General features: G+C 41.1%; 2 protein-coding genes and 1 non-coding gene across 3 annotated transcripts in view; all 3 read right to left on the reverse strand.

Moving 5' to 3' along the window:
- Nucleotides 1-2,202, reverse strand: part of alp3 (alkaline phosphatase 3) — an 18,312-nt gene extending 16,110 nt beyond the window's left edge. Inside the window, exons 1-3 of the mRNA XM_040131038.1 lie at nucleotides 2,121-2,202; nucleotides 429-545; nucleotides 1-84 (exon numbers count right to left, since the gene is read on the reverse strand). The exon at nucleotides 1-84 is cut by the window's left edge and continues 32 nt beyond it. Of these exons, the coding sequence (XP_039986972.1) occupies nucleotides 1-84; nucleotides 429-545; nucleotides 2,121-2,190 (271 nt within the window). The 5' untranslated portion in view covers nucleotides 2,191-2,202. The remainder of the gene's footprint in view (nucleotides 85-428; nucleotides 546-2,120) is intronic.
- Nucleotides 2,203-19,556: 17,354 nt separating this feature from the next.
- LOC120791856 (eukaryotic translation initiation factor 4 gamma 1-like) lies at nucleotides 19,557-60,747 on the reverse strand. The gene is made up of 33 exons (XM_040130632.1): nucleotides 60,724-60,747; nucleotides 51,786-51,838; nucleotides 51,357-51,478; nucleotides 50,678-50,764; nucleotides 49,625-49,657; nucleotides 48,806-48,826; nucleotides 48,095-48,289; nucleotides 47,529-47,631; nucleotides 40,882-41,021; nucleotides 35,446-35,538; nucleotides 34,710-34,800; nucleotides 32,154-33,161; nucleotides 31,874-31,962; nucleotides 31,414-31,606; nucleotides 30,534-30,667; nucleotides 30,105-30,230; nucleotides 29,605-30,015; nucleotides 28,340-28,486; nucleotides 27,849-28,085; nucleotides 27,577-27,681; nucleotides 25,856-26,146; nucleotides 25,558-25,669; nucleotides 25,341-25,455; nucleotides 24,917-25,176; nucleotides 24,017-24,144; nucleotides 23,391-23,563; nucleotides 22,951-23,076; nucleotides 22,763-22,844; nucleotides 22,504-22,602; nucleotides 22,009-22,143; nucleotides 21,754-21,835; nucleotides 21,420-21,560; nucleotides 19,557-21,150 (listed from the first exon to the last, which is right to left on the reverse strand). The coding sequence occupies exons 3-33, from the start codon at nucleotides 51,429-51,431 to the stop codon at nucleotides 20,969-20,971; spliced, it is 5,214 nt and encodes a 1,737-aa protein (XP_039986566.1). The 5' UTR covers nucleotides 51,432-51,478; nucleotides 51,786-51,838; nucleotides 60,724-60,747; the 3' UTR covers nucleotides 19,557-20,968.
- Nucleotides 28,562-28,636, reverse strand: LOC120792614. The gene has a single exon (XR_005707875.1). It is a non-coding gene; the product is annotated as a small nucleolar RNA SNORD66 (small nucleolar RNA).
- Nucleotides 60,748-60,948: the final 201 nt, after the last annotated feature.

The raw sequence follows: 60,948 nt of genomic DNA on the forward strand, positions 1-60,948 counted from the left end.
TTGTCATCACTGTCTCCTCTCCTGTCTGGTTCTGCAGCTGTCCCTTGAGGATACGAGCTGCTGTGTAGGTTGTGATTCCCATGCCTGAAACACACACACACAAATACACATGCACACACATCCATTTTGTAGTCATACAATAACTTCCTCTGTTATTATTTAAATATCTCTCTCTCTCTAGTGTGGCGAAGTCTTGTTCAATCACTGTATGCAGCCATATCTTGTTTTCTTTGAGTTGTTTGTAATTTTTTTTTTTTTTGTTAATCTTTTGGTTTTTGTGAAACTGAGACAGGGAAACAGTGGGGACAGGTAGCAAAGTTACTTGTGGGTCAGGCAGCAATTCCTGATTCTGCTTGTCTTATCTACTCATCCAGGCAAAGCTGTCTAATGTTATTAGCGTGAGGAAATTACTGTGTTGTGCAATTTACCATCTCCTAGGAAGAACAGGATGTTCTTGGCAATATTGGTGTTGAGCTTCCTGTCCAAAGCTGACTGCAATGTCTTCCGCGCCTGTGACCTCCAGAACTCCGGGTTCTCCTCCTCAACTATAGGCAAACACATCAGAATGGTGTCAGTCCATTATCGGTGTTATTGGTTGTGTGGCTATACATTGGTGTATTGGTATGTCATTTTTTAAAAAGTCAGATCAGTCAAACCAAACTTTGGGGAAACGCTAGTAGGTTTACAAAAAAAAAAACAATGAGCAACTACAGCACAAAAGCTACAGATTAGGCACATGTGCTTTCCAGAATCACTTATCTCACTACAGGTGTAACTTTATGCTTTGAAGAAATGTAAAGCAAGCATGTGATAAACACAGAGTCAAAGAGACCTTCTGTGCACCCAGACATCAATGTGAGCAGAATTAGAAACCCAGATGACTACTCTTTGTTCAGGCCTTTACAGAACGAGCAGTTAGGAAAGTGTACAAAAAGAGTAAATGATTGCAGAGGATGAAAGGAAAGGTGGAAGATGAGGAATTAGTAGGAAGAAAGGGGGAGACAGAGCACAAAGTGAGAGGAGAAAGTAAGTCCAGAACTGGAGATGATTAAGTTTTAAATCAGCACATAGAAAAATAGAAAATAAGTGTGACTCCAGGGTAAAAAGGTGAGCATCATACATCAAGCCCAACATTTTCAGGCCACTGTGATGATATCATGAAAAAACCAAATGTGCCGGTTTGCGTGAATGCAAGAGAAAGAAGAACAGGAAGAAGAAAATTGATCTGCAATTTATATGCATTAGCTGCTGAAAATCTGCAGCTGGAACAGAAGAAAGTGGAGGTGTAAGCACTGAAAGTGCCCAAAGTAAATTGTGTATGAACAAGGGAAGCTGTGGGCTGGTATAGCTGCACATGTTTTTCTTTTTTCTGTGTTCAAAGGTGGCAGTCAGACACCTGAAAGGGTTTCAGTCAAGTGCAGTCAGCCGAAAGGTGATTAAATGTCATATGAAGAGAAATAAGTGAATGCAGCAGATATGAAAGTTAATGTGTAACCACTGAAAGTTGAAGTGTCGTGAAATCAAAAGATGAAAGCAGTTGAAATGTCAGTTTAAGTGTAAGATCTGAAAGAAAGTAGTTATCAGTGGAAGAATAATCTGTTCAAGTGTCAGTGACAGTGAGTTTAAATTAATGTGATATAAAGAGACAGAGCAAAAAACTTTAGCTATGATTACAGAAAAAACTATGAAAGGTATTTCAAAGCTGAATTGATATGATAAAGTACTAAGGGGGATAATGGTCTAAAGTTCAAATGTTGAAGTTTCTAGTTGAAAGTATGAATGAGTTTTAAGGAGCTGAAGATGATTTGGAAAGGCTCAAGGATGAGTGGAATTTTCAGAGACTGAGCATTCAAAGCAGAAAAAAAATTAGAAAAATTGTATATAAAAAAAAAAAAAAAAAGAAAGATATCAAAAATCTGGATAGAAGCAAATATCATGAATGAGCGGAACAGTCTTAGTTTCCCTAAAGTTTCCAGAAGAAAATACAAGAAGTTGGAAGCTCCCAAGAAGGTTCCAAAACCACAAGAAGCTGAAGAATAATAAACTAATAAAGACAAAAGTACAAGTTTAAGAGTGAGCACACTAACTAGTATGACAAAGTCAGGACTTTTTTTTCTTACCTTTGGCACTGGATGATCCAAACACCACCAGCAGAAAGAGACCCAGGATGGCAACTCTTGTCGACTCCATGGCCAAGTTCAGGCTGGAGACGGGTTCCTCTACCTTTCCCAACGATCACCTCCTCGACTGCAATAAAGCTCGTCTCCAATCACACCAGCTGCTAGTCAACTTTAATAGCATGTCATAAATGCATGATGACCCGTAGGCCTTTGACAAATTAATGACCTCTGACTGAAAAGACTGTCTCATGGTTGGGTTGGAGCTGAAAATAGGTTAAAAAAAAAGGTATTAAATGCAAATGTAAATAAACTACTAGAACAGTAAATGGAGTTGAGATTTGTCCACTTGAGCCACTAAACAGTATTTGACAAATAGTTAAAATCTAAAGAATTAATTATTAATGTTAGTTAAAGCTTTAACGATAGTGTTTATTTAGGGCATTATTCATGACACTATGCTAAAGATCAAGGTAGAGGAAATCAATGTACCAAACAGCTATGGGAAGAGTGTGTGTTTGGGTGCGTGTGATTTATGATCATAAATGGTCTGTATCTGACAGATAATGCAGTTAGAGATATAGTTATGTAACTGAGAAAGACAGAGTCCACTGGGACTGAGCTGAATGGCACAAACACACAGCCATCTATTTTTCAATGAATACATTAGCAAGAGAAGAATGTTTGTATCGGCAATCATGTTTTGTTTGATTGCTTGTTCAAATTTTCCCCGTCACTGAGAGAAAAATAGGTAAAATGGTAACTGATGCAAAAGCATGGTTCACTTCTTATTCAACAGGTGCCATGCGTCACACCATTAATGGGACATTTATCAGAGCTTATTTTATCCCCTAATGTTCCCAATGAGTCCAGTGATTAGCCTTGCAAATGTGGATGACGGGGACTGTGGTCGTTTTGTAATATGTAGGTTGGGTGAAACGGCATGAATTTGCTGGGGATGAGAGAGGATTATATATTTATCTTAGCACTGTAAATGGAAGCAGGTAGAGCTACTAGAGGGGGAAAAATACACGCAGAAAGGATTCACGGTACCGTTTGTGGGCATCTCTTAGGTGTGTCCCTCATTCCTCATGGCGAGAAAGGAAAATAATGTAGAAGGCATTAAAAAAACAACAGCTATGAGTTTCAGAGAGAGAAACTGGGAGCTCAGCCTCCAAATTATGAATCAGGTATCAAAGTTTAAAAAAAAGGTGGCACGCCATCAAAGCAGTCAACGTCTTCATATTTAATTAAAATATAATTGCTGATGAGTTTCAGCCAGAGGCCTTCCTCAAAGACTGCGAGTGTTAATGGGGAGGACATGAAAGACCCAGGACCATACACCCCATCTAATTCATTTATTTTAATCAATTAACGCTCAGCTCTGTGCCATTCTGTAAAACTATTTGTTTGTAACATGTTTCTGGTGTCAAAATTGTTATTAAATCTTTGCCTTCCAATGTTTTCTTCTGGAATGTTTATTGAGTAAGTAGAGACTCGAGGTAGAGTATGCAAGAGTTTTGTATTTCCTGGGTATGCAGGTAGTAGGTAATAGCAGGTAATGCGTTCTCTTCTTGGACTTCATGGTGGCACTGCTGTGTCACTTATGCTATAAACAAACAGACATCACAATAGTTTTTTATGTTAAATCAACTCTTTACAGTGAGCAACATCAATGATATTTTGGTGCCAAGTGATAAATCAGATAATTCATAAGCAGAATTTTAAGCATGAGTATGCCAATGCTAACTCAGAGGATGTGAAGTTGACTGAAAAACAGTGGACCACTGCACGCATTTAGCGTCAGTTTCATTAACAAAATATATTTGTCAACGACATTTTTTCCCTTAACAAAGACGAGACTTTGACGAAATGAAACTGACGTCATTAAACCATAATATGTGACTTAATGTCCATGCAATATCGTTATGAAAAAAGAGGTTGCTATAGAAATAAAACTTTAATGAACTGCACACAGACATACACTGTATATACATCAGTGGCGTGCCATCAGCAGTACTTGACCAGTTAAAGCTAAATGGTGTCATCAATTAGAACGATACTGAAGTAGAAACGATATCTCTCCTGACATTTCCGAACAGTGGTCTGCCCTGTAAAAGATCCGTTCTTGTCTTCTTTGCATTCATCTTGTCATTTACTGCCCTCTTGTGGCCTCCAGAGACAGTTGGCTGTTGTCTCTGGAAGACGTTGTATCCATCATTTCTGTCACTCTCGTGGGTGTGGACGTTCAAAGCAGAGGGTGGAGCAGCATTTTTTGGACGTTTGCTCATTCGCATCGTTGATAATCCTGGGATCTTTGATGGGTGACTAGCTATAGCGAGCGGGAGCTGAGTCAAGCTGCCCTTGACTCATCTCCCGCCGTTCTGAGATCAGTTATGATACTGCACGCATTATTTTGCAGCTGCGCAGCTGTGTGTGGAAACTGCACTTGCAAATTAGAAAATCACTTGAAATTTTTTTTTCTCCTAAGCATTAAGAGGTAGCACTAGCAAGTAAACAAGCAAATTACACTGTGTTCATCGTCTCAAATCGGGCTAAGTTGTCTGACTAATCACCTTGGTCAACATGTGTGATAACGAGGAGTTTGGGTGTATTATGGAACAGCTTTTAATAATTCCATTTGCAAGGAAAGCTTTCGCAGGCATATTTATTCAATTTACATATTTACAGTTAACCATGTTACATAATACCCAAGGCTTTTAATTCTGTTCAGCTTAGTAGTTATCATATTAATACCTTTTCCTTTCTGTTAATCTGGGTGTGGGGTTCTCTGTGCAAGATCTGCAGTAAGTTTGAGAAGTTTGAGGCAAGAAAGTACAGGATGAGAGAAAAATTGAACTCTCTGAACAGAACTCCAAGCACTATGGCTGGTGAACACCAGGCGCTGCTCATCACCTGGCTAATGCCATAACTACGGTGATGGCGATAATGGTGGCAGCATCATGCTATGGGGGTCTTTTCAGCAGCAAGGACAGGGAGACTGGTCGAAATTGAGAGAAAGATGATTGGAGCCAAATACAGAGGTCCTTAAAGAAAACCTGCTTCAGAGTGCATGCGACGTGAGACTGGGGCAACAGTTCACCTTTCAGCACGACAATGACCCAAAAAATACAGACAATGCAGAGGTGTCTTCGGGACGAGTCTCTGACTGTTCCTGAGTGACCCAACAAAAGTCCAGACTTAAATCCCATGAAGATGATAGTTCACAGATGCTTCCCATCCAATATGATGGAGCCTGAGAGGATCTGTCTGGAAGAATGGGGTAATCTGCTCAAAATCCAGGTGTGTAAAACTGGTACAGCCAAAGGGGCTTTTACAAAGTACTGAATTAATGGTCTGATATTTTGTGAATCAAGAGATTTCAGTTTTTTATTTTTAATAAGTTTTCAAACATTTCTAATAACATGTTTTCACTTTGTCAGTATGGGTTTTTTAGTGTAGATTGGTGGACAAAAAAAGCAATTTTATCTATTTACATATATAGTATACTTCAAATATAAACCATTCATTCAAAGCATTAAAACTGGTAACTGGTTTTAATGTTGTGGGCTAATGGGTGTAGGCCTATACACACACATACACATACACATACATTTTCCTCTTTCAGCAAACTTGATACGTTGTTGGAATTTCAGCAAAACAGTCTTTAAATTTGCATGATTCGAGTTGCCAGTGGTGATGAAAAATCTGTCAGGGTGTGCTGTTTGTTGACGGCTGATGCTGCTGTACAGCTCTTGCAGGTAAACTGCAACAATAACAATGGCTGTGAACTCCCTTGGCAGATAGTATGGGCAGCACTTCATGATTATAAACTCCACCAGTGGAGAACGGTCTTTGAACACAACCACAACATTCATGCATCATTCCTTGTGGATGTAAACGCAAAAAAAGGCCCAGCAGACAGCAATGAGTTGTTTGTAGAAAACATAATCCAGCCGCAATTACGTTTCATACAAAATGTATTTGCTGTTGCAGTTTAATTGTAAAGGTAATTTCTAGGAGACAGGTTTGGAGAAAAACTGATTATTATAAGAGTAGGATTTATATAATTGTGTAAGGTCACCTCATTTATGATTTTCAGGGTTTGTGTTATCAAACAGCAAGTTAAGATTATAGAAATGATTGACTAATTTGGCAAGATTTAAATTGCGTTGGATTTGCTCACATTGTTGCATCTTTCCAGACTTCACTGTGTTGTCCTCTTTCATGTCTGAGTGTATGGCTTTAATTAATAAAATCAGACCAGAACCCCTTCTCTGCAAAGCTGCAGTCTTGGTCATAGAACCTGTCAGTTTGCGGTTTATTTCCATTTTTATTTTCTTTGGCCTACAATCAGTTGGATGAAACCTTATTGGAAAGCAGTTTGCTGAAGTTTGACTGAAATGTTCATTCTTGGTCTTGACTTAAACTTGACTGATATGTTCACATCATTTTTGTCAACTTATCTTCTGAAGACTAAAAAAAGACTCAAGTGTTAAGTGTTTTGATCAAATAAAACTAGACTAAAATGTTTAGGCCCATGCTTTTCTTTGACTAAAACAAGGCTGAAATCTCCAGAGTTTTAGTTAACTAATAATTGATTAAAAAATAAAAAGGATGAAGTTGACTAAATGAAACAAAGATGGTTTAAGACTAAGTCAAAAAATCTAAAAGGATGGTCAAGTTGATTGGCCAGCTCTTTGGCTGGAACGACCAGTAAAGCCCAGCTGGCAAACCGGTCAAGCTGGTTTCTGGTTGGATGGCCACCCAGTTGGACTGACCAGGCTGGACTGGTTAGCAAAAGTCATAATAGTCTCTCTTTCCCATGAGGATTAAAAGGCAGATTGAGAAAATAAATTAATCAATTAATAATATTTACAAAATTTACATGGACTGTGCCATTGCCTGTGATCCATTCACCCCATGAAGAACAATGAAAAATATGAAAAATAAACTGAGATGTTTTTTTACAGAGAAATTAATGCCTTTAGTTGACCTTTTCTTGTGATGGTGACAGCACATTTACATTTAAAGGTGCGCATTGTGGTTTTGGTACTACTACTACTAACAATAATAATAATAATAATAAAATACAACAACCAAGAACTTTCTCTTTTAAAAATGGACTTTCCAGGACAATTCAACAACATTTATTACGATTAGAAATGGTATTAATAGCATATATGCCCAGTAAGCCAAAATCATTGTTGTAGTAGAAGTAATAGTACTTTAATAGTGGCACTTGTCCTATAAAGTGGTTACATTCACAAGAATGAAATAATCTGGTATGTTTTCATATCAGAATTTTATATGTACTATGAAATTCAGACAATTCTGTTCCTGACTATTTCTGACACACTGCATTTGTGACACTTGTCATTCATACAAGCAATTCAACAATATGCTTGCACTACTTAAAGACAAGAAACACAACATATATGGCAAGCAATGATGTTTCACCAATAAGTCAATAACCAAACAATAAATTGAACACAATTCAAGACCCACTTATATCTTAACATAAAAAGAAAATACATCAATAAAACACTCAAATGTACTGGAAGATGCCCCAGATTGGCACTGCAACAGTTATACAATTAATTGATCAGTTGCTAACTATTAAATTCATCGCAAACTATTTGGATGATCAATTAATCATTTCTAGTCATTTTTAAGAAAGAATTGTCCAAATTCTCTGATTCCAGGTTCTCAAATGTGAATATTTTCTGGTTTCTTTAGTCCTCGATAACAGTAAACTAAATTTCTTTGGGTTGTGTACTGTTGGTCGGGACAAAGCAAGGCATCTCATGACGTCTTATTGGGCTTTGGGCATTTTTCACTCTTTTCTGACAATTTATGGACCACACAACTAATCAATTAATCGAGAAAAACAATTGAGAGATTAATGATAATGAAAATAATTGTTTGCTGGTACCCTTCTCCAGATGATTAAAAGCAGACTGTTAAATTCTAGTTTAATAGTCATCGACTAAAAATGTTCTAAAAATCCAGAAACAATGCAGTAAACATGTCTGCAGACTCGGCATCTTAAAAATAATGTAAAATAAGGTCTGGTAAGTCACCAATAAAACGTTTCTCAGCACATTCTATGACAAGATACTTGTGGTATAATTTCTGTACTGAAATCAGCTGCATTTGCGATCTATCTCCTTGTGTGATGCAGGAATTGTGTGTGTAGAATGGGATGAAAACCAAGTTCACTTTTCCATCGACATGGAAGCAACTCTCCCCAAGATCCATCAGCCAGTCTGACACACCACTCATTGCATCTCTTAGCCCGACTGTAATCCCAGCTAATAAAAACAAGACGTTGGTGAATCATTATCTTGTTTGAGAGAATTTCATTTGGATGCTGTATGCCTGCTGCACCAAAAGCCTGGTGCTCTGCACTGGCATGTGGCAATTTTTGTAATTTTGCACCTTTGAGAACTCGGTCATTTGACACCAAACAGGGCCACTAACTCTGTGTGTGGATGCAAATTATCAAATGGATCTGTGGGGCAAAAATTTGCCCTCAATCTGCTTTGGAACATCCTTTGTGCCATGCACCAACTTGAGAAGTCTCCTGTTAGTGCTTTCAAAAACAAGGGCAGAGTGTACCATTAAGGGACCCAACAACTTCACAGACCTGGCCGGATGTGTCAGAAGATGTGCATTTGAGGTAATGGCAGCCTCGCCAAACAGTGCTTGAAATCTAATTACAGATTCTAACAGCATCTCTTCAGCTTTGTTGACCTCCTCAAAACTAACTTCCTCTTGCAAAAGCAGGTAGATTGCTGAAAAAAGAAGGCACAGAAGCTTTGTGTATTTCACATCACGAGTCCTTCCAGACATGGCAAACTATAAAACAAAAGCCGGGCCCTCCATTCTGATGCTTTCCAATATTTGAAATCTGAGATGGGTCCGGGAAGACGAGCGATAATTTGTGTTGGTTTGATATTTTGGAGTCTCTCGTTGTTGATGTACTTGGGTCACCAATTTAATATGACTCATCTGTGGAAAGTAAAAAGTAGAAGTAGAAGAGCTGCATGCTGCCTTGCAACACCCAACAAGACACCATGCATATAATCAGGGAAAGAGCCCCACACAATGTCAAAGCATGGCCTATTAATCAAAGGTAATGGCCTTTTTATTCCCCTTATATTTTTCTGTAGGATTATAGCTCCCTCCATGTCATTTAACATGCTCTCTGCAACTCATTCAGTGTAATCTGTATCTGTGATTATGTACTTCATTTGTCCATTTACAACCCTGCCTGGGTGGAGGCAGAAACCACAGGCAAATTACCCGTTGAACTGTGTACAGTTCTGCATTGCTGGTCTGGCCTTGGAAGCAACACAGTAACAGACAGCCAAAACTTTGCTGAAGACAACTTTCCCATCCTTTCTCCTTGACACTCCCTTAATGGCAAGCACTTTGGCTTGATCTTGATCTACAAAAGGCTTAAGAAAAACATTTATCAGAGGCTCTGTTGATCCAAACAACAACCCAGCCCACATCACGTGTTTTAAACCCAGTGTTTGGTGGCAGCTCATTGAGGTGAAGTTGAATGGGCCAGGTTGTTAGGATCTGATAACCTTTCACCTGGTGCTCATAGAACTTTGTACAGGTCCCTGTCATAAACGTCTGGTATAATGTTTTCTGCTTTGCCTGGTCTGTAGCTTAACTTGCCCCGTAGCTCTGGAGTTTGAGGAATCTACTTAATCTGAGGAGCTATTGGGACACTGATAAAGAAGCTCCCATTGTTTAGGGTGTTTGGGTCAACTGGTGTACCACACCCTTAACACTGTGTGGCAGTGTTCTCCAGCACACCATTTTGACTTCACAAAATGGCTTTACAGGCCTTACAGTGAAAATTGTCCATGTCATTTTGAAACACTTTGTTAAAGGCATACTTCGACCCTGCTACAACATCTTGCCCAAATAAGTGACTGATAAGTTTTAGCAAATCATCAAGCGCAGATCCAGTTATTTTATTCCTTGCAGCATAGGTCATGATCATCAGTAACGCCTCAGCCCTTGATGTTGTACCTGTGGCCATTAGAGGCGTGTCCATATCCGTGTTTACTCCATTCCCCAAGTGGATCATTTGAACCGTCCAAGTTGTTATCTTCTGGTGACTCGGAATCTTCTTCTGAAGACATGCCCTCTTGCAATTTGTCGACATCATCGTCTGATGGAGTCAAAGCCTAGGAAGAACAGTGACATATTAAACTCTATTTTGACTACTTTCAGAAAATCTTTATACAACAAGGTTAATTTGTATTTCTTCCTTAAACATGCATCCACCATGTAGACTATCTACTCACTTTGCAACTATTTTTAAAGGTGAATCCAAGCCTGATATACCGTATGTTATTCCTCTGTGCTGTAGACCTCCTTTGTTTTCCAATAACTATTTTTTTAGAAACAACTTCAAAGACAAATAACAGTGATAAAATCTGAACCCTCAGGTGAGCAAGGTTCTTGTACATCGGACGCCACTGCGCGTGTACAGGAAGGAGGTTACATTTAGAGCTAAGCTAGCTTGTTGTGCTAAATATCACAACCTTGACTTTATGCTACATTGCAAATTGTAAATAACTTAGGTACAAAGTTAAGAGGTTGTGACATGTACCACAATAAGCTAGCGAAGCTCTGTAAACAGAACTGTGTTCCTGAAATAGAACGATTTGGCTCATGGTTGGTTTTGCTCTGCACATAAGGTTTGTTGACCAAAAGAAAAATAGGATGGATGAGTCAGCCTTTTCCTTTAAAATTTGTAAATACTGTAGGTGCACCAGGTCAGTAGAAAAAAAAGAAACGATAATGAAATTCAGCACAAGCTGAATTTGTGTAAGATTTGCTCACAAATAGATTTGAATTTGAAAAAGTTACCATTCTGTAAAAGAGCTATATTTTACACATTTCACAGTAGCAAGTGACTTGTAACAGCAGAATTGTATGTGCTCAGACTCATATGTGCTGAGTCTTAGTTGATAGACAGATGGGTGACACATTGAAAGGGAAGTCTACATGAACTGTGTTAATAAGGTACTGTTCCTCCAGGAGCCTCCAGATCAGATTCAGTGCTCCTTGTCATAAATTCTCATAAATAACTTAAGTTCCTATTATACTGGCAGATAACTGCAGAATAAAAATTCTCAAACTGTGAAACCAGAGAAGCATAACTTCGGATACCTTGCAGGTGGCATTTATCTCTCACATGTCCCAATCATATCAGAGTGGACTATATATGATCAAAACATTCCATTCTGAAAATGTCCCTCATTTGCAAGATGTCGTCTCTCATGTCCAGGCGCATCTGTCACATGTCGTAAGTACTCTGAGTGGGCCTCGTCCTTTCAAAGGAGATGACAGGTGCATTAGTACATTAAAAAAGAAATGAAAATTACACTTATATGATGACTGTAGATAAAGTACCTCAACCGCAGGCTGCTGACTTTCATGTGCAGTGTGATCTCCCACTTGTGAAACTTCTCCATCTGGAGAGACCTTGTGTTCCTTCTTCAAAAAGAGGGTTTTATATTACATCGATCACCTCGCTTTCATAAGGTATAATCCATGATGAGGTGGAATTAATGTAGGCAGGGAGTTGACAATTTTTTTAGGGCTACAACGATCATTTTCATTATTGATTAATCGATCGATTATTTTTTTGATCAATCGGTTAGTTGTTTGGTCCATAAAATGTCAGAAAATGTGAAAAATGTGGATCACTGAAAAAATGTTGATCAATGTTTCCCAAAGCCCAAGATGCTGTCCCCAAATGTCTTATTTTCTCCTGATTAAGAGACCTCAAGATATCTGAAGATATTTAGTTTACTGTCATAGAGAAACCAGAAAGTATTCACATTTGAGAAGCTGGAATCAGAGAATGTGGATTTAGAATTTAGGATTCATCCTCTGGGTTCCATGAATATCTGTATAAGGTTGCATGGCAAACCATCCTTTAGTCGTTGAGATGTTTTCGTCTAAAGTGGTGGACCGAACACAAAACCCACAGACTGTCACTGCCATCCCAGAAGAAGGTTAGGTCAGGTTTTTGGTAGAACATTGCTTTGTGTACATAGTTTGGTCGTCTTCATTCACTTACACACACATCAGCCACCAGTCAGTGTGATGATACTGACGCCACAGTGGAAACTATTCAGGATATCTGCACATTTCACAAAATCACATTTATAACTTAAAACATTTTAAACTCTAAATCGAAGGGAATTTTCCACACATCCTTACCACCCAAAACAAAGAAACAAACCACACAAAAAACATTATTTTATTTCTGAACACAGCTAGTGAAAGTAGAAAAATATAGACGGGTATTAAGAAAGAGAAAACAACAGATTAGTGGTTACGAGACATGAAGTTCTATTGGATTTAGTGTAGTGATAGGAATGTTTTACTGCATTACTGCAACTTGCTGCCAGTCTAAACTCAAAAGGCTTTTATTCAGAAGGGCAATTTAGTGACTGTTGGTATTTGACTGGTCTTGAGTCTGACTTTTAGTTTTTATGCATTTTCATTTAAGAAGAGTATGTACTGTTACCTCTAGTAAAACGTGGGACTTATAAATAAAAGTGACCTTGAACAAACTCTGTCTCCATCACACAATCAAAAGCCCAAGACCTCAGAATGCTTGAGATCTGCCTGCAGCTCTGAGACGGGGAAGCAGAGTGTGACAGGTGAATGGGTTGGTGTGGCACAGTGGCGTGGTGAGTCGAACCGGCTGGCATGTTGTCAGTGATGCTGGCGAAGAGACTACACTGTGTCCTCCCTGGCGTGGGTCTCAGCAGCCTATCGGGATGGCCGACTGTTGCACACACCAGCTGCCATCTGCTACAGATTTATGATTCATGATGATACGATATAGGCTCATTACTTTACTGTTCACACAGCGGTGTGTGCGACTGCAATGATCCCTGATGGTAATAAATGGGTCGCGGCAGCAATTAGTCAGAAAAAAGAAAAAGGGTCAAATATATCAAAAGGGGCAATTTCAATGTGAGGAGAGTATAGTGAGGAGAAAAGAGTGAATGTAATGTGAAAAATAAGTATGAAAAAAAAAAGAATTACATTCAAAGAACTGTGGGACATACTGGCAAAATACCGTCATTTTCCTGCGGAGAACTAGAGGAGAAAATTCGGAGAAAAGTTGAATTGAGGGCACGTGGACCTGTTTGTAGTTCTTGAAGAATTGCCCTCAATTTAACTCTTCTTGGATCACTGAGACTTGGATGGCTGACAATCTTCACAGACAGTTGAAAATATTGATACTACTCTCATGTCTGTATGCTAAATATGAAGCTAACTCCAGCAAGTAGGTGTAGTAGTAGTAGCTGTTGTTCTAACAGTAGCCAATAGGATATAAGAGGGGCCTAAATACTCCGAATATGCCTGAAAATAGCTTTCAGTAATGATAAGGATGTCGTGCTCTGAGTGTCTGATGGTGTGGGGAGGTCAAAGCATCAAGTCATCATTTAAACCCTCCAGAGTTGGCTGATTGGTCTTGAATCTACAGAGCAGGTCTTGCCCATTCTTTAAACTGGTTTATTCTTATTCAGTCTCAATAGGGGCTGGAAACCTCTCCCAACAAACATTGAGTGAATGGCGGGGAAACACCTTGGGGTGCATTCGGTCTTACATAAAATAGAAATTGTCATCCAGTGGAATCAAGGGGGAAATCAAGCTTGCCTGGATGAAAGATGGCTACCAAACAAAGAGAGATGCAGTTCTAATCTTTATAAAGCAACAGCAGTGATATCCTCCCTGGTTCTCATCCACCTTCTGCTTTTCTTTCCCGCCGGCAATGTGAAGTTCAAGTTCCACTTTCTCAGCCAAAATGTTCCTCTGGGGAGCTCAACCTGACCTCTGCCTGCCAGCACTACAATGTATCCCACAATTGGGGCACAATGTCACATGTTCTAGGAGCTCAGAGCTGTGTTATCGTATTGTTGGTAAGATTTAAAACATAAAGTTTGTGAATTTTCTGCTTTCATTGTCTCTTCACTCGTACTGCATGTGGAGAAGTGCAGAAGAAATGAAGCAGCGGTTCAGGAGGCCTGATGAGGGAATCAACCGGCGTTCAGAGAGCAGGAGAACATATCGAGGACACCTGGTGTACAGGCAGAAAACACATACACTTTAAAGACGATGAAAGACAGAAACAATAAGCAAGACAGAAATACAGTGGTATTATATTTGTCTGACGAATTGACAGGGATCAGTCGGAGTGGTCACTCATGATGGCTCTGGGAGAGCCGTTCAAACAGACAAACTTTGATGCGACAGAAACAAACGACACAGTACTGACGTTCAATTTCTCGACTCGAACAAACAGACTCAGTTTATTATTACGTAAATATATGCATTTCCCTTTCATTTTTTTAATCACCGAAATTGGTTATAGAAAGAAAAGATGCATATTGCTCACTTGTTTTCACACAAATTGAACACTGAAGTGTCTCCATCAAACACAGATTGTAACCTGTTTTCAAGCAGAAAGCTCTTGTATCCAAAATAAAAAGCCAACCGTTAATATTTTACCTGAAATATGTTATATTTTGATGTGTTTTCTTGTCTGTTGTATGGAGGAAATTGATTATTTCAGAGGATATGTCCAAGCTGCCATGAACACCTACTACTATACTGAATTTATATACAGTGCAGTGGCTCCCTCTAGTGTATTTAGGAAGGTGACTGCTGAGGCTCAACCCAAGTGAGTGTGAGGAAGGAAAGCCAGATGCTGTCTCCCCATTCCATACTGTACTACTCAGGGCCGTAGCTGCCGCTTTTCTGTACTTCTCTCCGAGGATTTTTGTTTTAGAAACTGTGGAGGCGTTTGCACTGTACAATGGAAAATTCACAAACGGTCGGCGTTTTAGGTGTAAGCTGATTCCAGTGTTTTAGACTCATGGCAAGACTCGGCTGACCCCCAGGGGGACATTCACATGTTACAGCAGCACAGAGACAGGCTAAGAGCTAGGAAAGCAGTTCGAAAAGACTATTAGAAATAAATAACTAAAAATACAATAAGAAATGAGATGACATATACAGTACATCACAGTGCATCACATTACCTTAGACTACATAAGCGAATTGTGCAAAAGAAATCCGGTAGATATAAGTATATCCGTATAGGTATAAGTAACTACAGTAATAATACAATACTATGAAATATAAAATGGAAGACCATCATGTTGCATATAATATTTATACTATTATATATAATAAATATTATATAACAATATAAAATAAGAATAACAATGTAGTAGTTATATCGTATTATCATATAGTAATATACTATAAGTGATATAATGCAATGTAATCTAGTATTAGACATATTGTAACCTCTTACAATACTACTCTCACAGTGATGAGACTGGTAATATATAATTGGGGACAAGCAAATGTGCCAATTACTGTGATTACTAGGTAGGTAGGTGTGTGTGTGTGTGTGTGTGTGTGTGTGTGTGTGTGTGTGTGTGTGTGTGTGTGTGTGTGTGTGTGCATGTGTGTACGTTTTTGTTACCTCTTTGGCACCTTTTCCTTCACCGACCTTGTCAGGACCACTAGTCCTTATGAGGCAAAACGTAATTTCTGATGGATTTGGGTTTGGGTCAGGCTGTCCACAGTGACCGCACGTCAATTCAGTGTCCTAATAAAATCCTACGATCCTGGCAAAAGCCTTGATCCAAACTGAGGACTGCTAATTTCACTGTCAATTAAACATCACAAAAGGCAAGATAAATGTTTTTTTTCTGCATGAACAGTTTTAGTTTTTTGTGGGGGCTTTTTCGTTTCGCTTTCTGAAGTGTTCCTCGATCTTCATCTGTAATCTGTGTATTTCCTTCGCACACTATGTTGTGGCACAATAGCGTACATCAACAGCACGCTCAAAGATCCAGCATGTCCTAGTATGGTGGCTTTTTTGAGTATACTTTATTGCGGCACTTTCGCAGTCTAAACACGGCGCACACTTCAAAGTCCTGCTAGAATTAATATGTGCTTTGGAACTGGGCCACAGGAAGAGAGCACAGCTGGAAGTGTGTTGTGGGTATTCTTTGGATTTACCTGCCTCAGTTTAACTGCATTACAAAGAGAGATAAAATCCTGCAAACACTTCAAACACTCAACAGATGTTCGGAGAGGGGCGTCCTATAAACCATTTAAAATCCAATAGCACACAGCAGATGCAGATATACAGCACGGAAGATATGTATTTAAAAACCTTTTGCAGATGGGTCTAAATGGCATTCCTGCAATATCTACAAACCCTGAAGCAGATGTGCAGTCTGAAGCAAATGTCAAACTAGAAATTACAATCTCCTCTCCATACAAGTTGTCTGTTCAGCCAGTTTCTTCGAAATTTGATCGGTGTTCATCTGCCATTAAAATACATTTTTAGCCTACTACTGCCTTAATTCATCTTATAACTGACCTGTACATTCATCAGATTTACAGCGTAGAGATGGTTGAATCATGCTTATCCAAATGTTAAAAAGACAAGTATCTTGAAGCAGGAATGCAACCTCAGAAAGCTCTCTAAGGATTTTCCCTTTGTAGAATCTGACCTACAACAAACTAAACTGTACCATGCCTGCCAGGCTGCTTACCTGTCAACAAAAGCCTGTGCTACCACTACGATACTCACCAGAGATGCAACGGTGCAAAAATATCTTCTGAAAACTGAGCCCAGGTGACTGTGATACTGCCGCCGAGTGAAAGCAGGTTGAAGATAAGGTGACCCCCCCCCCCCCCCCCCGGGGCCGAGCATGTCAGCAGGGAGAGAGCCGGACTTGCAACAGGGGAGATGAGCTGATAAGGGCAGTTCACAGTGACTCTGGCTGGGGTTACGCAGAGAACGAATTACAGCCTCCAAAGGTTTCTGAATTCGATCGATTGAGTGAAGTGCTGCCGAACAGAGAGCACCTGCGTTTGGGTGTTTTGCTTGAAAGCGAATCTGTTGAGAGGAAGATGTGACTCCAAAAGCACGTAGGCAGTGCAACAGAGCTCTGAGGGGCTCAAAAGTAATCCACCCCCTAAAAATGTTCAGAGTGAATTTTTTTTTTTTTTTTTTTAAATATTTCTACAACAAAAGTTTGCTGAGGACACACACTCTTTTGGCCCAAGAAGGCACAACCACACTTTCTAATCCTGGCTGTTGTTGGGGGCTGAGTGTTCAGGCCCGGGAGCCAGAGAGTGAAGCCCCCTCGCCTCCCCAGCACCGATACTCCTGTTACAGTCTGGAGGCTGGAACTGGTGTCCCTCTGCCTCTTTACCACAAGTATACAGCATGGACTTATTCACAGATATGGATTACATGACGCGTTTCTGATAGCAGGCGGTGATGCACAAAGCAGCTTTTTGAAAAACCTGGCAACGGTGCTACAGCAGTGGTTTCTGTGTGGCTGCCATAGAGTGTAGTTTCTTTTTCCAGGTGAGTCTCCAGGTAACCTAACCTGCATGTCTTTGGACTGAGAGAGGAAACTGGAGCATCCAGAGGGAACTCCGGAGCTTCACTACCGTCCCCTCTCTGGCTTCAATTCAGACATATGTAGTGTGAGTGCGGGCCAGCCTGGTTGGCACGACGACGATACGGTACATATGTCTTCTAGATTTAGACTACCTGGACCTCCTTTTTTTCCACTGCATCACTGGTCGTGTAAATCTGCACCTTTCAGGTCTACAAAGGAGGGTTAAAATCTTACTGAATCGTCTTAGTAGAAGGAATCTATTTGAGGATTTTTGATACGAAAAAGTCTGGGAAACACCTTCTCAATGTACTTTGTATTGTACTTTAAAGAATGGCAGCATGTGTGAAAAGGGCTCAGTAATTATATACAGTACCTTACCGTCATGGACCTCACAGTCTACAAGGAATATCACAACCATGTTGAAATCCACGGTTAATTCCGTCTATCTTGTGTCATACGTTCAGTAAAAATAGTGTGGTATTTTCACCTTGTATCTTGCAGTATTTCCTCATTGCAGTACATTTTTGTGCGGTAAAGTGTGCGTTATATGTTTATGGGTAAATCAGTGCCCCCGACCTGAGACTGAAACCTAATCCAGAATTTGCACATCGACACGGGCACTCGCGGGCATTGTGACAATTCACAGAATCCCTGTATAGTGCTATAGGGTTACAGTGACTTAGAAAATACTGCAGTGCTCAAAGCCTTAAGAGGAAATAGAGTTGCAATCTGTTCAGAATGCACTACTATTAAGGTATTTAGTTTATCATAAGAAACATGAATGGCAGTCATAGTCCAACCCTGTGCATAGAAACTTTGACAGAGGGTGAAAAATGAAAATACTGCGTTTCTTGGCCGCGTGTCCATCTCAAACATAGCCAGCTAATGATCTCACCAAATACTGAAGGTTCAATAATGGCCGAGTCTTATTTTCTGGAGTTCCCTAAGAAGTCCAGCGCTCACTTAAAACCCACGGGGATGTCATCACAAATGCTTCGCCCAGTTTTTTTTTTTCTACAGTCTGCCGTAGCTAACCACACCATCTCTCCCAGTCACCACAGCCCCTCTTTTTCATGGCCATCTAAACAGCTGTAACCAACAGGCTTTGACAGGCTGCCCCGTGCCCCAGAGACTGGGAGTGATATCAGTCTCCAGTCCACAACAGTAATTCTGTCGCTCGATATCTCGCACATGTCGGCAACAACGGCTCCCATGAGTTTTTTTTTTTTTTTTTTTTTTTAAACTCTAGTTCAAGAGGACTCAAAATGTGAGTCTTTAAAGGTCCACCTGCCAAATGTCTACGCCTCCACGTGTCCAGGAAGTGTGGATTAAACGTATGTAAACAGAACACTCTAACTCTGGCTACCAGCAGCTAAAAGGTGTGTGTGTGTGTGTGTGTGTGAGAGAGAGATGACATGATAGCAGCGTGACACTTGTAAGAGATCTGAGACAGGATGCACTGCAATTTTGCTTCAGGTCCAAATTAAAAGCATGTCAGTCCTGATCTTGACCAGAGTCCACCTATTGAGAATGTGGGCTCTACTTGTTAAGTCATTTTTACCTTTGCTGAAAGCCGATCCCAACTAACAATGTTTCAGCTCTTCAGACTGACCAAGGACACCCTTTGAGAGAGAAACCTGGATCAGAGGCGAGCTCAGAAAGAACATTGGCTTGATATAGCTCCAGGCCTCGTCTGCATCATATCATTATTGGCTGGTGGGCAGATGCAATTTTAACTCCATACTACCTTTCAACCCCTCGTGCATCATGAAAACACACTGTGCCAGTAAAAACCACAGAAGACATATACCGAATAACAGAGCAAAATCCAGCTTTCTTTAAGTGTCTGAGGCCGGCCTCAGTGCTGCCGTCATAAAAGCACAAGTAGGGGAGTTTGGTTTTTTTTTTTTTTTTAATTTGCAATGATCTTTATTATCTCCTCCAGTTTTGGATGTGAAAAGAGGCATTAATTTTCTTTAATTAAATATCTTTTTAATAAAGAAAAGCAAAAAAGTATTTACAAATTTTCAATTAAATTGTAATCAATGACTTGGGGTTGATAATTACAAGCACCTTCTGCCAGCTGAGGAGAGAAAAATATAAATACAGGGAAAAACTGCCACTTTTTTTCAGAGGTGGGGAAAATTACATTAGCATGTTTTCTTTGAAAAAAAAAAAAAAAAAAACAAAAAAAAAAACAAACAAAACAATCCATCAGATATTTACAGAACTCTCCTGAAATGCATGTTTCACTCATGGAAGCAGAAAAGGCCTTAGGATTCGTACTGTTAAACTCTACTTTTTTTCAGTCCTTTTTCGTTAAAGTGGATCTTTGTCTGTATACTTTTTTTCAAGTTTCAATAATGATATTTTGTCTTTTTAAAATCCAACAACAGGCTTTGTAGGAGGGTGCAGCTGTGAGCCCTGGCTCTAGCTCTCCCTTTCTCAGTCCACAGTTTGTTTTTTGTAGCACGGGAAACGAGTAAAACAGATGGAAGGGAGGGAGGGTGGGTAGGTAGGGGTTCGGGGTGGGGTTGAGGGGCGTCAGGGAAGAACTGTCACCCCCCAGCAGCAAAATGGTCAATGTTCATTGCCCCTCTCCTCAGTGACACCATCCTCATAAAGTCTGCGTGAAATCCTCGGCGTCCACAACCGTTACTGTAACTCCTGCCTGAAATGTCCATTAGACAGCTCCGACCACTTTTCTTTGTAGTTTTCTATTTTATTATAAAACACACACTCCAATCATCCAACACTGGAAAAAAGAAACAAAAAAACTAGCTGTCTACATAAGCACATCATGTAGCTCAAACACCGCACATGTGACATGACGACCTTGCTGTGTCATGTCTACATGATAAAGGATGAAGTCATCAAAAATATAGATGTGAACAGCCTTTTAAAGTTTTTTTTTATATCTGTCATTAAGCAAAGTGTCTTGAATAGTGTTGCCATGGCGAGGAAAAGCCATTTGAAAACAGGAGATAAACCTGAAAAAAATACTGAAGGAAACCGCATCACCTCCTACAGCTTGTAACTTCTCAGCATTCTCTCTTATCTATTCTCTCTATTTAATCCTGTATTCTCATATATTTCAAAAAAAGACATTCGGTTGCGCAAAGAAAAAAAGGAAAAAAAAACAACAAAAAAAAAACACGATCGACTGTTCGATCCATAATACAATCTCTCCCAGTTGAAGAATTTTTTTCTTGCTTTTTTTTCTGTTTATGCAGAAGGATTTTGCTGATTCAGACTCTTCTGAATCATACACAGAACATTCACTCTTCCAAAGGATCCTCGCTCAACTCCCACCAGTTCTCCCAGTGGTCTGGGGGCAGGGGGGGCGGGGGGGGCCTAGCTGTTGTCGGACTCATCCTCGGCCTCGCGGAGCCAAGTAAAGAAGGCAGTGACAGACTTGAGGGCCACGCCCTTCCCCTGCTGCTCGGCGGGGTCTTTGCTAGACTCCCACTTGTAGAAGGCCTCCTCTTTGATCACGTCCTCGTCGTAAAGCGTGTCAAAGAACATCCGCAGCAGATCTGGTGGAGGAAAGAGAGACAGGAAATGTTCACAAGGTACTTCGTAACAATTTAAACTAAATTTTAAACCAGTTTCACACCAAAAAGCTTAACAAGAACCATTTATTAGAATTTACATCTGAACAGTTGTTTTGTTTTTATTATTTTTGCAGTAAAGTAATACACAGATATTGTGCATAGAAGCAGATATGTAGGGCAATCGAAAGTGGTAACAAATATTAAATATCACTGGTATCGAAGGGTCAGATGAGCCTGACTGAGCCACTCACTGGCAGGTTGTTCCATCTGCACCATCAGGGCCTGCAGGGCGTAGAGAGCCTGCAGCTCCTTCTGCTCATCCTTCAAGTATTTCTGCAGCAGTTTGGCCCTCTGTTTGATCTGCTCACCATCCACCTTGTAGGGGTTTTCACCTGCAGTAGTAAATGTTAGAAAGACTTCATTTAACAGGACTCTGTGGGTCCAGCCTGTGAGTTAGGACTGACTTGACACGTCATAACTGTTAAACTGGACTCGTGAACACCAGCAACATTTCTTGTCTTATCTACACCCAGTCCACTATTACTAGTCTTTAATAAGGAATGAGAGGAGATCAAGTTGACTCACAGATGATTGCTGACTGGCAGATGCAGGTCATCAGTGCTCTGACATACATGTTGGAGGTGGTCTGCTGCTCATCTAGGTTGGCCTACACAGACACATATCTATCAACACACGTGCAAAAAACTGGAGGCAATCTAAACAGCTTCAGTCATGACATAACGAGAGAAGAAATGTTCGAACAAAGACAACAACATAATACTGGAACCCACAACTTCAGTGGGCCGACCAAGTGGATAACACACACGCAGGGATACAGACCTCAATCCAGTCAAAGATCCTCTGGTTGTCAGCCCTGTCCTGGATCAGTCTCTCCAGCTGTTTGCTCAGCTCTGCAGAGCTCAGCTCCTTCTTTCTGCTCTTCTCCGACTCGTCGCCCAGTGTGAACTCCACATTCTGCGGAGAGAGGCATCATGCTCATCTTTTCCACATTTACCTCTTGTTACCTCTAGTCACTCAAGTTCTCATTTAGTACATGAAATAAAAACTCACATTCCACTTTCACATGGCCTTTATCTGATCTCAAGAATGTGGCACAGAGACTACAGCCCTGACGTAAACGGAAACTTGCTCCAATGTTGCACTTTCACTCCTACTGGTTTCTAAACCGGCAATTTGTGTTTGTTACCTCAAAAATATACTGAGGCCTTCTCTACAAACAGGCTAAAAAGGATGACTAGATGCTGAACAGATGTTTGATCTGCTTTTTTCAGGGCATCTTTAAGGTGATGATTGAGCTAGTGAGTGACCTCTCACCTTTTCTGTCACAAACTTGTTGACGTCTACATCCTCTGGTAGGAAGTCTTTCCACCGGAGGCCTGCCTCCCTCCACATGGTGCCTGCCTTTTTATGGCTCTGATGGGGAGGTACACATAGTCATGGACTGACGGACAAACGCATTCACTGTTCACTTTAAGGCTAGCATTCATCACTAGCAAGCCAAACAAGCCTTTAGCAGCCAGAAGAATGCTCTATTAAGATAAGGTAATGGGTTATAACTGATGACAGTTCTCACCATTCCTTTGCAGAGTAAAGTGAGGATGTGGACCAGCAGGACTCCAGCTTTCCCCAGAGGGATCAAAGGCTTTGAAATCTCCCTGGAGACCGAAAGAATGAACACATTAAAAACAACCCAAAACTTATCTTGTCTGACAGATTTCTCTACCCAACACACTGAGGCCCGAATGGGTTCCAGGCACTAACCTGAAAAGTTCCCCCATGGGGATACCTCCCTCGTGGATCATGGGAGTGATCAGCTCTGCCAGGTACAGCCAGATATGGGGGATGTCTATTGCCATGTCTTCAGCCACCTCCAGGATTTCCTGAACCCTGAAGATTCAAGAATACAAAACAAGCTGAGAGTTACTAAATAGATGGGGAAACTAAGCAAAATAGCACCACAGGGACACAAATATATGGAACTGACTTTTTTTTGGACCAACCACAGCAGTTTAAAGATTTCTCAGTTTCTGCAGCTGCTTAAAAATCATAACTTCTCAGAGCCTAATTCACAAGCTAAAGCTAGCATTCCTATTAACTTTTTTAAATCACTTAACACTCACAGAAGAGTTTGGTCCAACTGAATTTGCTCTTGGTTTCACTTGTTTTTTCGTGAAACCACCCCTCCAGGGCTCCATACTGACCCTTTATAGTACTGCTGTGTTTGGAGGATGCCGGTCTTAATGAGCTGGTGCAGCAGCACGCCCATGTGCTCCCTGGCGATGGTGCTGCGCTCCAGCGTTGACTCCAGCCCGTTTCGTACAAACACGAAGAGCAGCTGAGCGCTGTTCATCTCCTGCACACACTGCAGTGCCTCCTGTTGGGACAGAGAGGGACATACAGACAGTAGTAAGCTAGAAGGTGCTACATGACTCAAGGCTGTCAGTGTGTGCCAGCATGCTTCTGTAATTACGTGACTGTGTCTGTAATGTCTATATTACACACACACACACATGCACACGCGCAGGACAGGAAACTATGCTTGCAGGTACTTCAGTGTTCCTGTTTGTAATTCTATCTTATTGATAGACGCTTCTCTGTTCAGCGGTAGCCCTCTACAGTCGTACTAGAGTGCCATTTAGTTACTGCGAATGCCGACTGAACATTTCCTACTGCTGCTGTTTCACATTAAAAATGTTCCACTGACAAACCACAGGGCGACTTTTATTGTGAAGCAGGTGCAGGAAATGCACCAAGGTAAAGAACGGTCACAAACATTGGTCGGCAAGGTTTCATTTCATTTTTCAAACTACCGTGTATCAGTGTGTACCTTCATGTCGTTGATATGGAGGTACTCCTCAATGATGGCTGTGGACTTCTTGTCCAGCTCTTCCTCAGTCAAGGCAGGCTTGGTGGGGGTCTGGGGAGGCGGAGGCGTTGCAGTTGTCTCCCGCTTCACTGTTCGTTCACACACACACACAGACAAACAAGACAAGAAATGAATAAAAACAAAATCCTTAAAGGCAATTCTCACCACTCAGCAGCCATCTTGGTAGCGCCTCCGGGCAGTTATTTTGGGCAAACAAAACCAGGTCCCTATCTACGTGAATGGGGAGAGAGCCATAGCTTCACTTTCAGTGGTTACCAGGACATAAAAACTGCATGTACAGAATCACCAGTCAAATCTGATGAATAACACTTAAAAGGTCTGGTTATATATCTACTAAGCATACGCAAGGTTTCGCTTGCATCAGTGCAACAACATGATTGGCTTGATAGGTTACCCTGTCAGCTGTTATAAAGCAGAGGATTGGCTTTTGGGGGGAAGGGGCAGGATATTTGTCATACAACTGCCATCTTTGGTGTTACAGACTTTTCTATTCAAAATGCTTTACTTGGGTTGCCTCCTCTCTTATAACGTCTCTGATAAAAAATCCTATTCTGGAAATCTGAATTTATGCTAACTTTTGCTAAGAGAAATATAAGTCCCAGTTTTCCTGTTGTAGAGCATATAAGTATAGTATGTAGTTCAGAGGTCATAGGTACATCAGATGTTTTTCTGGATAACCTGTTTTTTGTAACAATCTTTTATGGGCAGTATTCCAAGAAATTACTTTCAGATTTTCGGAGTACCCAGAGAAACCCATCCTTAGTATGGTAGAATATTCTCAGATTTTCCAGTTTAAGTTTTAAATTTAAATCCAGAGTTCTGCTCCATCATACCACCTACCGTTCTCTTTGCTCCTGGCTCTCTCTCTGCTGCCTCGGTCTCTGTCGTCTGTCATACTCGCTACTCGGCGGACGGGATCAGCTGACCCGCGCTGCTCTCTCTCGCGGCTCCGTTCTTCGTTCTCCCGACTGAAGCTGCGCTTGGTGACCTGCAGCCGGTTGCGATCACGGTCGTCCCGTCGGTCGTCTCGTCGGTCAAAGCGGTCGCTGCCGCGATCAGAGCGGTCGAAGCGGTCACCACGCTCTCGACTCGAGCTGTTCCTGTAGAAGGACGGAGGGAGAGCAGAGTCAGAGGAAGATAACGCAGACGCAGAGTCTCAAACAAAACAGGCGCTCATTATAGTAAATACACCCTGAAAACATTTTAAATGATATCTCTGTTTTGTCAGGTGTAAAGGCTGCCTTTTGCTTGTCCTGCTCCTCACCTCTGAGGAACTCGTCTTTCTGAGTCCAGTGAAGAGCCTGAGGAGGACGAAGGCTGCTGCAGGGCTGAGAACCTGTTCAGAGTGCTGGTGGTTGGACGGCTGCCTGACTCTGAGCCTGGGGATGAAAATACACACACAGCACATGTTGAGTTTCAGCTTTGAAGTGTCAAACTAGATATTTATTTGATGTGTAACCACATCAGTCTAGGAAGCTTACCAGAATCTGCAGGTTTGGCACTGGTGCCGCCGCTACTGCCCTTACCCCAGCTCCCCCATGTGCCTTTACCTCCTGGGGCAAGCAACTGATTGTTGAAGTCAAGAACAGGAGTCTGAAAGAGGAGACTGATGGTTAAAAACAAGCTCCCTGCTAAAATTACAGACAGGAAACTACCATGATTGAATTTTAACAGATGTCTCGTGTCCTATTTCAGGTAAAGTGTTGAAAATGTGCTTGTGCGCAGTGATTAATTATGATTCATATTAACACCATGTGAAAAGTGGCCCTGTCCTCCTACCTTAGTGATTTTGCTAAGGCGAGAGGTGTCAATAGGTCGGTTCTTGGAGATGGGCACGGTGTTCCAGCCCTCGTCCTGGGGAGGAGCACCACGGCCTGGGGTGTGAGGGCCCCCACGTCCCCCAGGACCTCCCCCGCCCATCCTGCCCCCTGGGCCTCCACCCAACTCCTTCTTGGAGATGAGAGCTTGTTGCACCTTCATCTGCTCCCTGTGCTCCTCCAGCTCAGCCTCTTTATGGATCTGGTCAATGGTCTTGGGGCCCTGGTCACCTCGTCGGGGTACCCAGTTGTTCTGGGACGGGGTAGGGAGAGAGATGGAGAGTACAGGGCAGAAGTGAGTGATGACAAAATAATTCACTGACAGTTCCATTTTTGACATAATTTGTCTTCACAGAGAATTTTGGATGTTGAAACATTCATACTTTCTTTGAAGAACAGAAATAAGCAAACTGGACACTAATCACACACACAAGTGTTCAAAAGTATTTCTTGTTCTGACTGATACAAAGGCATGTTGGATTGTTTGTCTCTTTAAAATGACGACACTGGCTACCTATTATGACTATGGTGTTCATGAGAGAGGCAAGAGTTGAAAGGGATCAAGAGACTGACATCCTAGTCACTCTTAACTCTTCTCTTCAGCTTTGCCTCGAAAGGAAATAACAAAGGATACAGTGTGTACTTCAGAGTTAAACTGGGCCAATGTGCTGACTTGGCACAGCTGATTTTGGCTTGTGAAAAACACTGAAGACAGCAGGTTTTTATAACACTGTGTGGGTGGGACTGGGAGTCTAACTACAGGACTGCAGCATTCCTTCAGAGAAATAAGCACTGATAGAATTAGGAAGGTCAACTGGCTTGACAAAAAAAGCACTGAAATAAGATGGAAGTAAAAAAAAATGTACTGGAAATTACCATGAGACACAAACAAATGATTGTTCTACATACTCTTTTTAATGACCTAGTGAAAAACATGTTAATTAAGCCAAACGTAGGCTGATTAACATACTACTAGAAGAGATGGTGTTGTTTTATTTGAAAAGCCTGTTGTCTCAGCCTATGGCGCAGAGCAGCTCTGTGTTTGGGAGCTGCCCTGCATTAAAGAGCTGAGGAAGACATTTCCTTCTTAGCCCATATATGAGACTCACTCTGGCCAGGGCTAAAGGACCAGTGTGGATGTCTCTGGGGCTGTAAGTGGCACCATGCACAGTCTCAGGCTACATCCAACAGTAAGGTGTGTGACATGAGAAAAGTTCTGTCCACACTGAAATGCCAAAAAAAAAAGATCAAAAGGTAAGAACTGAGAGGAAAAGGTGGGTCTTCAGATTTAGCTGGGTAAGTGTAGATGTAGTCTTAAACACAAGACTCGCAGCCACAAAAACAAAAACTATCACCCACATTTATTCTTGGAACTCAAACAAAAAAAGTATGAATGAGCACCATTTCCAAATAATATGGTGCAATGCCCTGTTGAATTCTTTAAAAATAGTATGTTCATCTGAAAAATGTTTTGACAATTTTTCCATTGAATATCTGACCATTTTATCAGAAAGGCTTAGCAGTGATGGACAACCATCTTTCATTTAATGTGGTCTGGTTGGCTCTGCTTACAACCCCTGTCCTTCAGTTGTCTAGGGAAAAAAAGTGTGAATTTTTCAACTTATGTATGCAAAGTAGCTTAGTGTATAAAGTATGTGTGTTTGTGTTGCGTCCATGACTTACTCGTCGAAGGTCCAGCACATCCTGCAACATGAAGCGGATCCTAGAGGTGGTTTTCCTCTCCTTTATTATTTTCTCCATCTGATTGAAGTACTGGTCCATACGAGGCTGAAGACAACCACAACAATTTGGTGGGTCTGTCTCCTACTCTCCAATTGCAACTTAAAACAAAACTTCAGCTAACTACACATTTATTAGGGTGAAATTAGGGTGAATGTGTAAGCATTCATAACATCAACTTCCTCTTAATCACTCTTTAACCGTGTGTGTTGTACCTTGGCCTTCTCAAAGTCTAGGTCCTTGCCGATGGTGGACAATAGTCTACACAGGCACTCCAGGGACTCCTCGTCATGGTTTTTGAGCAGCTTTACAATGCAGTCATGCATGATCACTTCTGTGAGCATTTTAAGCTTGAACAGCTCACCGATGAACTTGATGTTACCCAGCGAGCGCCTCCTGGCCTTGTCTTTAAAATCTTCTAGCTCATCGATGAGCCGCTGCTTCTCCTCCTCCTGCCAGGGAAAGATGTCGCATATATTGTGGGAGGGATGGCTAGCTTTATCTCTCTTAAAATTTTCAGATATTTAGCAAAACATCACAGTTCAGAATTAAAAATTATGTTGTAGAATATTAGCAGAATGGCTTCCTCACAATATGTGGCTGCCTTTGAATACTACCCATCACACACCCAAGTTTAACTATCAACATGACTTCCTTTGTGCATAAATCAAGAACCCAACCCATATTTCATAAGGCATTACTATACCCCTGACGCAGCCTCCAGCTCTTTCTGTTTCTTCTCGAAGATTTCATCATCATCTTTATCCTTTTCAAACTCCTTCTGGCATCGATTTAGCAGCAGCTTGCGGAAATTCACAGTGACTCCCGGCTTATCTATGGTTTGGACTTTAAGCTGAAAAGAGCAGAGAAAATGGATTTTAACAAAGAGCAGGAAATGACAGGGTGTAGGGTTACGTAGTGCAAGTTGCTCCTCAGTTCCTCAATCCCATCACTTAGATCAGTGGCCCAGGCACGTGGCACTAATTTAAGGTCATCACTGGAGCCTGGAAGAGGTATGTGTAAACTAGGACTGCCATGGTGAAAACCACAGCAAGGGCACGGTTCTGTTTGCTACCCACAGTGTAAGGGCAAAAAAAAACAAAAAAACAACACCTTCCATGGGCATCATATTATTCCTACAAGTTACTGCCTAGGAGATATTTCTTCCTAAATATTTGTGGAGTTTAGGCCTTAATTCCACTTTGTGTTCCTTCGTTTTCTCGCATTTAAAAGATTTTTGGTCAATATTTAAGCTCAAATACCTTCATTAAAAACATTCACAGGCTTATTTTCCAAGATTTTCAATTGCCATCTCATGACTGTTGTGTCCTTTCAGCAGCCTGTCACTGCAATTTCCCTCAGCCCATGATGTTGCCAGCAAATCTGTAATAGATCTATATGCAGTAGGGTAATCAATCGATTTCCTTATCAAATGCCTAGCTTTTAGTAGCCTGTGGTAAAGGGTGATTATGATGCAGTGCTCCAGTGCTGATCAATCATCAGCCTCACAACAATATGACAACAGGTAGCAGGCTGATCAATCCAGTCATTCTTTTGAGGTGATGTAGTTGTCTTTATTATTTTTTTTTTTCCAATTTTGTTTTTTAGAAAGAGACTACTCTACAAATTTTAGCCCCATTTGGACAATTATATAGTATGTTCAACAAAAGTAAATTTTAAAAGGAAAAAAGAAAAAGAAGAAAACTAAACACACAAAATAAATTTAGTCTCCAGAAAAATCTATTCTCTCCACAAAATAGTCTGTGGTTGAGAACATCATCTTGGAGGCTTATGCCTTTTATGTGAGAAATGAAATTTACTTAGTTTATCTGTTAACACAACTTATCACAGCAACACAGCTTTGATCTCTGTGCACAACTGAGGAAGTAAACACTTAAACTACAAAGGTCCTAAAGTAAACATGGAGGCTTATTTCACATATATTTGCATACGGTTTGTGGTACCACTTACCCCCATAAGGCAGCGGCACATGTTGGCATAGGCCACTGAAAAGTCTGGCTCGGAGATGGCCTTTTCGAAGGTGAGATCTATGACTCCTTTCAACCTCTCCTCAGTGTCAATGGTCAGTTCCGTCACTTGTTTCATTAGCTGTTGAAACTTTTGAGGGGTCAGTTTGTTGAGGATGCTGCGGACCCGTTTAAACAGCTCCCAGGTCTTGCCCTGCTCTGAATCATTCTCCTCCGTTTCCTCTCCTCCACGGCTGCGAACAACTTTCTTCATTGAAGGTTTCCAAGCCTTCTCTGCCTTGTTCAGCTGCACATCGTCGCTTAGTGACATGCTGGTGATGATTTTCCTTGGCTCTTTCCTCTGGATCTGCTGAGAGCGACGTGGACCTCCAACTCCGATTCCCAGACCTGGAGGCTAGGAAGAGACAAAGATGTCATTTCATCTCTAGTCTATGATCTTCAAGTGCAGATCTCTTGGATCAGATGAAGAAAATGTTAACTTACTGGTCCTCTGCTTCCTCCTCCCATGCCAGGCCTGCCAAGATTGGCGAAGGATGGTGTGAAGTCAGGACCACAGTTCATTCCTGGTAGACGGCTGGGGTCAAGCTGACGCAGAGGGGTCTTATTAGCCTGAACAGACAAAATAAATAGATCACATATGTAAGTGAATCAAGGTGGAACCTAACTCAAATATTCTCCAATATGTAATGTTGCCATCACGTCTTTCCATGTTAGTCACAAGCTCCTTAATCACTTCTCCTGTTAATGTTTATATCGTGTTCAAAACCCTAGTGAAAATAAAATGTCACACGACTCATAAGTTGCCCTTTTCTTTACATATACTGTATAAGGGCCCAATTGTCAAAACCAAGGCAAATGAAACAAACAAAATTTTTTGCATAAGATAAAGGATTTAGGTATGAGTGGTTGCACCTTGTCTAGGACAACATCACTGATGGCTGGTAGACCCTCAGGCTTGTTCATGCTGGCTGAGATGAACTGGAAGCCCAGAAGGAACTCCCTGTCATATTTCTTCTTCTCTTCTGGGTTAATTGGCTTCCATTGCTCTGAAACAGGGACATAAAAACAGAAATTAACCAGCATGTTCTTTTATTGAAGACATTCGGGAACTCTTTCAAGTTGGTTTTCCCCTCAGTATCAACGCAGAGTGAAAAAGGGACATAGACCATAGTCTCCATACACAGCCAAGGAGCACTGCAGAGTGGAGGAGAGTAAATGATCCTTGGTCAGTGAAACTGTAGATAATGTCATCCCTGATAATGTCCACAAGGTGGCAGATAGGCTAGCAAATGAATGAATTAATAAATGAATCAATAGGCACAGGGCAGTACATGTGATCTTTTGTGCAACACAAAGTAGATCTATGGATACATTTAAGTATTTCATTAGTGACAAACTTATTCTCTTATGCTTTGAATGTGAATGCAAATGTACCATTTACTGTTTTTTGTTGCGTTTATGAAAGAAAAAAGCTGTAGGAAGGTGTCATGAACTTCCATTCACCTGAGCAGTTTATAATAAAAAAATAAAGAAAAGAAAAAAAAAATCACAGCTTCTTGTGGCTTATTGTTTAACTATTATACATTGCCATCACATAAGTATTGTTTTCCACTGAACTCTCATCAACAGGAGGGCAATTAGCTAAAATGCCACTCCCGTAATACCAGTGAAGCAAACATAAATGTAGTAAACTGACACATTGCTAAGTTATGAATGTAAGTGAGATAAGATCATTGTACAAACTGAACGGCCAGCATAGGGCACTGACAGACATCAAGATTCATAGACCCACCCTCTTTGTACTGGTACTTCTGGTCAGTGCCAGTTGGCTTGGGAGGATCTGGCTGAATGTTCTCAGCATCCAACTTGTCCTCCTTGTCCTCCCAGGTCAGGTCTGCCTCCTCTGCGGCAGGGGGAGACGCAGCAGGGGGCTGGGGCTCTGGTACTGGGGCGGGCTCAGGCTCCGGTGGGGTCACTATCTGCTCCTGGGTCAGAGATGGAAGCGGGGTTAGGAAAGTCAGACTGCAATCTTAGAATGGATAAAATCTATATGTAAAATAGACTGCCCCTGGGAGGTTACATTAAAATTCAGCAACAGCAACGTTTATGAGTTGATTTGAATTACACACTGAATTAAGCCTAAAAAACAGTGTCTTTGCCAGTGTAAGCAGTTAAAAATAACTGTCGTGTCATTATAAAACAGCTAGTAAAGGCATGGAAATGAACAAATAAATGCATTAGTGCACACACACCTCTTTAAAGGCATCCAGGAGGTCTCCCACCGCCTCCTTTTTGTTTAGATCCTTCATCTTTCTCTTTTTCTTTGGCACAGACACAGCAGCTACAGGAAGGAAGACGAACAACATCAGCCTCAGATCAGTGCAAACATATCTGACAGTCTGGCCGAAGTAGAATATTTTCTCTAGATGATGGAGGATGAATACTATCATAGTTGATTTAGGATTTGTGACAACCTGTAGAAAATGGAGAGGGAACAGAAATCAAATACACAAATACGGGTAAGTGACTGACCTTGCATAGTAGTTTCTACAAGGGCAGGGGTAACTGTCTGGGGAGGAGGGATGTCCTCCCTCTCCTCTGCTGTGGGAGGGGGAGGAGTGGGCACTGTTTCTGGGACGCTGTTGGCTATGGAGACTGTCTCTGCAGGAGATGGCGTCTCTTCCTTGGCAGTGGACTGGGGCACTGGGGTATCTTCCTTGACATCCAGAGTGACTGGAGGAGCCGTGTCTTCTACCTCAGCCTGGATGGGTGCTGCCTCGACGACTGGTTCAGTGGGAATCTCCTGGACAGCGGGTGTATGTGCAGGCTGGTCAACAAGTGCAGGTGTGGCTTTGACAACGGGTGAAGCCGCTGCCTGAGTGATGGCTGTAGAGGTCTGTGTGACAGGCTGCTGGCTGACGTCAGGCTCAGCGATGGGGCTGTCGTCACGCTCGGCGGGCCTGATGGCGGGGGCCTCGGGATCTTGAGGGGCTGGCAGAGGCAGGCCGTTCGGTAGGCGGAGCTCCTCAGGCTGAGCAATGGGAGATTCCAGAGGAGCCTCCTGGTGACTGGGTGGCAACGTGACCGCCAGCTGTTCCGGCTCGACCACTGCCACACCGTTAGAGGTGGAGGGAGGGGCAAGAGGTGTATCCAAAGAGGCAGCTGCCTCTTCTGCTTTTGTCTCCACCTCTTTCTCCGACTCCTCCTTCTCCTCTACAGCTTTCTTGTCTTTGTCCTGTGCAGTAGAAGTGGGGACAGGGTCAGGGAGGGGTGCAGGATAGGCCGGGACCTCAGGTGCTGACTGAGGGGTTGGAGTGGGGTCCCTTGGAGGTGGGGGAGCGTCCATCACATCTGCAACCGGAGCGCTGGGTGCAAGGGTGGAAACAGTGTTGAGAGGGGTGGCCTCTGCTTCGGATAGTAGAGGGGGTGCAGGGGTCTTAGTGTTCGTGTCAGAGGATGTAGCCTCTGTGGGGATGGGGTCACCCTTGGAAAGTTCAGGGGTCTTTGACAGAGGAGGAGGTGTAGGTTTACCTCTGTCATCTGAAGGTTCAAAAGTAAGACAAAAAATGTTATTAAGACTGCTGATCATATGTTACATATACTAGTCAGTCCACCTTATGAGTCCATTTATCAATCTACAATTACTTTGACTATGACAGCAAATGATTTCATAGAGACTGTACAGACATATACTCATCAGAAGTAGGTGTCAGATAGTTTAAAGACCTCAGAAAGCCGCTCCCCCCACACCATTAAAAAATTAACAAGTACCGTACCTCAGAGTACTGCAGTTTCAGACGGGCCGATTTAGGAGAAAAAAAAATTATATCTGTGCCAGTTCTAACTCTTAAGGTGTCACAAAGTGATTGGCCATCTGTTTGCAGTTGAGAAGGTAATCAAGTATTTGAATGTCTCTCTCTAGCTCTCTTTTTACATTCTTTAGATAACTATTTATCCCCATACTTAAATAATGATCACCTTTTGCTTGTCTCTATCACAGCTGGCTTTCTACCCTGCCTTTGAGTGTTCCCGTTCAAAACAGCCGATGTGTCAGGACAACAAGTCGTACAAACCAGTTTTTTTCTAGCATGACCAGCTCCTTCTACATTCCCAAGCCTATTGCTTGTGGGTAAAATAAAATTTGCTACGCTCTCTCTAGATGCCACATTGTCTGATTATTCATCTCCTCTAGATTTTCACGAAGGAAACAAGCTACATTCATGGGCGTCACTTGACCACCTGGTTTAGTTGCTCTTACGGATGAGAATCGCCCAAATAAATGCACAGTAAACTAAACATACATCAACTTCCATCAGCACACGTGGCTGATGGAAGCCACAATATACTTGATATTGTCCAGGTACAACTAATGAGTCACTATTACCCAGAGGCTGCTGTGTGATATCTCTTGGTCCCAGTCCCTGCAGGCTGTGATTCATAATGCCTTTACTCGCCCTTACATAACTTGTTCTATATCCAAACAGTTTGACCATTTAGGGAAGTCGGCTTACAAAATGTCGACTTGTTTTATAAATTAGGTTTATTCCCCTCTTATCCAATTACTGTAGTTCAAGTTCATTCATGAAACATGAGGTCATACATAGCTCATGCTGTCCTAGCTTAAAGGACAATTCCTCAGTAAAACTTGCTCTTGACAGTAAATCGATCTAAAGAGGAAACCATTAGCTGTGGACATTTAAGTGTCAATTTCAAGCAATAAAATAACATGCTTTGAGGATACTGCTGTTCAAGCTGAATTTAAGACCCAAGGGGCTAAATGAAAGCAAATCAGTTTTAAAAATGGAAAAGGGCAAACAAGAACATGTTGTATTCTTTATTTATCTTAAAGTTCATATGCAGCTCAAAATAACCTGCTACTACAAAAATAAGATCCCTGATACACATCTGCATTAAACATACTAGAAGTGTTAATGCAAATGCCTTGGTATCCATATACCAATGAAACAAAAGGCAAAATTAAAGTGTGTCACAAGCAGTATTAGCAGCTGAAGTAAAATATGAACAATATCAAAATGTATTTATGTCTTTGTGTGACTGTGTTCAAGGTTCTGTGCATGTGGCTCTCACCTGGTCTAACCAGTGCTGGTGTAGCAGCAGCTGTGACGCTCTCACCGTTGGCCTGCGCCACTGCTGTATGTTCTGATCCAGATATGGCTGTCTGTTGGGAGACACACAGACACACAGACACACACAGACAGACACACACAGACAGACACACACACACACACACACACACACACACACACACAGACACAGACACAGACACAGACACACACACACACACACACACACACACACACACACACACACACACACACACACACACACACACACACACACACACCAAATAATGAGGTATGACCTTTGTGGTGAGGACAACACTACTTTTTCCACTTGACTACGGAAAAAAAGGGTTTGTAGTGTAGCACATGTATGAGAGCTGGAAATCTGCAGCGTTCCCCATTAATGAATGACATCATGGACTAATGTTATATTTAGACTTAAGAAACCACAGGAAACAAATTTGATACTGACAAGCCATAAAGACACCTCGGTGAACTAGACTTAATTCACTGTGTCTAAATTGAGTCCATTAGTGTTGGTAAACCACTGATCCTCACTCCAGCTGCGCTGATATGATAAATGATTGGGGAGTTCAGTATCTTTTGTTAGTGTTGTCACTTAACTTATTTTTCCCAAATTTGAAAGAATTACATGACCATTAAAAATATAATGGATGCTGTAACAATAGAGTGTTTGTATATCTTCTGTGTTAGGTTGGGATCATGGTATTGTAGCTCACCTGCGGTGGGGTTGGGGTAGAGCCACTACGGCCCCCTGACATAATCTCCTCTGTAATGTCTCGACCTCCTTGGTTAGGGTCTCTTATTCTGATCTATGGTAGAGAGGGAGGAGATCAGCTGTTAGGGAGTGAACACAGGTACGTAAAGCAAGAGATGACAGAAAGGGAAGTGGGGAGGTAATAAATCTGCAAGGTAGGAAAAGCATTTAAGTAATGACATTAAACAGGCTGTTTTTCTACTTCAAATGAAGAAAAGTAAAAAGAAAAAAAAAAAGGGAAATTTTCAGAGTGAGGAGTAACATGTTAAGTAAGAGCAGCCTTCCCATGATGCAACGCCTATAATTGTCAGCCCTGTCTGTGTCCTCCCTCTTGCTATTGCTCGCAAGCTCCCTCTCATTCAATGAAAGCTACATTTCTCACAGTCTGAATACTGAGGTACACAAAATCCAGATACTAACCACCATGCAAATTCCTTTGCTGCACAACCGAACATGCTTCAGCCTCTTAGTCACCAGTAAAGCTGCCTGACTGAGCAAGAATCAAGTTAACCAACTTTAAGCCAAGTTATCTAACGAATTCCCCTGCTGGTTTAAGATGTTGTGAAAATGCCTGACTCTTACGAAGGGAAACACACACAGTGCGCAGGCAGAAGGGAAAAAACTGAGTGAAAGTCTGATCACTCGCTCATAAGGAGTGCCCATCCATTGCAAACACGTGTTTTCTAGTCAGCACTCTTTTTTTCTCACTGACACTCTACATACTTAACTTTTGGAAGTCAGAGCTGTCATGAAACTGGTACAAGCCAGAGAGCTACTACATAAAGTGATGCACACGGTCGCTAGACAAGGATTTAACTGTAAAAGTTAACAGTGAGCTGGTACAAAACTTTTGGTCTCCAGGCCTACTTTTGACTGAAAGAAAAACAATATTTGCTTGTCGCCACTGACCTTTACCTGGTTCAGTCTGTCAGCAACTCCCCTCCCGGAGCATTAAAAACCCTAGCAGGCCTCTCTCATCCTGGGGCTTGAGTAGCTGTTCCAGTACGCCTGTGGTTAGACTTTAAACCCCACGAAGCAGGATGGTGGGTGGATGTAGCTAGTTTAGTTTTACCTCAGCTTTACTAACACCCATCCACGGTGAGCTACACACCAGCAGAACAGGACAGAGCTGGGCCTAACTGTCAGTAAGCTAGCTAGCAACTTGACTCACTCCCTCCCTCTCTCATACGCTGAACAGAACAGGGAGGGAAAAAAAAAAAGGATAAAGCCACGGGCCTTGTAAAGCTATGGTATTGGAATGCACACCCCCGCCCACAGAGACTAACAGACAGTTAAAGGGGCCAGAGAGTGAAGGAGGGGCAGTGTAGGGGGGAATGGGAGGGCCTCCAAGGAAAAAAAAGTTATCGTTATCAAATGAGCTGCAGCTAGCACAAGAAACTCCCCCTTTTCTTCATTCTCTTTCTCTGCTCTGTCACCCTGTACACTCCTCAGATTTCTTTCAGGCCTACCCCTTCTGAGAGCAGAGGAAACCAGCACAGGAGGAGGAGGAGGAGGAGAAGGGGGGTGCCACAGCAGCAGAGGAAGGCTGGTTGGTTAGCCCTTCCGGCTCAGAAGGGGGAGGAGACCGGTGGCCACGTGGAGCTGAGCTATGTGCTGACATGTCCTTCACCCCCCTCCCCTCTGGCTTTTCTCTTTGACACACAGTCAGAGGGAGAGCAAGAGGGTAGACAAGTAGAAAGCTACAGCTTCTGCATGTCACCAGGGTACAAGGGGACAAAAATTGGGTAGATGGTGACAATTAAAAACATGACAAAATAGGCATTTACTTCTACACACAATCCTGCAAATGGAAGGTAACACACTGCTCTCGACAGACCCATGTGCCCTGTTGACGTGTCTTTTACAAGATACCTACTCTCTACCTGCTCTCTCCAGGTGCATCACTCCCAAAAACCAAGAATACAAGCTTGTGGTGTGTACCTACGCACACACAAATGCCTTTACATAAAGTCTTACGGCTGAAGTATGAATATCAGTCCCTCAAGCAGATTCGTGCTCCAGTTTTCGAAGTGACTTTCTGCCCATCATCTTGAATTTAATATGGGAGTTTTACATTTTATGTGGATGTGTGTGACAGAGACAGTGAGTGTACATAGAACCTTGAAGCCAGTGTTGTTGCATGGCGGGGCCCATGGGAATGGGCCAAAGTCCCTCCCAGGCGACAACAGTCGCTGATAAGCAGCCATATTCCCCAGCGAAAGGGACCCAGGCTAAATGCAAGTCTTGAGGCAAAAGAACAGAGCACCAGCACTGAACACGAAGCCCCTTTTCCAGGTAATAGGATTGTAATAATATGAATCCATTAATCTATTACAATGAAGGATTCTATATAGAAATTAAGACTACAGATAATGTCATCATATTTTTTCCACCAAGTTTAGTCAGATGAAGACCAACAAAGATATACCTTGGCACGAAAAAGTCTGGACACCCCTGGTCAAAATTTCCGTTACTGTGAAAAGTTAAGTGAGTAAAAGATGACCTGATTCCCAAAATGCACACAGTTGAAGATGACACGTTTTTAATATTTTAAGCAAGATTACTTTATTTCCATCTTTTATAGTTTCAAAATAACAAAAAAGGAAAAAAGCCTATGCAGTGTTCTTTGGAGATCTATCCACAGGTTTTCATGATGTTTAGGTTGGGGGACTGAAGGCCACGGCAAAACCTTCTGCTTGCACATCTTGGGGCAGTCCCTTGTGGAATTTGAGTTATGTTTAGTATGATTATCCTGCTGTAGAAGCCATCCTCTTTTCATTTTCAGCTTTTTTACAGACGGTGTGATGTAGAGCAGCGAATGGCTGCTGATTGATGGGACAAGGTTTGAGGAGTCAGAGTATTTATAAAGCTTTGAAATTTGCATCACTTGGCCTTTCCTAACAATGACGGTGAACAAGCCATGGCCCTAACAAGCTAACTAAGGTCTGACACCCTGGTAAAAGTTATCGGAGATCTTAAGTCTCTTGGGCTGCCCAAACTTTTGTATGGTCCTCTTTTCCTTTTTTTTTCTTCACTCTAAAATTGTACAAACAAAATATTACACTAATCTTGCTTAAAATGTTGAAAAGAATGTTTCATCTTTAACTTTATGCCTTTTGGAGAGCAGTTCAACTCCTAGTCATCTAACTATTCACAGCAACAGAAACTTTGATCAGTTGTGCCCAAACTTTTTCATGCCAATGTAAGTTCCAGCCTCCATAAAGTAAAACAAACTTCACTCAGTCAGGCCAAAAATTAACCACAAACCCACGCAAAATGTGGCAAAAGCTCCAAACTAGCCAAAACCAGTTTCAAGACACACTGACACAGTTGATGAGCAGAGCAATGAAGGAAAAACAGCAAACCTGTTCACATAGGGCTGGTTTGTGCCTCTCGAGAGACTCAGTTATATATATGAAAATAAAAAATATTATAAAACAAAACTGTGTTTTACAAGGTGACCAAGGATATATGTCACTTTGGCTGCAATCTTTGGTTAATCAAAATATGTTGCATCTTGTGAAACAGGTTGAAAAACAGCTTTATTGTTCTAACTGGATAGAAGAGCCTCTGAAGAATCAGGAAATGTCTGAGAAAACCTGTGGCTTATATTTGTGACTCGCATGTAACCATCAGCACAGAGGTCTCAGATGTAAAATCGATGATTACATGAGAGGCACAAACTGGGGCTTCAGTTCACAGAGAGCTACCACATACCAGGCAAGGGCCATCTTAGAGAGCAAAGGAAACACTAGACATACTGTAGAACTGGGGAATATGTCGTACGGCAGTTTAGTCTTACAGAACACCAAGTTAAGGTCGAGTTCACCACCATCTATTTCAATCAGTAAACTGAACTCTATGTGCAGACTCAAGAATGACTCTAGAATCATCTTCAGAGAGACTGCAGCGCAACAAGTCAGGCTGTCTTATCTCAATACGAACAAGTCATTGGGTTCCTGTGGGAAAAAATAGCATTACCTCTTAATATTACTGCAAGGGAGTTTATAAATGAAAGACATTTATACTGAAAAGGGTAAATCCAAAACATTAATTTTCCGCATTCCCCATTTCCATTTCTGTCTACAGTGACTAATGTAAAGTTACAGCATTCATTAAAAATGAACCATGTATACTGATTGGTAACTTGGATACATGTTATGTATAATGAGTCCTGAAATTGCATTACTGTGACATCCATTTTAACTAAATAACTAACTCAAAACCTAGTGCCTACATTCCCAGTGATGCAACTCAAAAATGTCTCAAACTATCAACACTGGAGCTCTTGATGGGATGTTTACTCCAAAAATATCATCTCACATCTGGGTTCAACACACCAGCTTGGATCTTGACAAAGCAATCTTAAAAGATAATTCCGAAACTAAGATATTTTTGAGTAGCAGTATAAAGTATAATATTTTGTCAATTCCTACACACTGGCATTTTGGTTGGAACAGTCAGTGTTCAGCATATGATTAGTTAACTAATTACACATTGTGCCAAACTAACAAAAACAACAGAAGTAGGCAAATTTATATTGTTTAAAGCTCTAATTAAGTTTTTAAAATTGCCAAGGAATTTACGAAAAACAGCTTGTAGAGCGTAATACCAACAGGATCTCAGGATATTTTAATAGATTCACTGGCTAACAAAGCTTGCTGGTGGCCTCTCTTTCTGTTATTCTGTTCTGCATAATTCAACAGGCATAATGTAAACTAGAGATACAAACTTTGTTTTGACTGACACAAGGGTGAGGAGTCAAGATGTGTGTGACTGATATATTAAGTCTATTGCATGGTCACATGATCAGGAAACAGATAAGGCTGTTGCATTATCACAAAATCAAGTATATAGCAGTCACAAAACCTTTTCCCATCATTCAAGAGCCAAAAATATTATTTTGCTTTTACTCTGCCACCTTTCTAAGATGTATATGCAGATGACCATATAGGTAGGTCAAAAATTATCAGAGGAACCTTGAGTTTATCTCACAGTAGCTGTTTGGGGCTGGGATTTTCTCAGGGTAGAAAACACAGATAGGATGTATTCACATGGAATTGATATTAAAGACTAGTGGACGTTTAAGTACCTGACCTACTCCAATAAACAGAAGCTGTCCAAACAGAACTGGTAACATTTTTCATTTTAGGTGAACTGTTCTTTTAAGTCTGTGCTGCTTTCCTTTTAACATTTCCACCATGTTTAACAATATAAAAATTCTATTCTAGGTTCATTAATGGTTCATTCTACTAATAAAATGTTATTACTTGGAATGAGGCGACTGTAAGTGAAAAGTAGATAACATGGAGATCCTGAACCGCATATGTGTTTTCAAAGCTATATGTGCTGGTTTAAGGGGTGTACCACCGTTTCTCTTGTGGAATACTGACTGTACCTGTTTGCGTTCCCGTTTGGTGGGGATGTGTTGGGGAGGCTGAGGTGGTGGTTGCTGCTGTTGAGGGGCAGGGTTCATAATGACAGGTGCTGCCTGCACCGAAGGGGTGAACTGAGGCTGGGCGGGGTAGTAGGCCCCTGCTGTGGATCAGATAGAGAGAAGAATGTAAACCAACACACACTGACTTAATCCTATACCCTTAACTTGGCACAAACACATAGGACAACACATACGCTGTGTTTACACAATAAGCCTACATCACTACTGTTCTGAAAGTCATGTTAGGCTAATTTGAGGCAGTTAGACAAGCCATACCTAAAATGTAAATGTTCGATTTCTTGATGATTTGCAGCACAACAGCTGCAGTTTTATGTCCACTGCAGAGTTATAATGTCATGACAGTGAGATGATAGCCCTTTTTAAGTACTTAAGTCTTTTCACTGCCAGCTGAGGATGTGTTGAGGTTGTATTTACAGTTTAGGCCTCCATCTAATGCTCTTGTAAACAATAGTTTACAATCCATGTAAACACGCCTCAATTAAACTCCAATTCCTAGATCAAAAAATAAACAATATTTAAGTTTGGGCTTTAGAGTCTTGACATTATTCCTGTGAAAAGTGTATAGACAACTGAAAAGGGGAAAGCTTGGAAAACTTGAATTTTTAAAAACCCTATTACAGCAGCATTTCAGGGTAGCTGTGACAACTATTTTCCAAAAGTGGACAGGGTAATCTCAAGGAATGAAGACTGTTGAATAATGTGATTATATGCCAGGTCAAAAAGGTTCGCGTGAACCATGCCAGTATATTCTTTACTTGTATATTGTTAACAGTTTGAAATGTGTTGTTTTTAAATGGTTGGTCATACAGCCAGACTGTTCCAGCAAAACAAGGCCTTACACTAGGCCCACAACTGAAAAGCTGCTTTATGATCATGTCCACTATTAACTTGCTGACTATTTTCCCATTTTATCAACAAATTGTGTAAAACTGCTCATTTTATCCACCCGACAGTCCTAAACCCAAAGGTAATCAGTTTACTACCATTTATGACACAGAAAATCATCAATCCCTGGAAACAGCAAGTTCTTGGAATTTTTGACTGAAAAATTAATGAAACAACTTAATATTTTTCTGAAAATTGACTGATCAATTCAGCTCTGCACTTTTTTCAATTTTGCAGCGCATGTTTATATGCAGTTTAAGTAACAGGTGACTGAAATCAACTATCAGATGACTGTAATTAAGCATTTTTCTAAAAATACCTTAAACTGCAATTGCTTCATTTCCACCAGGCCCTTTTCTATGTGTTGCTCTAAATATTACTGCAGTGAAATAATACATCTTAAAATTACCTGCTACAATCAACTTTACTTCAGTAACGATTATTCTAGCACAAATTGGAAATACACTTGAACAGACACTGTTGCCTCAAAATAAAATCTTTGTTTGTAATTGTTTTTCCACTGGCTTTGCTCTTCTGACATCTCAAAATCTCCCTTCATGCTGTATATCTGAACTGACCAGCAGACATGGCACCTGGAAAGCACCACAGGTAGGCCTTCAGACCATGACACAGCAGTCTCTCCCTCTGCCCAGCCGTGTATTGGTGGTGTCTTATTTCTTAAGGATATCGATATTTATCACATTCACACATTTATCAAGACAGCTACTGCCAACAAGAACAAAACAAAAAAATATCACAAGTTCAAAACACTTCTATTAGCCTACCCCAGTCAATAATGTCCACAAGACATCCAACCATTCAGTGATATTACCTGGCCTTGTAGCTGACCTCAGTTAGTTCAAAACCAGTTGTAGCCCACTTTCAAAGGACTGGGATAATAAAATCCTTGGACTGAAGAGGCCTCTTTCAGACTGGCAGTAGCTAGCTCCTGCTCTGCCTCTCTCCCCCTCTGCATGCATTTCAGTCTAACTCACATTACTGAGTCTGCATTGTTGACCAGGAGCAGCACAGCCTAAATATAGTCAAAAACCTACACTGGCTGGGGGAAGAGAGCATGCAAGAGGGAAAGGGAGGGAAGACAGGCAGAGAGAGGACAGAGAGAGGTAGAAGGGGAGAACACATGAAACCAGAAAGCCAAAAGGCAGAATGAGACTTTTCTTGGACAGCGTCCTGATACTGTAAATAAGAGACTTGAGATATGGCTCACAAAGTGCAGGAAATTGAGAGAGCAATGGGAGTAAGGGGCTGCAAAGAGACACACTGTCTACATGAAACCTACCCTCAGAGTCCTGCTGCTCTTGAGACCCACGATTCCCCATGCTGAATGCCTGCTGAAGGCAAAACTGCGTGTAGATAGAAAAGGGAGAGGGGGTTTCTCAAACCCCCTCTCTGACTCCTTCCTGTCCTCTCTACAGGTGCCCTGTCAGAATGACTTCTTTTAATGCGCCGCCCTCCCTCTTCCAGCGTGTCTCCATTTTGCTCCTCCCTTTGACCTTCCTGATTCCTTCCTGCCTCTCACTTTTTTCTTTTCTTTTTTCTTCTCTTTCTTTTTTTACTTTCTCTCTCCCTCCCTCCCTGTCCCCCTCCCGAGTGTACTGGCAGGAAAGCTAAACTGTTCAGTTGTGTCATCCAGAGTTGCTCTGATTTGGCTGACGACTCCTCTACCTCTCCGCTCCGGACAAGCGATCTTATCCATGCTGATAAGGACTTGACAGCCTACTACTAAGTGGGTGGGCTGTAAGTATGTGGGATGAGTTAAGTAAATCACTAAACTTCGGGGGAGGGAGACTTAAAAATAGTCCCCATATTCCGTCAGCACTACGTATGTGATTACGTGACTGCTAGAAAAGGACTCGGTGGTAAAAGAGACTGCACCACTTAGAGGGCTGGGGGGGATTAAGGAATGATATTCTGGGATAGTCACTCTCCTGTTACCAAAATTTAATGACGGGCATTGTCAGTCCTGAAGGCAGAAAGATTCATAATGTCCAGATATACAATATATGTATATACAGTGTACATCGGTACACTTTCTTGCCTCTGTAACATACCCTGTGCCTCTGTACAAAGCAAATAGTGGTCAAGCCTACCAGAGACCAGAGTTTGAGCGCCATGTCTCATTGTCACATGACCACTGCAGATTGACCAATGTGACACACACCCCCCAACATAAACACATTGGGCATTATGTTCTGTATAGTCAAACAAATAAACAGCACAGATAGCCACATAGCTCTCCCCTACCTCCAAAGGCCTGCTGTTGTGAAGAGAATAATTTACGTGGACCATGAATAGAAAGCCACTAAATTACTGTATTTCCTCAAATAGTGACCTGTGTCCAGCTGCAGAAGGTAACAGACCCTTATTTAAAGCAGGCTTGTATTAGCGGAAGGCCTTGATTTCTAATTCCCTCTGTTTGATAAGTATAATTGGTCATATTTTAGTATTAAGCCTCCTTTTGATCCGCTCCTGTTAGCCCTGTTGAAGTTACTGCATTACGCTGTTAATACAAACTCAACACTTTCTCTAATCGTTTCAAGTTAAAAGCCCTCCGGTGTTTCTGTGGACAGAAACCCTTAATTTCTTAACAGGGCTTTTATTGTGAAACCTTGTATGCTGCACGTTACTACAAACTACAGTTGGCTGAGACACATACATACAACCATGTTGACTGGATTATACTTTAGATGAGTAGTCCAGAACAACAAATTGTTGAAAATAGTATTATTATATTGTTGAATTCATCAAATTAAAGCGGTAGAAATCTATATTATGCTTAACTGGCATGCACTTTATATGACAGGCACCAGGAGTTTATCCATTCTTGTTTTTCCCTAGCTAGTATTTGGGTGCCGGCCTTTATTTGTTCGTGTCAACCACCGCCTCTGCCATTATTGGACACCTGGGTTTTAATTGACTACCGGTTTTTATTTGAGGAAACACAGTAACACTAAACCTGGCAGAGCCACACCAATAAACATCACAGACATAAGAGACATCCTCTGCAACCTGGTGTGCCGTTATAAGGAAAAGCCAGGACGTATTTCAGAGGTGAACATTTTTTGTTTGTGAAGTCTGCCTGATTTCAGTAGACAGGCTTAAAACAGAAACAAAAAGTAAAAAGAAGTGTTGCCATGATATTTAAACTGAAATGGGTTTTCAGTAGCTCCTAACAAGTTGTATCAAAATATTAAAATGACACTAAGGATGTATTTGCAACTTAGTGGTTCCACTTTATCTAAACTCTACAGCAGTTAATTATCTCCAATCGTTTGGGAAAATAAAAATTATGCTTTTTAAACTCAGGTGAGCACTGTACAACTGCCTCTGAACATGGGATTCTGAGGTGCATGATTGATGAGAAGAGAATACAGGTCAGCAATAGATTGTCGGCTGCAACAGGAGAGGGTTCAGGGTTCTGTTATCTGAAATTTATTAAATGCACTGTGTCCTCTAAAACTAGTGTCTATTCATATCCTCACAATTTCAAACATCATTAAACATTAAACATGAGGCTGCTTCCTCAGCCTTATTAACATAATAAAAAAAAATCAATATAATAATAGGAAAACAGGAGGGACAAGATTAATGAAAAATGACCAGTAAAAATGCGGAAAGAGACATTTCTAATGTTATTGATTGCTGGAGGGAAAGGGCTAATGTCATTCCAGTGTGAAAACACCTATGAGAGATGTTAACATCATGCAACAGATGAAATGGATGCAATTGCTAATCAGATCAAGTTTCTTATGGAAATACAAGAAACTGCATTAAGCTACACAAAGTAACTATTTGAGAATAACTCAGACTAAGAAGTCTGGTTAGACACTCTCAAAGTGCTTCTAAATGCAGATAAGGTGAAATTTAACATCGCAATTCACTGTTACATTGTGACTGCTAGCAACAATTAACAAACTTCTTTAAGAGAATAGCTGATTTGAAAAGCTTTATAAACTGATCTTGGTTCAATTGGGAGCTACTTTCTAAACTGAGAAAGTTGAATGAAAGCCAGTTACACCCCTATGTATAATTCAACATATTGTTTTACTGCTGCATTTCACTGGACCAACTACCTTAGAACGATAAACAGCTATCTGAAAGCACTGGACAGAGGTTTGAATATGGCAATAATTGAGTCTGTATTCAACAAAATGTAGAACTACCATGCTCATCATACAGTGCACATACTGTATAGTGAATTGCAAAGAGCATGAAATGGATAGCCTTGTGTAGAATGAAAAAAAATGGAAGAATTGTGTTTTTACAGTCCTGTATTCAGGCCTGTGCATTCTATTGCTGATGAGCTACAGTTCAAACAAAGACAACACATAGTTCAGATGCCTGCTGGTGGGGGGTCAGCAAGTTTGTTTTCAGGGCATCATCAGTTCCTGTGGTGTACTGACACTCAGCCACCTCTAGAGGGTGTGACAACCCATGGGATCAGCAACAAATGTCTGTAGATGTCAAGCAATGCAAGTTTATGACAACAGAATATGACGGGAATGAATAAACACAAAGTTAAAATCTGAAATACCCATATGTTTTCATTACTAATGATAGCCACATTTTTTGAGTGTATTATGGACACAATCTGAAATGCTACATACAGATGTTATTTAAGCTAACATGCTTTATTTTTCACTCAGTCTGCTTCGACTATGAAAGTAAGCAACTTCCAACATTTTCCAGAATGCAGCCACTCCCATCACTAAAAAAACAATATGTCCAATAGCTGCATTTCATTATGGTCATATGGTCTATGTCGGCTGACAGAAAGTAATCCCTGTGTGGTTGCTGACTGTCACTGCACAACTGACAGTCCAGAAAGATATCGCTTCTCTTTGGTTCTGAGGAACTTCACCCCAACCTTGTTTTTAAAAAAAATAAAAAGAAAAAAAAAATCATTCTGCTACTTTATCTTCCTTAAAGTAGAACAGCTCTGTGTTTGCATGTTTGGATGCAGATTCTCCGTAGGTACAACGAGTTTAATTTCTGCCTCTAAACCTGCTGATCTCTTATGTCTTGTTTCATACTAACCAGAAGTGTCCCAAGCAACAAGATGTGTTGAAAGCACTGGCGAGGCTTTTGGGTTGCCTTGGGCAACACTAATTAATAGCAACATCATAAGTCTGTGATTTATGAAAGGGAGAGGGAGTTCTTTTCTGTAAACACTGATATGAAAAGACAAACAAAACGAACAGGAAGACTTCCAAAGAAAAGCTTAGGTGTATGTCAAAATAGGGCAGCAGATTTCCAAAGCACCTGAGAATGTCACAAATAACCTGAAAAACATGAGGACTACAGAGACTACGGAAAATGCAGCCGAGCCCTGAAATGATAACGGAAAACCTGCTGAAATGAACAACTGCACTGGTTGGGGAAATATATGAGTCATCAGTAACCACTACTGATAATCTTGGTAGATTCTTTTACATTTAGCTATCTTTGTTAGCTTGCCATGCCATCTGCCCTCTTTATAAACATTTTGATACTTTATATTAAGCTGTGTTATGCTATTTATTTAAAGTTGGGGACATGGTAATATCAGTTTAGTAATTGTTTGGCTCTCTTACTGACTGCGTTTGGACATTCTTGGACTTGTACCTGTGTCAGTGTAAAAGCCCTGTTAAGTCTCTCAGTATGTTAGTGGCTCAGGTGAGGCCCCAGGTAGAGCCTCTTACCATAAGTACCATATTCAGCGGGGCTGGTGCCTGGGTAGAAGCCTGGGGTGCCTGCTGGGACTGGGTATTGCTGGGGTGTGGCCACGTAGGTAGCTGACCGGTACTAAGGAAACAAACAGAAGGGATCGTGGAAGGTAAGACAGGAAGTGATGAACAAGGTAAGGGAGTAGAGACAAACAAAATCATTAGATACAGCGACAAAAGCTGTATAAAAAGAAGTGTAAAACGGACACGCAGAACAAGTACAAGTACAAAATACTTTCCCCTCTCTTCAACATAAAGGGCTCGGGCCTTTTGAAGGTACTTGACAATGTATACAGAATTTATTCCGACAAGGAGAGGGCAATAAAAGCTACACATTCAGACAGGCAGAAGAAAAAAAAATTTTTTCTCTCTTCATCAATTTGGAAAGGGGTTTTCAGTTCTAACATAAACACAGACCATCGAAAATTATCCATGAATTGGTGCTGTGCCATGTCAGCTCAGTTATTCACACCATCTGGTTTTGTGTATAAAGAAAATCTGGCAGTGCCACTAGCTGAAAACATCCCAGTTTGTCCCCCTACCTGTCCCTGTATGAAGTAGGTGGGCCCCTGTGGTGAGCTGGGGAAGGACAACTGTTGCCCAGGGATCATCATCATTTGGGAACCAGGGCCCGGCTGGTAGACATGGGTGGGCGTCACAGGGCGAGGGGCACTGCTGGGAGGGACACCTCGAGGCCCGCTGCCCGGTGGCAGACTGGCCCTGTTGGTGTAGTACGGCTAGATAGCAGGCAGGTGAGCAAAACCGAGGAGGGAGATGACAGAGAAGTGACAAAAGACAAAGGAGATGTGAAAGGAAAATGTGGGAAGAAGAATGGGACGGAAATAAGAAGTAAAGAGAGAGACAAATGAGGGAATTATTAGCCTTTCTGAAACCTCTGACATAAAAAATATCCCCCATGCCCTCATATGATTTTATCTCTTGGACCAAGTGGAGCTAGCTTGTCCAGCCTAACAGCAGGGCTCATAGTTTGTCCATGAATCTGTGGCTAGAGTCCAACTGGAAACATATTGGCCCTGCCTGCCAGAAGAGATAAAGCAGCTAATGCTGGTTCATTCAGAACCTCCTCATTGACATTCTGCTGCTGGCCTGGGAGCTAACCGCCGTAGCCAGCAAAATGACACCAAGCCAACAAAGCACAACACTGTCAAATATTAGTCACACACATATGCACTCCTCAAGAGGATGAGGAAAAAAAGAAAGAAAAAACTGGAAATAAGGGGAAATTGAGTTACCTGTAGTGACCTGAAGCTTCCCTTCAGCAGCGCAAACACACATCACACACAGAGACACATCAAATGGAGGCAATGAGAGGGTGGGAAGAGAAGGATTGAGAAAAAGAGAGCACCACAATCAGTTAGAGAAAGCCCAGGAAATGTCCATTCTGAGCCAAGCAGCGAATTAACAAGCAGCATGCAGAGAACAGGCAGAACAGTGAATCCCAATAAACTAGGTCTAGTTGCTCTTGAACAAGATCCAGATTACAGCTCAACAACTCTAAGTGGAAGATGGGCATTAATCACCTAGATGTTTTCAGGTATACCGTTACACAGGATGTTCTTATACTCATATTTATATTTAGCTACACTTACTATGATTTCAGTGCTTAAATGCATTCCCACACCTACTGTCTGTGAAATATTAAATGAAAATAGAAGTGACATTGCTTTTAATATTTATTACTGGTAATTAATATTCTCTGCCATCAAGCCAATTTTATATTCTTGGGGACTTTCCCAATTTTTGGTACGTCATTTAATTAAATAAATACATTTCTTTTTTTTCCTAATGAGCTACACTAAGACTCTTGCATGCTTTAGAAGCCAACATTACTCTTGTAAGTTTCCCATAATTTAATGTATCAATATTTCCTAAAAGCAACAACCTTATCACATTATTAACATCAAGGTAATCAGTCAAAAAATATTGTGGTATTTGATTTTGTCATGTCCTTGAGTCAAAGCACACCCCAGAACCCGTCAATCTCCCCCGGTGCAGAACAGGAGACCCACCCACCCAACCCGTCTCATGTTAGTCGGTTGTGCTGTTAGTACCTGTTGGTGTATAGGCCGGGGCCCTGGGGCAAACTAGAGGAGGAGAGGCAGACAGGACAGAGGTTAAAGACAAAAGCACAAGATCCATGCTTCACTCTCCAGTGACACCCTCCTTCCAGTTCTGCATCTTTAGAACTGCAATTAAAGGCCAATATAAAACTCATTCAGACAGTCTGACAACAGTAGAAAGCTGCTTTCTGACAGTCATTCAGTAAGGGTCTGCCCACTTTCTGTAGTGACTACTTCTGCTTGATTTGTTTTGATTTGTTTTGCCCAATTCATTTACAATATAACAATGTTATTTCAAGAATTATCAGAACAGTAAAAATTACATATTTAACATGATCCATACAGTACACTTCACCTGAAATTATACATAACTAGGAATAAGACTGTAAACAAAACATTTAAAACAAATTATTATTTTTTCATTTGTTGAGCTATAATAAATTACAACAAATGCCGTTGGAGCCACTTGCGTTTCCTCCAGACATTTAGCAGCATTAAGGAGTAAAAGAGAGAAAAGACTTTAAATCATGTAGATAAGGCCGGTGTGAACATGTAGGACACTAAGCTGTTATACTTTGTGAGGCAGAGTACAAAACACCGACTGGTCCTGAAGGATAAAATGGTGCCAAACCAGTGAGAAGTAGGCAAACAGACATGCAGGCATTCTATAAAAATTCACACATAGATTCAGGAGACTTTACACTGTATTTTCCAGAGTGAGCAGCAAAAATGCCAAACTTGCACACAAGGACATTAGCAGCATGAAAAAAAGACCCTGACAAACTCTATCCCAGCCTTTTATCCAGATTGGTTTGTCTCTGTCACACCTCTGACAAAAAATGAAGGTCAAGAATTAAGAAAACAAAACTTAGATATACAACGCACCACTGAAATTAACTCAGTAACTTGTGTGGAAGGGGAGGAACTCCAGCATTGGAAAGGTGCAGTTTAGCTGACTGATTTAATAACTTTACAACTACGTTCTCTGGTATGTGCTAGAAGTAGTGATGTGCTGCGTAGAGGGTGAGCGGTGGGCAGGCCTACCTGTCGGGGCTGTGGTGTTGGGTTCATTTGTGGAGGCGGTGGGGTGGCAAACACAACAGAAGGGGGCTGCCCAGGGGGGAATGAGGGCTGCAAGAGACAGGAAGTGATGTCAACAGCAGAAGAGTGGGACACAGGAGGAATAGGGAGCAAGTAGAATAAAAAGTAGAAAATTGGTAAAAGATACTGAGGCCACTATTTGTGGTTAGGTTACTTTTTGCTTTTTTCATAGTACCAGCATGTTTTCATATTTAAGTTAAGGGAGAGCAGACTAAGGGCATAAAGTGAGTTCATTGGAATACACACTGTGCCTTAAGTAGGAAGGGGGAAAACTTTCTGAATTTATTATACTCTTGGTTTAAAGAACCCGATGGGTTAACAACCACAAGCTTTTGTGGATTTGATAATAATGAAGACAGTGCAAGCTACACTGGAGCCTGGCAATGTTACTTCTGACAATTGCTATGGAATACAATGAATGTGTTGTAGCACTATCTCAGACATGGTTGAAAGTCGGCTTGCAGCTGCTGGAGCGATTCTCCACCAGAGAAAATGCACTGTTGTGTGATCTGCTTTTCATTATGTGCACAAAAATTCCCTTTTTCTGTGAGAAATAAAGTGGGATGGAGCAACACGTCCCTAAAAGAGCCGACACAGATAATGAAGTAGCAGGGATCATTACCTGTGACAGGCCAGGGGAGGGGGCAGGGTGGGGGTTGGACGGGGGTCCCGTTATAGGCTGTGGTGCTTTATTCATTTCATGGAGTTCTGCATGGGGAGGCGGATGTGGACCTGTGTACAGTTCTGTAGAGAGAGAATGTGGGGTTTAATGGTTCATTGGTTATAAAAATTACCGGCCATCTCAGAAGTTATTGTCACATTCAGCATCACAGTGATGAGGCCTAATGGGCGACCATGTAATACAATGAGTAGCAGAAAGCATAGAGTTGAATGAGGTACATTTTCTTTTTAGAGAATGTGTAGAGACTTACTTGAATATGAGTTTGAAAACAAAATTACCAAAATATCTCCACTTCCACCTCCTTAAACAGGAGGGTAAACCCAAAGGTGATATTTCCTGTTGATAGTCACAGCTCATCTGTATACTTACATTTATGAATCCTTTTAGGTCCTAAGTCTGGTTATACTGAGGAACAGTTTTTCCTGCAAGACAGAAAGAAGGAGAAACCTTGTTACCGAAAAGCTTGTATTGGCTAATAGCACATTTCAAATAACCGGATTTGTTTGTTTTTTTTTTTTTTTTTTTTACTTAAGAGGTTACTATGTGGCATACCCAACAGACACAGATAACGGATGTTTCTGATGATACACGTGCCAAATTTTACATTCCAACATGTTATGATGATGAGATCATCTTAAGGGCAGATAAAATATCATACGTACATTTCTGGTTGCAGAAGGGATTTTAACTGGAGTTGTACCGATGGTACAGTATACAACAAAACTAAGTGACCCCTGATCAGTATATTAAAATGTTGCAAATCCTGTCCATGTAATAGTTTTGCTTTTAGCAAAACCCCAAGAAGAATAAAACCAATTAATTTGAAAAACAGGAAGGTGACTAATTAAACTATAATGAAAGTTCCATGTTTAAGAACCAACTGCAACAAAAGTCAGTACAGCCTTCATTAGTCAGATTCCATTCTTTTTATTTTTTAAATATTTTTTGCCTTTATTTTCGCTGACAGATTCGATCCTCCTGGGCATGAATGATGGATGACACCAGTCTTGCACAAATCTGTGGATAGATGTTCTGTCAGTCTTCATAGATGTTTCTTTTCAGCTGCTCTTCGCTAGAGCAGTTTTGTTGCTTCACCTTTTGCTTTAAAGTCCTCCAAAGGGTCTATTGGATTCAAGTCAGGGGACAGACTTGGCCAGGTAACAGTTTTCACTTTTTTCTTCTTTACAAACTCTTGTGTGATTGTTGCAGTGTGATTGGGATCATTATCATGTTGGAATATTTCTCCCCTGCCAGTCTTCTCAAGACTGGGAGTCGTCATTTCATTCAGTATTTGAGTATAAAACTTGCATTCATTGTACCATCTATAAATGGCATCTCCCCTACACCTTTTGCACTCATGCAGCCCCACATCAGGACACTCCCACCTCCATGTTTCGTGGTCAGCACTGTGCAGTCACTATGGTATTCCCAGCCAGGTCTAGACCGAACGTGCTGGACCCCATCTGATCCAAACAAATTTATTTTGGTTTCATCTGACAAAAAGAATGTGCTTCAGTTCATGTTCTTTGGCAAAGTTTAATGTTGCAGTAATGTGCTGTTTTGTTAGCAATGGTTTTCTTCTCAGACGCAGTGTATTGATCGTTGACTTCATGCAATATCCTTCACACTTTCTGATCAGCCACAGAAAAACCAGTCTCCACAGATAATCCATGTGCCAAGGCAGAAGCTCTTACCCGTCTGTTTTTCAATACAAGGTTGCGTAAATAGCAAACTGTGTGTGGCGTCATTTTTCGAGGACGTCCACTGTGCCTTCTGTTATTGGTAGTTATTGGCTTTTCCTGTACCTCCTATCTACTGTTGCAACTGTGTTTCATCTTATGTTCAGTCGCCTACTGGTGCTCTTGTACCCTCTGCCATGTCTATGAAGTCTCACAATCTGATTTCCTACTTGTTCAGGCAATTCCTTACCATGTAAAGTTATGTTGCATTACAAACAACCCAGGCCAAAATTGTGAAAGCGCCGGTGGTCACAGGTTATTTTATCACCTAGTTCATTCAATTAGCCTTAATTCAAATTCACAAGTGTAATCAATTTTGATGCATTGAGGTTGTACTTTGAGGACCATATATTCAATGTGGTCTATCAAACCTGTTTGTTTTTAGTTATACAATTTATCAAATACTCTACACTTCAACTCAAAAAGTAATTTTAACTGTTGTAAGATGGTGGTCCATTTGTATGGAATTATTTACTTAACAGGGTTAATCCAGGTGAGTATTGTTAACCAGCACAACGAGAGCAATGTGCCTCATTATGTAGATTTACGACTTTAGGCACTATTTTAAAAAATTAAAAGCATACCTTTTTAGTCATGAAAATTACATCTGCAGCTCACATTATAACAGTGAATTTAGCCAACAGGATATGGTTCTCTTAACAACTTTTTTTTTTTTTTAAAAACAATCAGGACAGTGTAATGGCAGGAATACTGAAGGTTCTATCCAAATGGTAAGCCTCAACACTTTTTAGTTCTACCTTTATACCCAGAAAAATCCATGTTAAAATACAAGGTGTCTGTTAAGAATGGATCTTAATTATTGATGGACCAGGCAGACATTATTTGAGGCTGTAATAAATATCTGCAAAGAGAGGGGAAAACTAAACACCATCTCAAAACAGAAGTTAAATGAACAAACAGCATATGCATATTAAAGTCACACTAGCCTCTATAGCAAAATCACTTCCTTGATTATAAACTGTATTATACAGTATTTAACATAATATTTTTAAAACATTTTAATCATTCACTTTAATCCTGATTTACTGTTAATGTAATATAACTCAAAATGTCTTTTTTTCAGGACTAAACACTGCACGGCACGGCAAAATTACCTACTGTTAATTATCAAAACAAATTTTCACAACAAGTTACCAATAATCTGAATTTTTTGCATGCTCACTCATTTACAAAAATACTTGACGTTACTTGCTACAACTTGAAGTGAGTTTTGTTTACTGTCTGAAAAAGAAGCATCACAACTTAATGTTGGATATTTGGAGGAGAAAGACATTTAATGTTTAACTTTGATGAGAGGTGAGAAGGGGGCAACTGCATTTCCATAACTGAAAAAAGAGAAAGGGAATACTGGCATGTCAGGAAAATAAAGAAAATGGACAAAGAAATGCATTCATGTAGGGATGCATCTTAAACCACTTAAACCTTAAATAGCTGCAAACCACTTAAATTTCTCAATCACAAGTCCAGTGGATATTTCAAAGTGACTTGCCATCAAAGTTTTCTTATTCAATCCAATCACATTTACAAAAAAATCCATGTACGAAATCCACTGCATGACAGTATCCGTAACATTACAAAAGGTTTTATGTCACATATTAAGTCACACTACACACTAAAATTTCCTGCTTGATAACAAAAATGTAAGCTCTGCATTATTTATTTCCGTCACCATTTTGGATGGCACTTTGTTGCTAAAGAACAATTTACTCCTTTTTCATCTAGGTGGAAGTTTCCATACTGAGAAAACAGTTTTTTTAAGTTTGGAAATGTTGCCAGCAGCTTAGATTCAGTACAGATCTGATACCAGTGCTCTTTTATGCATCTGTAGTTTAAAATCTTTTTATCTCACCGAGTTAAACTGATTGCATTCATTTTCAATATGTAAGGTAACATGAGGCTGAAACTGCACATCAGTTACCTAAAGCAGAGACATTCATTCAACACTATTTTAGGCTGCTAGTGAAAATATGAATTATATCATAGGTGTGTAGCAGATTTACAGTTTTGCACTGTTACAAATTTTAGGGTAACATTGACTAAGAAACTCTGTTTAATGTTGGGCATGTCTAGCCAATAAACAATCCATTTAGTGAGGCAACTATTATCAATACTAATCCAATGTATCGGTTCAATTCATCTAACCATAGTTGAGTTGTTTTCAACTTTAGTTCAAACCTCCTAGAATAATTAAGATTTGTATCCACTGGCATAATTTCCTTGAATATTTTTGCACTACCTCTGAATTTTGCTTTGCATTCAGTCTGAAAACACCTTGACACATACAGTATATATAAGAAATGAACCCTAAATAATGCAGTTTTGTCAGAATAACTCAAACTACTTAGAGCATTTTTTTACACAATATTGCCACCCCACTGACACTGATAGCTGCAACCTACATTATTACTCCCACTGACACACACATACACCCCCATTCCCTCACACACACACACACACACACACACACACACACACACACACACACACACACACACACACACAAACACAAACACACACACGCACACACTAACACAGAAGCAGCAGTGTAAAAAGCCTGAGTCATGATGAATCAGGGTTTTTTTTCTTTTTCCAAAGAAGAGGAAATTGCGATGGAGAAATTGTTATAATCACCACTGTTACCATGACTATATCCACAAACAAGCAAAAAGAGACAAAAAGACAATGGATTTCAACTGAGTGAGGGTTGCCATACAGCCAGATGAAATCTGTGGCTTAGAAAAACACTGAGTAACATCAATAGTAGGCTCATCCCCAGTATACTGGAGCCCTGGAGCTTAGAAAATGGCAGCAATATAAGCTATGGTGTATATTAAAGTATGTGTAAAATTTAAATTCTGTGCATCGCATGTGTAACTTTAGCTTTTAAATCTTGCTTATGAAAAAATCCAAGATTGGTTTAAAAAAAAAAAAAGGGCAGCACTTCAAAGGCTCATTCACAGACAGAAAGATTGTCAGACTGTGAGCAGGGCTGGCTGGGAGATGAAAATGCTGAGTAAACAATCTCAGGGCTAAAACAGGGTCTCAGGCCAACAACCTACACTGCCTCACAGGTTTTACTCCTCTCACTGGTGAACACAGAACTTAAAAACCTTAGGCATTTGTGGAAATGCTTTACCTTGAGGTAGTGAGACGTGGTCTGATTCTTAAACAGCTACAGTATCGGTGTCACACACCGACAACACCACACTTGCTAGTCAAAAGAATTTATGAAAATGAGTAATGAGTACAAATTTTGGGTACAGTCTGCAGCACCGAAGAACTAGAGAAGAGGGGTACCCCAGTGGCTCTCATTTTTGCAAGAATCTGTTTTTTAGGGGTGTTATGTGAGCTAATGCAAGGTACCCCCACCCCAGAACTAATCACACACAGTCCAGTCATTCGAGCAGGTCTGACATGCGGCACCATGGAGATCCAGCCACCACCACCACTGCTGGTGAAACATGCTCATTCAACTGTTGCATAAGCCTCTGCATGCGCCCCCATGACCCGCTAAGGAGTAGAGGGGGAGAACATTTTGTCAAAGAAGTTGGCTATCATGTCGCATACAGTGTAGAGGGTGTAGCCACTGTGAGTTTACCACTGTCTGGACCCACATGATCTAGACTCCCTGTACCCAACGCAACTTTCTTGTTAAATAAAGTGCTTGCTGCTTTTCCCAATACTACCAATGCTGAGAACAAAGCAAACTTTACTGCCCGGTGACGTCAGTAAAAAAAATACATAAATGAGTCACTGGCTTTGTGAGTTCATGGCCTACTGAAGCTTTCAAGATACTTTAAGAATGCCTTAATATACAATGCACACACTGATTCCTCAGCTTTTGCTAAAGCTATAGCCCCTTAATTATGCTTTCAGTAAATCCTCTGTTGTATTCAGTTCACTTGTCTGCAGGCTGATATGGCAATCTGTACCTGCCACAGAGCCAAGGGGTTGGCTTTGGTAGTAACACAGTGACACCCAAAGCTCCAGTGGTGGAAGGCTTCAAGTGACTCAGCTGTATCACTTTAACTGTGAAACCTTAGCTTAAATTTGGCCCGCAGAAAAAAGGAAGCAGCATGCCTGTTATGTAAAAAAGAAGAGCATTTTTGGTCAACCCTTTGTTGGCAGGACCAACACATTTAGAACAAATTAGGCCTGTATTCAAGTCCACTGACCTAAAGAGAAGGGTGTCAAAGTTATGTATGCTAGCTAATAGTTTTCTGCAGTACCACGCTTCTTAAAGGAGTATTCTGCTGATTTAATATTGCACTAGAAAACAATAGAATGATCAAAATCGAAGCAGCAGAGCCTAAGATATTCTTGTCCATTGTCTGGGTTAAGCTCCAAAGACACTGGATACTACATTGCCCATGATGCAACCAAAATAAGGCCTGATTGGAATGGAGAGCTAACGCGAGGCCCAGTCCCAAATTTCTGATGATGACATTTAAGACACGGAATCAGCAGGTGATCTCATGTTGAAAAAGGCAAAGACCTACTCTTTCCGCTCACGCAGTTTATATGTCTGAGATATGGGAAAGAAAGGAATGCCAGTTATATACTGCTCTCGGTGTGGCCCAAAATTTACTGGGAAAACTAAGTTTGCTGATTGGATCGCAAACTTTAAATAGGAAACAATCACAATAACAGAATGCATAAAGTATGCAGGAACAGGTGCACTGATGGAATTACAGCGCTTCTGCCAAAAGTACTGGTGTCTATGTTTAACGATTTTTTTCTCTTAAAGCAGTAGGCCTATTTCACTTAGTGACTTTTTCCTTTAAAATAAAAAAGCATATTGTTATTTCTGTAAATTTTCTATTTATTACTAAAGCATTTATCAGCAATACAGTTAAGATGGAAAAAATATGAAAGTGGTGCTCCTAAATTCTGTTCTGGTGCGTTAGAAAAATTTCAGTAGGGAGCACTAGTGCTACTAGTGACTTGTACTCCCCTCATGACAACTAATCTTCATATGTAAAATTGGTGGAATGCTCCTTAAACACAAAGTTATAGCAGCTTAAAACTAAACAGCACTGTGTAAAACAGCATAGATTTAACAGAACAAACACAATCTTTACAATACTGCTCTCTGCTACTAACACTGGTCAATACTTGAAACAAAACTGGTTTTCCACGAACACATTTCCAACCATTAAGTGTCAGTGAAAAGCAAATGTGGCTTGATTCGGACATTTCAAGCTGAGAAGGATGAACAGGCAGTCATTTGCCAAAACCCACTCATGCCCAGACTCTAGACTTTCAATTTTCATAACAGGCAGTTCAGTAGTGTCTTTAGGCAAACTGTGACAGCCTGATTTTGACACATCATATTCGTCCAGCTGGTGCACTTCTGCTATTAGCTTCATTCATTCCCTCTGACTAAAGCTTGTCTAAGATCACTGCATAATATTGGACTGATGAGTGGCAAACAAAGATTCTGTAGACAGACAAAGACATGGGACAAACATCTGCCCATGTTAATTATATGTTGTCCGTGTGCAATGCATAGGAAACAGCATCCATTTTGGACCCACATTCTCAGCTAAGGTCACATGTCTGCAGTCCTCAACACCTGCCTCGTGTCTGCTGCAGAGAGCAGGGTGAAGTGATCATTAAAAAGGCTAAAACATGAACATATCAGCGATGCCACACTCTAAACAAACAATCTGGCACTATGTCAGTGTCGGACGACAACTATGACGTTCAAACCAAGCTAGGTATCCAGTGGTAAGCCACCGGTATTTCGTCTACTAAAACTGTGGGACACTTCTGCTCTGGCACAGGGGCGTGTCTGACAGTGTACTCTCACGCACACGGCGTGTGACAAAGACAGCTATTTGCATGGCGTTACAATAAACACAGGTTTTGACACAACACGTACAAATAAGAGTGCGGAGACGTGCTGCTTTATGTTGTGCTGTTAGCCGTGCTGCTAACTTTCCTAGGCCCAATCTGGATTTACCACGTGGTTTCTCCTGCTATTGGCGCGATGCACATCACAGCTGCCGGCTTCATGCCAGCCACACCTCATCCGATATCGGCCATGACAACCGTCTATTTCATGTAGAACATAAACATACAAAATAATAATAATAATAATAATAAAAACAACGGTTCAAGGAGTCACCGGCGAGGGCAGACGTGACGGCAGCCGTTTCGATGAATGGGAATACTAACCTAGATAACTGTCAAGCTAAGGAGGTGGCTACTGATTGTTAGCTCGTATATTCGTATTCAGTAGCTCAATATGCTACTCACATTCAGTCGCTAACTGTGCTTGACAGCCTTAGCTATCTAAGTATACATGTAAACAAAGCTGCGGCGCTGTCAAACGGTGTCGTGACAAAGATGAGTACTGTAACCAGCCAGACTGAGTCAGCCGCCTCGGTTTAATTTCGCAGCCAAACATCTCGCCCAGTTTAAAAGCAACATCGCCACTGCGACAGCCTACGTTTACAGTGGTGTATGACAAGGGATGCTGTTTGTTGGGAGATGCTGATGGGAAACCCCATAATTACCAAGTTCTCTTGTAGCATAACTCCCATTGCAACTAACCTGAAGGCACAGCGACCCGTCGCCTCACTCAGCAAGACCCTAATGAAGGTGCCACATGCTTCAAGGTTCAAAACAACTGCCCTGTCAATTCAGTCTCCAGTCACCCTGTTTATCATCCACCGCCAGTTCCTCATAAATCCTTTGTGCATGTTAAAAACTAACACTAGATATCTGACAGCATGTACTGTTTTGTATACACTGTTTTGTACATATTTTTGGTTGTCTGGGTGAGTAGGGGAGTTAGGATCTTTGAACCACCTTTCCATACTTAACCGCCTATCGAAAATGGTTTCGGATTGTTGGCACCAACTTTACATCGTCATCACATGGTTTCAGGTATCAAGTTATCGGTATGCATGTTATTTACAATCACAACCGTCAACAGACATCTCTTTACACATGAACCCACGCTGGGAAATATGAGTATATAAGCTCCGACACTTACTGCTAGGAGAGTGGTACCAGGGCAAAACACGGGTTCGACTCAACCAGAGTGATTTCACCTATTGCTACCTATATAGCCTACTCTGTAGCTAGTTAGCAAATAGTTGGATGGCTAGTAGCATAAATTACGCTAACCGGTGAAAACAACAACATTGCGATGCGACAGTCTATTTGTCGCTTGTCATATATAGCACACACAAACACACAATATAGCTTGTTTCTAAACACAATAGTAAGGGCTCATTTTCGCTGCCTGTCGTAATGTTAACTTGCTAGCTGAACTAGCTAAAGTGAAGAAAGAACACCCACGTCGTCTTAGCATAGAATGCTAGCAACGAGCTAGCTAGCTAATCCCTGAAAACACAGCAGGGACACCAGTCATCAGAAACCACTGAAGAAAGTCACCCCAGATAGGTATATCTCAGGATTAAAGGTGAAACGTAAAATTGAATGTCCTTATATATGCTCTGTGTGAAAGCGACTTGACACTCATCTGGAAAATTAGGCATTTTAATAAAGAATATAGCTTAGGACCGTGGCGTTACCTTTCTCTCCTTGAGTCCGCAGAGCCGGACGGACGGAAAATCTTCCCGGAAGCCGGTAGCAAGGTAATTCCGGCAAAATCCCATCACGTGAAACTTTTCCAGTAATCGTGTCCTCGGCTGGAAATATCTTTATTGTCATATCTTTATAGTGTTTGCATGTGACCAACATGTTTGGAGACGTTTTGATATTTTAGTATTACTCAAAACATTTAAACTGTGTTTTCA

This window comes from Xiphias gladius, chromosome 7 (genome assembly GCF_016859285.1).
Source record: "Xiphias gladius isolate SHS-SW01 ecotype Sanya breed wild chromosome 7, ASM1685928v1, whole genome shotgun sequence".
NCBI lineage: Eukaryota > Metazoa > Chordata > Actinopteri > Istiophoriformes > Xiphiidae > Xiphias > Xiphias gladius.

Bases quoted from the DNA above. Each gene is read 5' to 3' on its own strand.
- LOC120791856 (XM_040130632.1), bottom strand. From the start codon at position 51,431: ATGAATAAAGCACCACAGCCTATAACGGGACCCCCGTCCAACCCCCAC. The intron at 48,827-49,624 runs GTACTAACAGCA...GCGCTGCTGAAG, and splicing joins CCCGGCCTATACACCAACAG to GGAAGCTTCAGGTCACTACA. The intron at 25,670-25,855 runs GTAGGAGGACAG...CTCCTCTTTCAG, and splicing joins GCCTTAGCAAAATCACTAAG to ACTCCTGTTCTTGACTTCAA.